General features: G+C 32.0%; 1 non-coding gene and 1 pseudogene across 1 annotated transcript; one reads left to right on the top strand and one right to left on the bottom strand.

The window, feature by feature from the left end:
• The first annotated feature begins 17,527 nt into the window (after positions 1 to 17,527).
• Positions 17,528 to 20,472, top strand: LOC100803266 (putative pentatricopeptide repeat-containing protein At5g40405; annotated as a pseudogene).
• Positions 20,473 to 40,842: 20,370 nt separating this feature from the next.
• MIR10439 (microRNA MIR10439) lies at positions 40,843 to 40,976 on the bottom strand. Its single transcript, NR_161734.1, has one exon. It is a non-coding gene; the product is annotated as a microRNA MIR10439 (primary transcript).
• Between the last annotated feature and the right edge of the window lie 31,113 nt (positions 40,977 to 72,089).

The following is a 72,089-nucleotide window of genomic DNA, read 5'->3' as shown; positions in this document are numbered from 1 at the left end:
ATTGGAACCAGGTGAGACAAGATGTATCATCAGCAGGGATGTAACCTTTGATGAGAGCAGAATGACAATGCTAAATAAGGAGCAGAAGGATAACAGCTCAAGTGGTAAGAGTACCAATTTTGAGGTGCAGCATTCTGAAATTTTAGATCATGGCAGTGGAGATGCTATTGATCTCACTGATCAAGGAGAAGCTGAAGATAATGAATAGCTGGATACTCAACATGACTTGTCCAATTATCAATTGACTAGAGATAGAGAAAAAAGGGTGATAAAGCCTCCAAAGAGGGTCATGCTGATATTATTTGCTATGCCTTGAGTGTTGCTGAGGAGATTCAAAATTCAGAACCTAAGACCTGGAGGGAAGCAATTGAAAGTGAAGGCAGCCAGCTGTGGCTTCAGGCAATGAGTGAAGAAATGGAATCTTTGAGAAAGAACAATACCTGAATACTTGTGGATCAACCCAAGAAGCAGAAGGCTGTTGGATGTAAGTGGATTTTCAAAAAGAAAGAAGGCATTCCAGGAGTAGAAAGGCCTAGATTCAAGGCAAGATTGGTAGCAAAAGGCTTTACACAGGTTGAAGGAATTGATTACAATGAGATTTTTTTCACCAGTTGTGAAGCATTGCTCATTTAGAATCATACTTGGTCTGGTAAATCAGTATGATTTGGAACTTGAACAGCTGGATGTTAAAACAGCTTTTCTCCATGGAAATCTAAAGGAAACCATTTACATGAACCAGCCAGAAGGTTTTGAAGAAGGGGAGAACAAGGTGTGCTTGCTGAAAAAATATTTGTATGGACTGAAGCAAAGTCCTCGAATGTGGTACCTGAAATTTGATGAGTTCTTGATCAGATATGGCTTCATTAGAAACAAATATGACAACTGTGTATATATCCTGAAAAAGGGGAAAATGTGTGTTCTTTATCTTCTCTTGTATGTGGATGACATCCTCATAGCAAGTGCCAACAAGGAGGAGATTAGGCAACTCAAAGAAAGCTTGAACACAGAATTTGAGATGAAAGATCTAGGGTCAGCTAGGAGGATACTCGGGATTGATATTCATAGGGATAGAGCAAAGGGTGAACTATTCTTATCCCAAAGCAATTACCTCAAGAAAGTGGTGGAGAGGTTTAGGATGCATCAAAGCAAACCTGTTAGCACACCACTTGGTCATCATACAAAGCTATCTGTTATTCAAGCACCAGAAACAGCTGAAGAAAGGTCTAAAATGAATCAAACACCATATGCCAGTGGTGTTGGAAGCATAATGTATGGAATGGTTTGCATCAGACCTGACTTAGCTCATGCTGTAAGTATTATAAGCAGATTCATGGGAGATCCTGGCAGCGCACACTGGGAAGTTGTGAAGTGGACACTAAGGTATCTAAATGGATCTTTGAAAGCTGGTTTAAGGTACAAGAAGACAGCACACGAGGCAGCAGTCACAGGCTATGTAGATGCAGATTTTGCAGGAAATGTAGACACAAGGAAGTCTATAACATGATATGTATTTACTTTGTTTGGTACAACAATCAATTGGAAAGCAAATCAACAATCAGTTGTTGCTCTTTCAACAACTGAAGCAGAATACATAGCCTTAGCTGAAGGAGTGAAGGAAGCAATCTGGCTTAAAGGTATGATTAATGAACTTGGAATAGCACAAACTTGTGTCACAATTCATTGTGACAGTCAAAGTGCCATTCACTTAGCAAATCACCAAATGTACCATGAGAGGACAAAGCACATAGATGTGAAACTACACTTCATCAGAGATGTGATTGAATCTGAGAAGGTGAAGGTGGAGAAGGTTTCAACAGAAGAAAACTCGGCTGATATGTTCACAAAGTCCCTCTCTAGTGTCAAGTTCAAGCACTGCTTGGATTTGATAAATTTTGAAGATGCCTAAAGCATATTGGTAGAAGTGCAGCCTTGAATCACAAGGTAGACACTTGCTGATTTAGAGTCAAGGTGGAGATTTATAGTGTGTGACTCAAAATCACAAATGACACAAGTGAGAAGACTTTAAAATAGTGTTGTCATAACTGTTTTCAATTATTATAACTGAATTGGTTTTGGCACCAAAGCATAGCTAGAGTGTACATATATATTCTTGATCATGTAATGCAGTGTGTGGTTTTTTAGAGAGTGGTTGAAAAATAGGGAAGCTGAAAAACTGCAAAAATCAGAGAGTTCAAAAGGGAGGTCATGAGCTAGGTGATTGAGAGAGGTTTTGTTCAAAGAGAAACCAAGAGAGATCAAAGCTAGCTGCTGCTTGTATTGAACTTGTAATTTCATGATCAATGTGATGATGATGAGCTGCGTTTTCCTGTGGATGTAGGCACATTGCCAAACCACGTAAATCTTTGGGTTCTTGCTCTGCTGTGTATTGCTTTGCTGTGTTTTCTGTGTTTTTTCTTGTTTTTTTTATCTTGTGCAGATTAAGAGTAGCAGAATTTATAACTAGAACCAACACTTACATATGAGTCCAAAGAGAGTATATAAATAAGGAATAATTCTCATCTTATAAGTAAGTTTTATATGGTTGAATTATGTCTAAACTTACATTGTGAGATGGTATAATAACTTATTTCTAGATCTATTAGCGGGTCACCTACCATATTAACCATGCAACTCTCAACAAATAAGTAAATTTTGTAGGATTAAATTAGGTGTAGATTCAAATTTTAATATGATATTCAAGTCTATCCTAATTATTATTCTTAGGCATATCGTGTCACTCAGTATCACGCTGTTATGGGATCATTCCTTAGATGTCCAATTCTACAAACTTCACACTCAATATGTTTAGTCCGCGACCTAAGAATAAGATATACTTTTGTTAAGAAAAAAAGTGAAGGAAGAAGAAGACACCTCGATATTATTGGGTATATATATAGCACTAATAACAAACTGAAATTGCAACAGAGGTTAATCAAGAGGATTACTGTACACTATACAGACCTATTATAAGTAGTTCTACCCGATCACAACTATATATTCAACAAGTCCATGCACGATAGGATATAGGAATATTATTACTCATTAATGCACATATCCGTCGCTATCAATGTTGACTATCGAGGCTTATCATTTTTTCCAGGCAGCATATCAGCCATTAATTCCAACATGTGAAACTCTTGTATATATTCATCTTTGGTTCAGTTTTATTCATCCTTTCCTTTACATCATGAATCATCATCCTTTTTCCCCTTTACAGCGAAAATTAGCGGTGAAAGAGAAATATCAAGAATAAATGTACCACGAAAAGCTGAACAATCTCTTCAATTATTTCTCTTTCTGGGCGAATACTCACAGTTGGGAGTGTTTGTCTTTATGCATGGTAGTACACGACCTCTCATGAGTTTGTGTGGTTAGGACAGATTCCTAAGATTTACATGCATGGTGTTGGAGTTGGCGTACTTGTGAGTAGCAGAGATTTGCAAATATTATGTACCATTGGTTTCTATATATGAAGAAAAACGCAGATATATTTCATGCTTAATTCTGCATCGGTGGAATTATGGAAACATTATTTTCCAAGTTGGAGGCAAAGGTAGTGAAAATGTTATAAACACATACATGGACCTGTCATTGTTGAATGAATGAATGAATGGACAAGACACACATGAAATCAAGGATCGTTTCATGTATCTTGTTCACATGGTTCTGTCTGCTAGTTCTTGTTTAAAGCGGAATAAAGTATACCGCACATATGAACAAACGAAAAGCATTTATCAATCTGCGGATTTCAGGACTGGTAAGTGTTCTTGGTGATTTTAAGAGTTTGGTACTTTTAAAAAAAAAAATGAAAATGACGTGCTGAATTGGACTCTCTTTATCATGCTTTGCCTTTACTTGAAGATCAGAGGGAATAGTATTCAGAGTTAAATATAGTTCAGAAACTTAAACTCTACTCGTAAATGATAAATTTTTATCTTTAATATCAGTTTTTTTTTTTTTTTTAATTCAAAGGGAGAGTCAAACTCAGGTATTATATAACTTATAACAACTCACACTTTAACCAACTAAGAGTTGTTTTTTTATGGGTTATACTACTAAGTACCTTATTTGTTATTGGAAATTATAATAAAATACAATAATAGCATTAAATGCTATATTTTTGGTTAAATTGAATCGCAAGTGCTCCTACTTTTATACCATTTTTAATTAGGTCTTTCAATTTTTTAATTAATTGGGTCTTTATTTTAATTTTTTTAATTGAATTTTACCTTAATTGTCATTATAAAAAATTAATTACAAACATCTAAATATAATGGCATGATACTTCTAGAGTTGTAAGAACAACTAAATCAATTGACTCAATTTGAGTTAGTTGTGCTTACAATACCTTTTAGAAGCATCAATTTCTTTTTAATTATGTGATTGTTGTTAATTTTCCTATAAAGGTAATTAAACAAAAGGATCCGATTCAAAAAATATAAGTTCAAGGATTTAATTAAAAAAAAATAAGGAACTAATTGAAAATTGTGTGAAAGAATGGCTACGTGCAGAATAATTGAACAATCTTGAAAGTATTTTATTATACAAATTTTCCACTCTGGATTTATTAATTTAATTAATTAATAGGACCCTTGTCTGTGTATTTTTTTTTTCTTTTTTGGATACGCAAAGAAATATTATTAATTGCATTCGAACTCTAGCATAAGTGTACTAAGATTAGAAACAGGAAACAAAAGCTATATGTGTTTAAGTTAATTTAGCCTATGATTGTATATTATAATCTCTAGCTAACTAATTATTTATTAGTTTCTTTTAATTTAATATACGTTGATAGTTCAAGTACAAGGTGAAAGTGAAACTCTCATGAGCAATTATTTTTATCTGACACAATTAAAAGTGAGGCTGAATTGATCCCAAATATGCATATACGTTTACCATTATCTGACTCAATTAAAAGTGAGGCTGAATTGATCCAAAATATGCATATACGTTTACCATTTTACCATCATATATATACCCATGGTGTTGGCTTGGAATGTGCAACTTCTTAATGTCTAATTGTCTATTGTGTGCATTTTATTATCTTAAAAAAATATAGGACTCGGTACCTAATTACCCAAAAGCAGACATAGCTATAACTTGAAATTTTTCAAAACCGATTTGTGGCATGACTTTGTGGCTTGCCTGCTATGACTTGCTACTTTCATGCTAGCTAGTTGTAATTCCTCTCTTAACCACTTTTGCAATGCCATTCTAAATTATTGGGTAGCATATTCCATTGTTCACGTTTTGGGACTTCATTGCAAGGGTCCGATCTACATCAAATAGGGTATGCCGGTGCATCTCACTGTCAATAGCATGCTAGTGAATTAAGGGAGTTACTATTGGTATTGCTATTGGCACTACCTACTTGGTAGATTTTTTGGTTATTCCAAAAATACTCTTCCCACATAAACATGTTTTTGCTGTATAAATATACAACAAATCATATTTCCTTTGCATTGTGTGGGGTGCGAAAAAATTTACTACAGAATCATATTTCCATTGTTGTAATAAAGGGAGTGTAAAATAAGATGTAATGAAAACACAATTATGATATTCAATATAAAGGGAGTGTAAAATAAGGTGTTCCCATTATAATAAAGGGGGTGAAGAAAAAATGTACCGAAAACATGATTCTGTTTTATTGAATATTCACATAATTGTGTTTCCGTTACATTTTTTTACACCCCAATATGATATAAAATAAAACGAAACTGCATTTCTATTGATAAGGATACACGATAGACACCCTAAATCTTGTAAGTTAATTCTAGAAACTCAATCACGAATAATTAAGATAGTTTGGAGGAGGATCACATAAAAATTTGTCATAAAATTTGATCATCAAAGCAAAAAATCTAGCCACAAATAACTAAGATAGAGGCTTGGAGAAGCAACACAAAAAATTGGACCAACACATAAAAATTCAGAAGTAATACAACCACAAATAAGCATGGAACAACAATGTTTTGTGTCTCTGCCAAACACATTAACCATAATGCAATGAAGAATCGATTTAAGAAAGATGCATTTGGGGGGTAGCCAGCGTCACACAAATCTTTGCCATTTAGAGTGCAACATGACGCGATCTTTGCCTTGGGTGGGGTTGGCCGACGTGATGCGATTTGACTCAAAGGCAAAGGCATAGCCATAGCCGCCTGCGCAACTCGAGTGGAGTTCATGGTGGAGGCATCAATCTCTCTCTGCCTTTCTCATATCAGATCTGAAAAATGAAAGGACAACGACAGTGGCAACAACAACTGCAAAGGACAATAGTGACATCAATGAAGGTTGAGCTATTTGGGGTAAGAAAATGGAAATGGAAAGTTAAGGTAGGGATTGTGGTTGAACGTAGAAAATGGAAGGGGAGGGATGTGGGGAAATGGAACTAAGGATAATCAAGTAATTTCAAATGTTTTGGTAGTGTCAATAACATTTTTGGTAGTGGCAATAGCTCTGGTGAATTGATGACCCCAGTGCAAGCAATTGGCCCATGTACTCTGAGATCCATCTGCTAGAGGGGCTTGGTAACATTCTATGGAATGAAACAATGTATTCTAAATTATGTAAGGAGGTTATTATTGGCCCTAATAAAATTGTTCTTGACCCCTATCAGCCAAGAGCCATTACCATCCCACCTCCCCTATCTTCATTCTCTTCTCCCTATTTCCCTTTCTTTATTCATTCTTCCTCTTTTATCTTTCCCTTTGTTCCTACTCTCCCTTCTTTGCACTTACACTGCCATTTTTTTTTTCATTTTCGTGGTCAAATGGAATCATGATTCTGTTATGAAATTTCACACAATGGAATCATGATTGGTGCAACATAGCATGTCCCGTGCCAGCACAACCTCGTCTCATTTCCTTTAGACTTGTCGATGGAAATCACTTTGTGCAGGTACATAATATCTACTAAAATACCATTTACCTTTATTAGCTAATATTTATTTTTTTCCACTAATTTCGTCTTTTGTATTTATATATGACAATGAAGCTTTTTTTAAAAGGATCATTGTCCTTTTCCTCCTATTGTACCACAATGGAGAACCTACTTCACACCCAAAGTCTGCTCATGGCAAAGGCCTTACAATCAATGCATACAAGCTTTTAACTCAATACAATTTCAATCAGTTAGATGATCTCAACGTGTAGTAGACATTTCTAAGTATTGAAATATGTAGTAGACCTTTCTTAAAATATGTAGTAGACATTTTGTTCATGGAAAATGTTATTCCATTATTTTTATGGATGTGAGCCTCAATACATAGTTGACATTTTTATGAAATTGTATGCAATACATGTGTACCACGAAAGTGTGATTCCGTTGTACATTTCTTTTTTCCAGGAAAAAATCAAAATGGAAGTATGATTTCGTTACACATCTTACAACGAAATCACACTTTCATAGTATTGTCATGTTTTAACCCCCTTGCACAACGAAATCACGATTCTGTTGTGTATTTTTTTCCACACAAAAAAAACATTATGGTATCATGATTTCACTGCACAAAAGGGGGTGCAAAAAATTTACACAACAACTGTTGTGCAAAAATTTTGCACCGCTTTTTGTGTAAGGAAATCACGATGCCTAATGCTTTTCAGGGTGGGGTAATCTTGGAATTTTGAGGGATTGTAGGGACCAATAGTAAAACCTATTTGGGAGAATGGCAACTCCCATTATGTAAAAACAAGAAAAACAACAAAGACATGCTTCTGTTTGGAGTATGATAATCTTTTGGTGGTGAATACGTGGGGGCTAAGGCTGTCCTAAAGGCCTAGAAAAATTAAATGAATTTGATTTGTTTAAAACTTAGTCATCATTTGTTCTACTAATGAATTCACTTGTTCTTATATAAAAAAGTTTAATGATATCTTTTTTTTGGTAGAAAGACCATGGGTGTCCCTCAATCGACCATATCAGAGACTAGTCCTGCATGTGATGCATGGTTGTCACTAGTCCAAGAAAATTTTGCACACGATGAGAATCGAACACAAATTCTTCCGCTAAATAGATTGTTCTTCCACATGTGAACACAATGGAGCCTTACATCACTATACCAATTCTATAGATTTTTTTCTTCCTTTTACGTGCTTTATTGTAATTAATTTATTAATGTATAAGAATAAAGCCCCTTTAAGTCTTTTTTCTATTAAGGTTTATTTCATGGATCATACAACATGAAAGTCTATCATATATCAAGTGTTAAAATAGATCGCATTAATCTTCAATTTTTGTTTAATGATTAGATCCATATATAGTTTTTCCTCAACCTTCCTGCCTTTGGCTATTGAACTGACTAATTCTTGGTATTGGAAATTCAATAGGTCTTAATTTATAGGCTTAACTATGTTTTTACTCCCACAAATTTATATATATTTTTTTTAATTTAGATCTCTATAAATTTTTTATTCATTTTTAATTCCTGGTAGTTACGCTTTTCTAATTTTGATTTCTATAAGTTTTTATTTTTATTTTTAATCCTTGTATGTTTTGACATTTTTCAATTTTAGTCCAATCCTTTTAAGATTTCTTTTTTTTTTTCATTTTTAGTCCCTTTGCATTTGCAAGACCAAAATTAGAAAAATGTAAACTTATAAAGACTAAAAATAAACAAGATATCTTATAAGGACCAAAATTAAAAAGGCACACATTTATAGAAACTAAAAATGAATAAAAAAAAATACAATGGTCGAAATTAAAAAACACACAAACTTACATGTATAAAAAATATATTTAAACCTAATTTATAATATTGTCAAGAAGGATCCATGATATGTAGATTCAATAATTCTTTTCTTTAATAAAAGAAATTTACTTTAGGTATCCACTGCTTAACATTTAATAGGTTATATACAATTTTATAATTATTGTGATGCGGCTCTATATAATTAAGAATTGGGTCAACTTTACCTACATTTCAAACAGTTTGTAAGATGGACCTGCCCATTTCCACAGTTCAGATTCCAAGAAGCCAACCCATGGCACGCCCTAAATCAATTATTTTCATCCCAGCCATAACTGCAGGCAACTTTGCACATAATAATCTGGCTTAAATATATATTTTAGAATATGAAAGTTCATGTTTTTTAATTTTAATACCGGTAGGTTTTTTTTTTAACTTTTGTAAGTGTTTTTTTTTTATTTTTTTATTTTGGTCTTGTAAGATTTTTTGTTTATTTTTAGCGTTGTAAGTCTATGTATTTCCCATTTTGATTCCTATAAGCATACACTTATGGGTCCAAAAACGAAAAAAATATTGAATCCTAAACAGACTAAAATTAAAAATACATCAGTTTACAGGAACCAAAACTAAAAAAAGTAATTTTACAAAGACTAAAAAAAAACAAAAAAAACTTATAGGGACTAAAATTAAAAAAACGTAAACTTAGAATAACTTAAAATATATTTAAACCTAAAAATTTTAAGACTTAAATTTAGTCTTTTGGTTACTATAAAATAGGGTATTTTTAATTTTAGTCATGTAAAGTTTTTTTGACTGTTTGTTTTAGTCCTTTACATATTTAAATTTTTATTTTAATCTTTGTTATCAAACAACAACAATAATTGATGACATAGAAATGACATGAATAATCCATTAACTTGGCACATCATCAAGTTACCTTAACAGTCACATGCAAATTTTTTTGTAAATTATATTTTTAAATTCATTATCAACTAGTCTTGTGCCATCAATTATTTTAAATATATGAGAATTTTAATATAAAAAATAAATCACATATAACTGTCATGTTAAACTCATTGATAACTCGACAAGTCAATAAATTACCAAAATCATTATTACATAATCAAATAACATTGTTATTTTTTTTTATAGAAACATTGCTACTTAAAAACAAGAACCAAAACAAAAAAAATTAAATGACTAAATTCAAAACAAAAAATTTTAAAGGATTCAAAACCCCTTTAGTTCATAGGGACAAAAGATTATTTAAGTATAATTTTAATGTCTAGAGAATAAAACAAAAACACTATTCTTTTTAAATATAATAACTAGTGAATAAAAAGAGAAAAAAGAACTTTTTTTCACGGGTGTCTATGATACAATGTCGATGTGTGATACTTCTAAAAATCTTTTTGAAGACCTCTAAAATGAATGTTAGGAACCAAAATTTTTGGAAAGATGAAACTCAAAGAAAAATATTTTGTAAGATGATTTGCTCATTTTACAAGAACTACTAATAACAATTTCAAAATATTAGAATGATAAAAAATAGAATAAATTTATAGGTAAAATCTCTCTTATTTTATAGAAACTAAACATATTTTAAAAAATATGATTAATTGATTCTTGTAACCGATTATTTGACCATTTTGAGCTAAATTTTCTCTAAGTTCCACTATGATGAGAAATAGTTAGGTGGTAAACTATCTTTTTAGTCCTTAAACTTTTAAACTTTTTATTTTTAGTCCTTAAACTTTTCAAGTCTATTTTTAGCTCTTTAACTTTTTTTTTTTCATTCTTACTTTTAGTCATTCAACCTTTTTTTTTCATCCTTACTTATAATCTTTTTAAGGGACTAAAAGTAAGAATGAAAAAAAAATTGGACTAAAAATCAATTAGACAAGTTCAGGAACTAAAAATAAAAAATTTAAAAAGTTCAAGGACTAAAAAATAATAAATCCTAATTAGGTGGTATGATGTTATTACAGCCTTTGTTAATTTTCACGAGACACATAGTGATGAAGTATTATTAAAATTATTAATATTTTTTTACAAAAATTAAAAATATGAATATATATTACATAAAGAATGGTTATTGGATAAATGACTATTTTGGTACATGAATACGTAAATTATGACAATTTAGTATTTGATAGAACAAAAATTCTTATTTAATATTAGGATATGCAAAAAGTGTGATAATTACATTGTGTATAACTTAATGAAACATTGGCTCTTACAAATGCAAAAAACATTACAAGTAAATGACAAAATCATCTTACAAATTTAATAGGATGGAATTTTGCACATGAATTAAATCAATTTTTTAAGAATTAAATTCTCATTTCTTTGTACATTGAGATGAAAACTCAAAATGATCATTTATGCGATGATAATATATATTCAATTTAGGCTTCAATATATTTTTGATCTTTAATAAATATCCAATTTTATATTTTCCCTCTAATAATTTTTTTTTGCTATGAATCTCTAATAAAACAACAATTTTGTTTTTGTTCCTTGATACTTATTTTTTTAGCCCCTAATAAATTAGTAATTTTTGTGTTTGCTCCATGATAAATATTTCTCATTTGTTATTAATATAGACTAAAACAAAATTTGATAGTTTATTAGGAAACAAATACTAAATTTTTTAATTTGTCAGGAACTAAAACAAGATATCAATGATAAAAAATAAAAGTGTTATTTTATTAGGGACTCGATGTAAAACAATTTTTTTTTAAGAAACAAACACAAAAATCAGATATTTATTAAAGATCAAAAACATTATTAAACCTTTAGTTTATTATCTTCTCTTACTATAAAGTATAAAGTTCTACAAGACATTTCTTAAAAAAAAGTTCTATAAAGACAACAATCAAAAACCAAAAAATAAAATAAAATATAAAGACATGATTGTAGCATTGAGAAGTTCCTATCTCAACAAATCACATGTAAAAACATGATCCATAACACACAAAATTAATAATATTTCATAAATAATTCATTTTTTTTTATTTTAATCCTTCGGTTCATTAGGAAAAAAGGATCCTAACTAATCTAAGTTCGGTTAAAAGATAAAAAAAAATCTGACTAAAAATAATTTTGATCAAGAATAGGACTCAAGTATTATCCAAAAATTCAACCTTAAAAGATATATGTATGTATTCTAAGAATAGTATAAGAACAATTCTCGAAATAGCAATTAATAAAAATAACACCAATATTAAGATTAGACAGAACAAAGTTATTTCATTGCAATAACTTCATGTAGCAAAATAACATGAAGTCCTTACAAGGATTGCAAAGCACCCCACCATTTTTCTACTAAATCCATGCACAACATTGAAAGAGGTGAAGCAAATACATGCCCAATTGGTTGTTAAGGGCATTCTTAACAACCCCCACTTCCATGGCCAATTTGTTGCCTCCATTGCCCTTAACACAACCAATATTCACTATGCCACCAAGATCCTCCACCACAATAACAACCCCACCCTCTTCACCTTCAACTCCATGATCAAGGCCTATTCCAAAAGGCTTCATTTTTATACCAATATTCTCCACTCCAACAACAACAACCTCTCCCCTGACAACTACACCTTCGTCTGTTAGGTTGAAGATTATCAACCTATGATTCCTTACTACTCTCATAACATAGAACCAAGACCACACACAAGAACTCAGAATACAGAGGAAGAAGGAAAACTCACTCGTGGAACTCACACGAGGAAGAATAGTCCCAAGGGACTAAGTGTTATTAATTTTTTTGAATTAATCTTATTACAATAGGATACTGCTATTTATACAAATGAAAGCAATGGGACCTGCTTAAATTCTAACCACCCTTTTTATTATTAACCCCTTACGGTTATTTTTATAAACTAAGTATTACAATTTCCCCTCCATCTAAAGGCCTTGCCCCCAAGGCCCTTTCATCCACTGGCCTCGTTAATAAAGAGTCCTAGTCCACTTGAGGAAATTGTTGCTTCAACTTGTGCACCTCATGCCATGTAGCTTCTTCTGGTATCGTATGTTGCCAATGTATTAGCACTTCTATAACTGGCCTGTTGCCTCTTTTCTTTATTCTTCTAGCTAAAATGTCAATTGGCTTCAGCTCCAATTGATCATTGCTATCAAAACTTGGCAGTGCTGTAGAAACTGGATAATCTCCATGATGTCTTTTCAGCAAGGAAATGTGGAATACATTATGTATGCGAGCTTGAGCTGGTAAGTCTAGCTTGTATGCCACCTTCCCCACTCTCTCTACAATTCTGTAAGGACCATAAAATCGTGCAACTAATTTGTGAAACGCTGAGTTAGGTATTGACTGTTGTTTAAATGGATGTAACTTCAAATATACCCAATCTCCCACTGCAAATTCTTTGTTTGTCCTATTCTTGTTAGCATACAACTGCATCCTCTCCTGTGCTTTCCTGAGATTCTTGTGTAAAATTGTTGCAATTTCCTCTCGAGTCCTGATGGTGTAGTCTACTGCTTCAACTGTTGTATCACCTGCCATCAAGGGATTGTTGTTGATTGGTTTGTAACCATATAAAGCTTCAAACGGGGTCATTTCTGTTGCTGAATGAAACTTAGTGTTGTACCAAAATTCAGCATAACTTAAGAATTCACTCCACTTAGAGGGCATCTCTCTTGTTGCACACCTAAGATATCCTTCTAATACTTTGTTTAAAGCCTCTGACTGCCCATCAGTTTATGGATGGAATGCAGTGGACTTTAGCAATTTGACTCCATGCAACTTGAAGAGTTCTGACCAAAATTTACTCATAAAAATTGGGTCCCTATCTGACACTATCTCACTGGGCCATTCATGCAACTTCACTATTGTATCAATGAATACCTGAGCGATCTTAGCAGCATTGATTGGATGCCGTAATGCTACAAAATGAGCATATTTGGTGTACCTATCAACTATCACCAGAATGATTTTCTTTCCATTAGATTTTGGCAAGCCCACAATAAAATCCATGGCTAAGCATTGCCAAGCATGGGTAGGGACAAGAAGTGGTTGTAACAAACCAGCTGGCTTAGTCAAAACAGGTTTATTCCTTTGGCAAACTGTACACTTGTGCACCCAATCCTTAACCTCTTGTTGCATCCTTTTCCAATAGAAAATTTGCTTCAACCTCTTATATGTATGTGATGCTCCCGAGTGACAACCAAGGACAAATTCATGGAAATAAGTAAGCAACTTGTTTCTCACCTCCTGATGTTGCCCTACTACTATCCTTCATTTCCTCTTCAACACCTCTCCTTGCCACTCATACTGCTTATAGGGTTGTTGTAATAGTTGGATCTTATCAATTATTTTTTGTATTTTAGTATCTTCATTGTAAGTGTCTTTCAATGTTTGTAGTAAATCTGATCCTATCTGGTAAATTGCAGCAACGCTTCCATTTGTACACTTCCTTGACAACACATCTGCAACTATGTTTTGTCTGCCTTTCTTATATTCAATTGTGAATTGCAGCCCCATCAGTTTTTCTAAGCCCCAATTCTGCATCAAGGATGTTGGTGGCTGTTCCAATAGATGCTTTAAAGCATTCTAATCTGTCTTGATGATAAAATGATTGCCGAGAAAATAATGTTGCCACTTCCGCACTACAAATAAAATAGCATAAAACTCCTTTTCATAAGCGGATAACATCTGATATTTCTTCCCCATTGCCTTGCTTATATACACGATAGGATGACGTCTTTGCATCAAAATTGCCCTTATAGCTGAACCTGAAGCATCAATTTCAATTACAAACTGTTCAGCAAAATTAGGTAGAGCTAGCACTAGAGCCCTTGTTAATGCCATTTTTAATGCAGTAAATGCTTCCACAACTGCTTCATTCCACTGAAATGATGCTTCCTTCTTAAGAAGTGATGCTAGAGGTTGTGCTAGCTTACCATAATTCATGATAAACCTTCTATAATATCCCGATAGACCCAAAAACCCTTTCAGTTGTTTGATTGTTGTCGGTCTTGGCCACTACTAGACTGCTTCTATCTTGTCTGCATCAGGAGCTACTCCGAACTTGGAAATTACATGGCCCAAGTATTCAACTTGACATTTAGCGAAGCTACATTTTTTTTCTGTTCAGAACCAATGTGTTACTCTTAAGAGTTTCAAGGCCAAGGAAAGATGCTCCATGTGCTCCCTCCAAGTTTTCAAATAAATCAAAATATCATCAAAGAAGACTAAGATGAAATTCCTTAAATGAGGCCGAAAAACATCATTCATCAAATTCTGGAAGGTAGCTGGTGCATTGGTTAATCCAAATGGAAGAACCACCCACTCATAGTGTCCATTATGAGTCCTAAATGCAGTTTTAAGAATGCCAGGCTCCCACATTCGAATTTGATTATAACCACTCCTCAAATCCAACTTAGAAAAATAAGAGGCACCTTCCAACTTATCCAGTAAGTCTTCAATCAATGGACTAGGAAATTTATTTTTAATTGTGACTGAATTTAACTTCCTATAGTCGATGCAAAGCCTCCACCCTCCATCCTTCTTCTTGATGAGCACCACTGGTCATGCAAATGCACTCCCACTCTCTCTGATAAATCTTGTTTGTAGCAGCTCTTGCACCATCTTTTCAATTTCTGTCTTTTGGGCATGTGGATATCTGTATGGTTTAGAAGATAAGGGGGTATTGTTTGTCAAATGAATCTAATGATCATATTTCCCCTAAGGAGGAAACTGAGTAGCAATTCTGAATAGATCTTCAATTTGCAATAATATTTCAGTTAAGTCTTGCTGCTGTTGTTCTATCAGCGTTGTTTTCGGATGTGAAGTCTCCTGTTGGGTCTCAAGAATCGAAATAAATAACAACATAGCTTCTGGTAAAATGCAATTCATAGTTATAGACGATCCTTGGTGCTGTCGACATTGTTGTTCTCCCATGAGCTTCACTGTTTTCCCAGCATGTTCAAATTCCATAGTAAGAGATTTGCAGTTCTACCTTATTTCTCCAAGTGTTTTCAGCCACTGCATTCCAAGAATTACCCCAAAATGAGATCCAGGTAACACCAAAAAATCCCCAACAAATTCATGGTCTTTAAATTTGTAACTCAATTGCTCACACTTCTTGTCTATAATTACTGGTTTATCACTAGCTACCACCACAAGAAATTCTTTGATACACTGAGTTGTTAATCCTAATTTCTTCATCCATCTATCACTCACAAAATTATGTGTACTTCTAGTGTCCATTAAGAATGGTAACTCTGTATTGTTAATAATTCCTTTCGACTGTAAGGTCTAGCCACCAGCTATCCCTTTAAGGGCATTTAGTGAAATTTGAACTGCATCAGTGGCTAACAGTTCTTTTCCTAAGGCTATAATGTTCTCTTGTTCTTCCTCTTCTTCAGAATCTTCTGATGCCTCACCCTGAGCAACAAATATGGCACTTAATTTCCCCCAAACGACACATTTTTCTTTGTGATTCTTATCCCATGGCTTACCACAAAATCTGTAGAGACCTTTTGCTATCCTGGCATTCATTTCTCTTCTGTTGTTTGAAAAAGGTTTTGTTGTAGACATTTCCTTTGTAGATGGATTTGTAGAAGACTGAGCTGATAGACTTTGTGTATTGGTGATTGGTGATGGTCTTGAGTTGACTATTGTAGAATTCCAGCTTCTGTAATAGCTTTTGGCACCCTCAAATTGCTTCTGCTTTGTACCTGCCAATTTCCTTTCTAATTCTTGTAGGACCTCATCTTGCAATCTAGCTAATCGCATTGCATCTTGTAGAAACCTAGGGTTATGAATACGGACTGATTTTTCTAATGAAGCATGTAAGCCTCCCAAGAAAAAGCTAATAGCCATTTCTTCAGTAACATCTACCCTAGCTAATAATTGATCAAACTTTTCAAAATAATCAAGCAAGGTACCTTCTTGGTGTAGTTTAGATAATTCTGATATGGGATCATCATAATTCCCCATGTCAAATCTTGAAGCCACATCCTGAAGAATCTGCTGCCAACATTTCATCTTATTGCTGTTATGAGTCTTGTAATGCCTTTGCAAAACAAATGTTTTCCCTTCCATTGACAATAACAAAAGCTTTCCCCATTGAGCTTGTGGTGTATTCTCCAATTCAAAGAACTGTTCAGCTTTGGCTCTCCATTTGCGATAATTCATGCCATCAAAAGTAGGGAACATAATCTGTGCTCTGTCCAAAATCTTGCCGGAACCTGCCTCACTGCCCACCTATTCTTCTTCTTTTGAATTTGATTTGGCACCCAACAACTGAACTTGTTTGAAGAGTTTCTCCATCATGGAATTCATAGAATCCATCGTCAACTGATGTTTTTTTTTTTTTTCTGATTCTGCAATGGCCGCTTGAGTTTCTTGATGAATCTTGTAGTTGTCTCGCTATGATTTCTCCAAGATCTTTTCTAGACCTTCAATCCGATGCTCCAAATCCTTATTGGTTGTATTGCCTCCCATCCTTACCTGTCAACTAATACCACTTGTTAGGTTGAAGATTATCAACCTATATGATTCCTTACTACTCTGAGAACATAGAACCAAGACCTCACACAAGAACTCAGAATACAGAGGAAGAAGGAAAACTCACTCGTGGAACTCACACGAGGAAGAACAGTCCCAAGGGACTAAGTGTTATTAATTTTTTATGAATTAATCTGATTACAATAGGATACTGCTATTTATACAAATGAAAGCAATGGGACCCGCTTAAATTCTAACCACCCTTTTTATTTTTAACCCCTTACGGTTATTTTTATAAACTGAGTATTACATTGCCTTCCTGGTCCGCACGTGCGCCTAGCTCTAGGCTCACATGACAGGCTTGTGGGTTCATGGGGCAGTGGGTTTTCATGTATGCTGAATTGGGTTGTTCAGTTCAAATGCCCATACTACATGCTTGTGCTAACTGTGGCAACATTGACTTTGCTAGGAAGATGTTTGATGAAATGCCAAAGAGAGATCAGTTGCATGGAACGCGATGATCACAGGGTATGCACAATATGGGAGGTCAAGGGAGGTGTTGGATATGTTCCATTTGATGTAGATGGAGGGTGTGAAGTTGAATGAGGTGTCCATGGTTTTGGTTTTGTCTACGTGTACTCAGTTGGGGGCGTTGGATCATGAAAGATGGGTTCATGCTTATGTGGAGAGGTACAAGATTAGGATGATGGTGACACTGGGAGTTGCACTTGGTGACATGTATGTAGAAGCAAAGCTTCATGATGAATCAAAATTGATTCAAAGATGTTTTGATGATAGCAAAGATGATGACAAAGGTGATGACAAAAAGCTCAAAGGTCAATCAAAGAATGAGTTCAAGATGTTCAAGATAGAATCAATAACACTTCAAGATTCAAGAGGAAAGTTGATTTCAAGAATCAAGATTCAAGGATCAAGCTTTCAAGAATCAAGATCAAAATTCAAGACTCAAGATTCAAGAATCAAGAGAAGGCTTAATCAAGATAAGTATGAAAAGGTTTTTTCAAAAACTGAGTAGTACATGGATTTTTCTCAAAACATGTTTACCAAAGAGTTTTTACTCTCTGGTAATAGATTACCAGATTATTGTAATCGATTACCAGTAGCAAAATGGATTTGAAAAAGTTTTCAAATGAATTTACAACGTTCCAATTGATTTCAAAAAGTTGTAATCGATTACAATGTTTTGGTAATCGATTACCAGCGCCTTTGAACGTTGAAATTCAAATTCAAATGTGAAGAGTCACATCCTTTCACATAAAAGCTTTGTGTAATCGATTACACTGATTTGGTAATCGATTACGAGTGATTGTTTCTGAATAAATCAAAAGATGTAACTCTTCAAATGGTTTTTTTTTTTACTTTTTCAAATTGGTTTTAAGTTTTTCTAAAAGTCATAACTCTTCTAAATGGTTCTCTTGACCAGACATGAAGAGTCTATAAAAGCAAGACTTTGTTTTGCATTTTAAAAACAATCCAATCAATCTTTCTATCAATCCAATCAATCTTATACAATCCTTTACAAGCCTTGAATCTCTTTGAACTTCTTATTCTTCTTCTTTGTGCCAAAAGCTTTCCAAAAGTTTTCTGGTTTTCTAAATCTTGAAAACTTGTGTTATTCATTCTTTTTCATCTCTTCTCCCTTTGCCAAAAAGAATTCGTCAAGGACTAACCGCCTGAATTCTTTTTGGGTCTCTCTTCTCCCTTTTCCAAAAGAACAAAGGACTAACCACCTGAATTCTTTTGTGTCTCCCTTCTCCCTTGTCAAAGAATTCAAAACGACACAGTCTGAGAATTCTTTTGATTCTTCCCTTTCCCTTATACAAAAGTTTTCAAAGGACTAACCGCCTGAGAATTCTTTTGTATCCCCATTCACAAAGTATCAAAGGTTTAACCGCCTGAGATCTTTGTCCTAACACATTGGAGGGTACATCCTTTGTGGTACAAGTAGAGGGTACATCTACTTGGGTTTGACTGAGAACAAGATAGGGTACATCTCTTGTGGATCAGTTCTAGTGGAGGGTACATCCACTAGGTTCAAAGAGAACAAGGGAGGATACATCCCTCGTGGATCTTTGCTTGTAAAAGGATTTTTACAAGGTTGAAAGAAATCTCAAGGACCGTAGGTCGCTTGGGGATTGGATGTAGGCACGGGTTGTTGCCGAACCAGTATAAAAACTCTTGTGTGTTTGTCTCCTTCTTTCCTACTCTTTTACTTTTCGCTGTGCATTTTAATTTCCGCTTTTACTTTTGGTTAAGTTTCTCTTCTACTCCTTATTCACTTAACAACATAGTAAAAGCCTTAGAAGAGTAAATTTTTAAATTAGTAAAGGTTTAGGAATAATTAATTCAACCCCCCTTCTTAATTATTCTGAAGCCACTCGATCCAACAATGTATGCTAAATGTGGGAACGTTGATAAGGCAATGGAGGTTTTTTGGGGAATGAAGGAAAGAAATGTTTATACTTGGAGAGTGCCATTGGTGGTTTGGCCATGAATGGTTTTGGTCAAGAGAGTTTGGATCTTTTTTATGATATAAAACGAGAGGGTGTTCAGCCAAATGGGGTCACCTTCATTTCTGTCTTGAAAGGGTGCAATGTGGTGGGGTTGATGGAGAAAGGTCGAAAGCATTTTGACTCGATGATGAACGTTTATGGGATTGACCCTCGACTTAAGCATTATGGCTTAATGGTTGATATGTATAGTAGAGCAGGGCATCTTGAGGAAGCTTTGAACTTCATCAATAGCATGCCTATGAAGCCTATGTTGGTGCATGGAGTGCTTTGCTTCATGCTTGTAGAATGTATTAAAACAAAGAACTCGGGTGAGCTTTCAAAGAGAAACATAGTGGAACTAGAAGACAAGAACGATTGTGCTTATGTCCTTAAATCGATGCTCCCTGGTTGTAGTGTCATAGAAGTTGATGGTGAAGTTCATGAGTTCATTGTTGGGGACAAGTCTCACCCAAGATATGGTGAAATTGAATTGAAGCTGGAAGAGATATCCAAGTGTCTTAGACTAGACGGGAATGTGGTTAACACTAACACTGCTTTTTGATATTGAAGAGGAGAAGGAGGATGCTTTGAGTAAACATAGTGAGAAGGTAGCCATTGCCTTTTGGCTAATTAGTTTGAAGGGTGTTCCCTTTAGGGTTGTTATGAACCTGAGGATTTGCTGGGATTGCCATAATGTAGCAAAACTGATATCCAAAATTTTTAATAAGGAAATTATTGTCAGAGACAGAAACAGGTTTCATCATTTTAAGGACGGTGAATACGCTTGTAAAGATTATTGGTAAACTAATCAGCATTAACTATGATTTTGTTTCTCAAACATGTTACTTTTTTCAGGATTTGTAAAGAATGCACAAGTCGTTTTTTTTTTCTTTCTTCAGGATTTGTGATCCTATCTGATAGGTGAGAGATAAGGTCTGGCACTAAAATGAAGCCCTTTCCAACAAGACATGAATATTAGGATCTAACTCAAAATTACCTTATGCTTAAGTAATCTGATCGAGTACCTCTTACTCAAACCAACACATTTTGGCTGCTATCTTTATTTTGACATGGTAATTGATCAATTAATTATGTACCCATAGATCATAGATATTGATCAATTAATTATTTACACACTTGGAACCGAATTGGAAACCACCGTCTTATATACCACTCCATGATTTCTACATTGAGTATATTAGAAACGCTGACACTGCCAAAGAAACCTTTTAAAAAGGCCTTGGTTGGTCTCTTATCAAGCCACCAAACCTAACTTGTCGAAGATTTGTAATTGTACGGTCGTTTAAAAGAATTAAATCAAGTTCACCAAATTTATTTACATACAGTACATAACCATTAAAATCAAATTTTATTACGAATGTAAAACATTATTTTTTTAGTACAGTAGGAAATGCTAAAAGCGGAAAAAATTAAAACAAGAAATGAATCCTTGGGTAATGCAAGGAGGAGAATTCCACGTTTGCATCTGTGGAGAATTATATTTTGTATGATTATTTCCGTTTTTTTTAGCAATTAAGTATTTCATGCTTTTTGTACACAAAAAGTATAAGTCATTTTAGTTGTGCAAGTATTATTTTCCTTAGTGTGGCCTTGAAACAATATACACGTTTTTATATTGTTAAAAAAACAAAAAACCATGATTTGACGAGTTTCACTTAAACCTGATCTGCTCATACGAGATATAAAAACGTTTTTTTAATTGAATAAGTGAAAGAATTGATAAATAATTGGGTATAAGTGGTTAATATGTGATGAAATTAAGGTCAGATAATATTCAAATTTTATTCTTGAGAGAAATAATTTTTTACCAAACTTTACTAATCCTCGAATTCTGAATTAGTTAGTGTCCCTTTCCTTAGATGACCGAAAAGTAAAAAAAAAAGTCAAAGAATCAAGAATAAAACTGCAAAAATGCAATGGCACTCGACAGAGAAAACTGGTTTGGAAAATATGATAGAGAATTAGATGCTAGTTAATCTGTGGCAGAATAACGCTTTCCTTGCACTGAGAGTGCAAAGATTATTCTGCAATGTCTGTACTTATTATAATTTTTCCAAGTGAACATCCCAGCCATTATTTCAGTAACAACACATGCCCTGAATTCCTCATATTACATACCCTCAACTGATCAATTCCAATGTGTTGAAATGTGTTGTGTGTTTCATTATCTATATTTTTAAAAGTTTTTTTTAGTCTATCCTCCAATGGGAAACAGTCTTCTTCTCGGCAATAGAGGTCGTCAACTTCCTTTCCTGTTACTGCTGGGAAGATATGCAGCCATCGACTTGTCCAGACGCGTGGATAAAGCCCACTGTAGTATATATTCATTTATGATAGTTTTAATTTCACAATCCTACCAAGATTATTGATGTCACTATGAAACGAACAAGCATAAGATCAAGATTTTAGTCCATATATGACGGACATTCATTTGGTTCTGTTTTAGTTTTAGAGGTAAGTTTTTTACTCTTGTTGTTAATTTCTTACTTTTTGTATCGTATAGAGTTTATTTTTTATTTAATTGAATGGGCAGTTGTGTTTTGTTCCTTTCCTCTTCACTCCAAATATTATTTGAATATTATACTATACAATGTTGTCAAGCTAATGTTTTTGCATTTTAGGTTACCAATAATTTTGGTATTCACATATTTGTATTGTATGCTCATATGTTATTAATATTTGACATAGGTGTTTTCGAAGGAGAATTGACCTCTTGTCAAAAAGTTTGTATTTCGTGCGTGCAATATGTCATGAAGTGTATTTCAACAATGATTTTATCGTTTATGATTATTTTTTTATGGCACTGATTATGTATGTTTTAGGAATTTTATGTATAATCTTCTTTTATTTTATGGATTATCGTTTTAAGTTTAATCACATTGTCTTTTTAATAATATTAGTAATTTCAGCTTATATTAAGTTTTACTATTTAATATGATACATTAATTAATAATTAGCTAATTATATTATAAAATGAGATTACTAAGAATTTGGAAAAATAAATATTGAGAGGGATGATACATGAGTAAAATTGTCTAGTTTCATTTATGGATTAATTTTTTTTTAAAATACTATTGTAGATTAATTCATATTTAAGTACTCATAGTTTTACATCAATCATCAATGTAAACTATTAAAATTAAACATGTTTTATTTATTTAATTTGTGTAAGTGAAATAATTAGATCACTTAAATATATTTATTTTTCTTAAATGTTATTATAGATAAATTATATTTTTATAAATTAATATATATAAATTCGTAAACTAAAAAAATTAAAACAAAAAGAACAGTTTTGAAAAAACTATAACAAAAAAATAGAAAACTATTTTAAAAAAATAAAAAAACTCAAATAAATAACAAAAAATAAAAAGTTGCATTCTGAATTGTTTTTATTTTTTATTTTTATAAAAGAAGACCTTACGTAATTGGTTCCCGGGGAACGAATGTAGCATGATGGATATAGAAAAAAATAGCACGTTATGAAATTGGTTCCTGAGAAACCGATTTCATAACGTTAAAAAAACGAAGGTGAGAAATCAATTTTGGGAGACTGTTTTTTCACCATACACAATAATTTGTATCATTTGTGTAAATATTTTTTGGATTGTATTATTAAGATAAATTTTTAATTTTTTTGTATTATTGGGGTGAGAAGGGAATCCAATGTAGCAAAAGAGAAAGACAAAGAAAAGGAGTGAGAAGAAGGAGAAGAGAATGGATAACATGGGGGTGGTAAGAAATGAAGGGAAACTGAAAAGGAAGGGAAAGGGGTGGGGTGGGAAGAGGGAAGGGCAATTCTGTCCTTTCACTTATATTCAAAAGGGAGTGTAGATAGGAAAATAAGTGGTGGAAATAGTAAACTCCTTTTATGCATTTCACAGCAAAAGGCCATGTTATTGGTATGTCTCACTTGCTAATTAAACCTACCCCAATGAAAATACCTTTCTAACCACACTTTCCCCTAATCCTCCGTGGAATATATGTATAATAGAATCAAGTTTTCATTATATATTTTTCTTCGAAACTCAAGCTTGATACTATTTTTTTTGAAAATTTACTGCTCTTTTTATTCCTATAAATATTGAATAACAATGATTTATTTGAATTCAATGTACTTTATTCCAAAAAAAAAAAAAACACCTTCGGCCAAAAACAAAATCCAAATCCAAAAATATAATTCAATTCGGATACACAACAGAAACTATTTTTCATTGTATAATTTTTAATTGTGGATGAAAACACATTCTAACACTTAGTCAACAATAATTTGGGACTTGGCATTGGAATGATATTGCTACGGTGATCCCTATGGATGTTAGACAGAAATTTAACAACATTTCTCTCAACAATAGTATGCTAGATTGGGATGCTTGGCAGGATCGCTCCTACTCTACTAAATCTGCTTATGGCTAGCTCACCAGAACTCATCTCCCCCATGGTACCACTGCAAGTTACGGATCCTGGTTGTGGAAACTCCAGTTACCCGAAAATATTAAATTTTTCTTGTGGCTCATTAGCCATAAGTCCCTGCCAACTAATCTTGTTTTACTTTACCGCGCCATTTGTCTTTAGATTCTTCTTGTCACAGGTGTGGATCGGAGCTCAAGAGGAGTCCATCCTTCAACTGGACATCATCAAACAGATCGACGCAAATGATGATAGTTCTACCTGGATCCGTCACTATGCTGGGAGCACTCATGGAGGTCTCTTCGTGGTAACCTGCTTGATTTTGTGGAAACATCGTAATGCTCGGATATTCAATAATGTTGTATGGGAAAATTGGTTCATCATCAGTCAAATATGGAATCTCCAATCCATCATTAGAAAGTTTTTCGTCCCAAAACCAAGTCATGTTCATGACATCAGTGCTCGCTGGATTCCGCCTACATCAAACTTCATCAAGTTGAACACCGATGGAAGCTCCCTTGGGAACCCCGACAATGTTGTCTTTGGTTGTCTTCTATGTGACTCCTTAGGCCAATGGATTTCAAGTTATTTGGGTTCTTGTGAAATTGCTACCTGTCTCTTTGCCGAGCTCATCGCTATCTACCATGGTATTAACATTGCATGGAACAAAGGTATTAGAAACCTCTACTGTGAATCTGATTCTAAAAACTTTATTCAAGGATTAAAAGTGAAAACTCAAAAAATAACCCATTTTATTCAATTTGCACGACCCCAATTCGTGACACACACACATGTACAAAAGAAAAGTCTTTCGCAAGGGATTTTTGTGGAACGATTGCCACTGTGCATAGCAAAATAACTTTGCCTTCTAAAATTCATACCTAGTATACACAAGTCTTCAAATTCGATCCATCTAAAATACTTAAAATGCCACCTATCCCAAATTCTTTGTATAAAAAAATATAATCTTCAAAGAATAGTGGACTACGCGTCGGCTCGAGTTCAATTTGGATCTGACTCCTCCTCTTGAGTGTACACCCCCTTTCCCGAAGGCTTAATTGTGAACTAAGGATATTTTTAAACAAAAACTAAAAATAGAGGTATACTAATAAAATAAGGAGGTATATACATAGCCCAACTTTTGAGCCGGCATTGCTTTATTATGCACCCAAAAGAATTGTTGGTTCATCCATAAAATTTTAATTTTTATCTTTCTCCACAGATTGAGTCAATCGATATGAAGCTTACGGATTGTCAATTCGTACGAGGCTCAAACAATTTTTTTTTAATTTTTTTTTTCAAAAATATATTTTACAAATTAATTTAAAATTATTGACCCATGTAGAAATCTAACCTGTGACTTTTGCATTATTAGCATAATATTTTACCTAAATGAACTAATAGGTCAATTATATTATAAAATAATTAATATCGTTATGTATAACAATAAAATTTTTAATGTATATTTAATGCACATGTAAATTTAGATAATAAATTTTATGACAATTAATTTTGATCTAATAATTAATTTGCTTACATATATAAATTGTAAATAAAAATCATAGGTTTCATATAAATTTATATATGTAAACACATTAATTATTAGATCAAAATTAATTGTCGCAAAATTTATTATCTAAATTTACATGTGCATTAAATATAAATTAAAATTTTTTTTATATATAGCGACATTAATTATTTTATAATATAATTGATCTATTAGCTTAATTGGTTAAAACGTTGTGCTAATAATACAAAAGTCACAAGTTTGATTCCTACAGGTGCACAAAGCAATGTCCCTTTTGAGCTAGGAGTTTGGGCTAAGGTTGCCCATTTTGGCAAATTGGGCTTTAGAAGCCTAGTTTGTAATAAATGGTGATCCAAGTTAACCATCATTTGATTTATTCGATTACATCAAAATGATATAATCTTTAAAGATGAGCAAGCTGATTTAGCAACTTGTTAAATTTTGTTAAGGTTATGTTCTTGTGTGGAATAGGTTGGTCCTCCCCTTTTTCACAATGATGTATAGCTCTTGTTAAGTGATTGAGGAATTATTGTTTTATATGATTCTCTTATTCTTTATATGACAATATACCTTGTACATTTTTTATAATTTTTTTCTTGATTATATAAAATAAGAACTTTCGAAATGTATATTACTTTAAGCATAAATATATTTTGGATTCTTAATAAATTAATAAATTTTATTTTAGGTCCCTAATAATTTTATTTTTGTTGTGTTGAATCTCTAATAAAACAAAAATATTATTTTTGGTCATTTTTATTTTATTTTAGTCCTTCTAAAATATTTGTTTGAGTCCCTAAAATATGTAGATCGTTTCTTATTAGTCCTTATCAAATAATTTTCAAAGGATCTAATACAAAATATTAAAAGGACTCAAATGAAAAAAAAAATAGATAAATTAAAAGAACAAAGAAAAAATAATAAGGATCCACTACTAAAAAAATTACTTTTTTCGACACATGCACATGTGCACACACTTACTTTCTTATTTATTTTTTTCTTATGCTATGCATTTATTTCTTTTTCGTTCCCAAGTTTTTCTGTCTCTATCTCTTGAGTGGGAAGTTAAATGTAATGTAATGAGCAGGACTTCATCTTGAAAGCTTATATTTTCTAATAGCAATTCATTCCTCAGTGCTCTCCATAATATTCCTCGTTTGATATATGAACATAAAAGCCCGTAATGTAAGACATATGATGATGCTATGATAGTATTTCTCAAGTAGTTAGAAACTACTTCCGCACAAAAGAGAGAAGAGGGAGCAGGCAGAAGCTGCTCGGAGAAAACTGTTGGAGAAATGCAGGGTTCTTTTCAACCAGCTTCAATTCAAGAGTACAATGCCAGTCTTCCTTACGAATACGAAGATAGGACAATTGTGAATTCAACATCATCAATTGATGCTTTCAATCAATTAACCACATCTGATGACCAAATGGACATCCTACTAGTAGAGGTACATATTATATCTTTTTTATGTCTTTCTATGTTCTCATCAATTGTAGAGTTGAGTTGTAACTACTTTTTTTAATGCAGTGCATTTAGAGAATCCAACAAACCTCCCTATTCATTTTAAGATTTAGAATTTATTTAAATTTGGTCAGGTAGAAAACTTAGAGAAGGACTACGGAAGTGCAGCTTCCAATATAGATAAACGAATGACATAAACCGAAGGACTAATCTGTGATGATGAAGTAAGCTTCATTAAGCTTTGTAAACCAACGACTCATAAAAAACAATGTAAGTAAAAGGCAATGTTTGTCATGCTCTTGCACCTAATTAATAAAAGAGTGTGATCTAGATATATAGGCTGAAGGAAGAGAGATGTAAGAAAAGAAAGAGTGTGTTTGATTGTTTATATTGTGTAGCTTAATGGCAGGGATTGAAGACTTAAGGTGATTGGGGATGATAATATAGAAAGACTTTTGGTTTCTCCTAAGCAATTGTCTTACAAATACTTGGAGGTAAGTGGCATTGGACTTCTCTAATTGATATGCAATTTTAGATCTTGTTGGGTTTTCTATGATACAAAATTATCAAATTTCTACGGTACAATTTGCCTGCAAAATTTGTAAGGGTATTTATTTTTTAGGTTTTTGTTTTGTTTTGATGATTGATAAATAATACATAATATATTGCATTCTCTTAATCCATACATGCAATTTGTCAATCTTGTAAGTTAATCATAAATTCTCAAAAATTCTTTTGAACTGATAGAAACTGAAAAACATTGGGTATTATTTATGGAACAAAAACTGAGCTTAGCTCCTTAAAATTGAGAAAAATCCTCAACAGAACACAAAACCAATAACAAAATAAATGAAAAAATATTTAATTACTCATTTGGTTCATATACGTGCATAATCTCTACATTTTAGTCTCTACACATACATTTTTTAATTTGTTTTAGTCCTTCCAAAATTGTAGGGACTAAAAAAAAATTAAAAAGTGTATGTATAGGGACTAATTGACAAAACGAGTTAAAAAGTGTATGTGTAGGGGTTAAAATGAGTAATTTCTAGGTGTAGGGACTAAAAGGTAAAGATTGTGTATGTATAGGGATCAAATGAGTAAATATAGTCAGAGATTGCAATAAAAAGTAATATACTTCTGATGAATGTTCACGATTCATCTTTCTCCCTCTAATCATAGATTTCTCCATTCACATACTGACAGTTGTCTGTTCTTTATGGACACAACCCATCTATGATTTAGTATCAAATAACTATTATATCATTACTTTCTTTCACTACTTCCATCACAGATCCCTTACTCTCTCCCTTATTTCTCCTAGTGTAGACTTGTTTTAATACCTAACACTTTTATTTTTTGCATGGAAATTATGTTGGACTTCTTGGACAAGGGAAACATGGTCAACACTAAGATCAATAATGCTAAGTCACAATACATTATACATTTTAAATAACCGCTATACTCAAATGTCTTATTCAGATGATTCATACCTCTTTGCTTCACATTTAAACTTATTTGATTTTCTCTAATTTAAAAACTGCTCATTGTCATTGTTTTATTCTCTTTGACAGAAGCTGCAAGCTTTTTTGAACCCAGTGAGCAACCAATCGCTGAAGTTTTGTTGCAACCTTCTTCTTTTGGGAACAAACAAGATATAAGTATTTCATGCAACATTTCAGCCTTACTTCCCTGTCTCACACATTTATAAATTGGATTTTTACTTGACAACTACTTATGGATTTGGAAAATTGAAAAATTAAGATTTTGTAAAATGAGAGTATAACTTCCTTACTTCTTCTTTATGGTCAATTTGGTCTGTCTTCAGGTTATTTTATTTTATAAACCTTGAGGGTTTTTATGATAATTTTTTTTATTGCTATGTCTTGGGAACACAATTGCTGTGAAACTTGCTTTTATGGCTAAGATCATGGCTGCCATCATTGCCAACTTATTAACATCCTGAAAATTTATTTATTTATTCAATTTCATTTTTCACTTTAAAAGGAAAAGAAGGATTTAGAAAACATATCATGTTACTGTAAGTTGATAGAAATTAAGTGTCTGGAAATACTGAAGTTTGGGAAGATTTTTTTTATAAAAGAAAAAATTAAGTTGAAGAGAACACATTTACAAAAGTCTTATGCTTTGTTGTAATAGGTGTTTTGTGTTTGTGATGAGATTAACTTCTATTCAATTAGTTTTTGCCTGATGAGCTTTGTTGGTGACAAGTTATTCATCTTTTGTAGTTATAATAGTAGTTAATTTGATTGCTCTAGTACATGTTCTTATTTTAATCTGGTTGACAAAAGCTCCCTCTTATTTTTGTTGGTTGTTCTTCAAAATGCTTAGTTCTATTTTGTAAAACATAATAATGTCTAGGAAACAATTCTTCCTTCGGCTCCCTCCAAATTGATACTTGATATTGCCAAGATAATTTTTCTTTGGGAAAGTTCTAGTGATTATGTCGATGAATGTGATTTAGGATGTATTTCTATGAAGTTTTAGATATGCATTGATGAAGGTACTTACTAATTTCAAATTGTTACTAATGTGCTTCCCCTCAATTATTGGTTCTTGCCATGATGTGATTTGTACCTTAACCAAAATGTGGTATTATTTCCAATCTTGACACTAATGTGATTTATTGCTATTTTAATATGAACTAGACACTGACTAGAGTTTAGACAATGCTAATTTCACTACTTGGTTTCTACTACTTGTGTTGTAGACTGTGAGATGAAGAGGGTCATATTATTGAGTACACTCAGGTGGCCTTCTAACTCCAAATTTTAAAAGAAATTATTCAAAGGGAAGAATAAGAAAAAAAACATTAGTGTTTGATCCCACCTCCCTCTAATATTCTTTGGCATTTTTACCTTTCACTTTTGATTCACGTTTAACATATCTTTCTTTCCATCTTTAATGTAGCCACTATGTTGTCCATGTGGGCCCCCCCAATGGCGGATGCCTTCATCATAAGGAAAATTTTGTAAGTGCTTTGATGTTACAACATCCAGTAAGTTTTTAGTAAACACAAAACTAACAATTATGGGTAAAATTGTTTAACTAGTTGACAAATTGACAAAAGGAAAGGCCAACACTGCACATTGCGTGTGTTTCCTTGGTGATTGGTAAGCTTCCACCCTCCCTATCCTTTTTTAATCCAATTGTGGTTGATTTGAGCCATCCTGGTTGATATATGGTCTTAATTGGATTTTGTATTAGACTTGGGTGAACATATGGAAATCATTTTTACATTGAACCATTCACATATACAGATCAAAACCCCATTCTATGTTATCTTGTCAAGATATTTGTTTAAAATCTTTCTATTTTCATTGTGCTTGAAAAATTTTGGATTATCTTTTTTTTCCTATTAGTTCCAAATTTTTAAAAAGTGTCAGTTGCAATAATCAAATAGGTTTAAGTTTGTTGTAATTTTAGGGATTTGATAGAAAGGGGAGAAAAGTGCATGGAGTATATTGATGTATTATACCCCTAGCTATATTATATTAATCATCTAGGTTATGAAATATAACTAGTAAAAGTTCAACTCTTAACACTCCTAATGTAGGAATGTTATAATTTAACTCAAAATTACTGCTTAATATTAAATATCCTTATATTCTTTGAAATTTTTGTTACTTAAAAGTTACAACTTTCCTTTAGATACTTTTTTGGATATTGTTCTTTTTCAAAGAAATTGTCTAACATGTTTTTATGAATTGGTATATAATAAAATGCATTGATTGAATGACTTATTATCATGTTTTTTAATCGTACAATTCTAAATTTTGAGAGGCCACTGCATTATGGATATACTTGAAAACATGGTCATGACTGTTGTTTTTATAGTTATACAAAATTATACTTCCTCGTGCACAATTAATGTGGCACAAAATACCATTTATTGCATATTCCAATCAATGTATGCATTATTGAAGTGTTGGTATTTTTTAATTTTTTTTTAAAAAAAGACATTCTAAGAAGGTTTTATGAAAAATCGTTTTTGAAGGTAAACTCTCCAAGATGATTTTTCAGAAAATCCTTTTAGAATCCTCAATTTTTTTTATTTTTTTTAAAAACATATTTTAAGATGGTTTTTTAAAAAACTGTCATAGAAATTTTTTTGGAAAAATCGTTTTAGAATTCCCAATTTTTTTAAAAAAATAAATTCGAAGATGATTTTCTCGTATAAACCGTCTTAGAAAGATATGCTTCTAAGACGGTTTTCACTTGAAAGAAAACCATTTTAGAATGATGATTTTTTAAAGATAGATTTCATGAAAGCGATGTCGAATCTCTCATTCTAAGATGGTTAAGGAATCGTTGTGAAAAGTGTTGACTTTTCACAATATTGGTTTCAAACACAATTCAAAACCTTTGTTGAGTGCCTCAAAGAACCGTCGTCGAATATGCTTTTTCTGGTAGTGATCAAAAACAAATTTTTTGTTTTATTATCAACTCAACGTCAAAAAAAAAATATTCGGAACTCAAAATAAAATTTACTGATTTATCATGGACTCAAAATATATCTAATCTTACTTTAAAAAATGTATATATTTCTCTCGTTACAACTTTATGTATACATCTCAAAAGTTTATTCGCATTCTTAAGGGAAAAGTTCCTATCCAAGATATATAAAATTTTGTGACAACAAACCAATATGGAAAAGCTATTAGATAATATAATAAAACCTAATAAAATTTGTTAAAAAATAACAATTAAAGCAACAAACAAAAATAATACTCATCAAAATAATAAATTTCATAACACGTGTACGTTTGATTAATAACAACAATGATTTTTCTGTTAAAGTCAAACAATGTTGTTGTCGCAACCTAACATCACGATAGGACGACGAAAGAAAATAAAAGAGGTTTGTTTTATAGGAAAGAAAACGAGTAGGAATCGCCAACAACGTTTATTTAAGGAAAAATGATAGAAAAATCAAAAAGAGGTCTGTGAATTTTGAAAAGAAGGGTTCGGGAGTTGTTTACGCATGGGGAATGTATTAGCACCCCACGCACTCATCACAAGGGACGACAACCTTTAATCGAGTGTGCAAATTATGTATTTTCCCCCTTTTTATTATTATTTTTTTTTATTTTTTCTGAGTCGACAAGGGTGTTATCCTTGCTCCTACGTATCCCCAGGTGCGATGAGGAAATCAGACTTACGTAGTTCTTTAAGTCTGAATGTTTGTGTGTTAAATTGATTTTATATTTTTTGAAAGATTTATTTTATTTACGAACAAAGAGTCGTTAAGGCGTTGGACCTTGAAACGATCTCAAGTGATATTTGATAAAAAAAAAAAATGGTTGTGAATTGATTTCCTTTATTTGTTTTTTTGTTTATTAGTCTCTAGTCTTACAAAAGAAAAGAAGACGATTCAATGACATTGGTGGTTGGCTAGAATTAAACCTCACAAATAAAATGAAATTACCAACGATAAAGGGGAGAAGATGAATACATACATAATATTAGAGAGGACCCATAAGGGTACATGGATTACATTCAACTCTTAAGAAAAGAAAAGAAAAGGAAGAAGAACTAATCGGTTGTTGCACAGGGTACATGACTAATAAGAAAATCAATGTAGAGAATGATCCTTGGTTGCAATTCAGCAGCATCTCGACTTCACTTTTCTTCTTTTTCCTTCCTATGCCTTCGTTTTTCTTCCTCCCTAAACTTTCTAAACCCTTTGCCCCTTCCCCTTCATGGCTATTTATAGGAAAAAGCCATTTGGGGCAGGGACAGCTCGCCTAGGCGAGCCTGTTACTTATGGCTGAAGGAATTAGCTCGCCCAGGCGAGCTGGTGGCTTAGGCCTGAAGGCATTTCATGGTCTAGGTGAGCCAAATGCTAGCCTGGGCGAGCTTGGGTCCAAAAAAATCCACAAAATGACCCTTTTGCCCCCTTTCCCTTGTATCTTTTTGTTTCCTTGATCAAAACTCAGAGTGATCCCTGGCTTCGCGCTGTAATCGGTGCCAAACACCGTAATTCGACTAGCAATGATCAAAACATCATAGGTGAATGATAAAACATCATACTCAGATGAAATTAGGGTCTGACAGTTGTCACTCAAATATGAAGGCCAAAATATGCCGCATATGTTTATCTGCATTTTTTGGATTATGCTTTGAAGAGAATGAAGTCGAAGACTTGTTAATTATTGATTGTCTTTAGTTAATCAGATTAGAGTTTTTGATGCAGTTCCTCAATTTCTTGATAGCCTTGTAATGGCGGATGCACTACCACAAAAATGGTATTTTAAGACACAGGTTTTACAACAGTTGTATAAAAACTGATGTCGTAAGTAAAGCGGTGGCATTTTTGTTAATAATTGGAAAATTTTAAAGACGGTTTTAAAAAACCCCTCTTTGAAAACACAATACGACATCGGTTCTTGTAGAACCAACGTAGAATGCGAGAGGTAATGTGAACCGCCTCTCTCAGTCCTAGCCTTATTTTAATCATTCTTCCTTAGTTTTGCAAATTAAAACCCTAAATTCCTCACCGCTCTCTTTGTTTGCGTTGTTTCTTCCAATTCTTCCTCATTACCTCTTCTTCACTCCTGTCTTCTTCCAAGGCATCTCTCTGTATATTCAAATACACAGTATACTATCACTTTTGCTTTGGTACTTCTCTCTTCATTGTTGCATAGACACAAAGTAGCACTAAAGGAAGCCCTTCACTACGTCAATCAAGCATGGTAAGTTTCAGCGAACCCCAATCGCATCTTCAATGTCAAAAAACTATTTCATCTTTCTGTCTTCTTTTAGGGTTTTGCCCCCTTTTTCATTTATGTTTTTGTTTTGAATACTCTTTTTGATCTACTATTTTTATTTTGTGCATTTTATAATTGACACAGTCAGCCAGAAAAGAAATAGTTTTGGACCTTGCAAAGTTTGGGGACAAAAGCGTTCAAGTTAAGCTTACTGGTGGAAGACAATGTTAGGTTACCCAATTCCCTTCGTTTGTGATTTTTTTATTTTTTTAAAAGTGGTTAATGATTTATTTATTGATTGTTTATAATGATGGAGGAAGTATGAAATTTGTTTCGTTTTGAATTGCAAGTACTCGATTGGGAGTTAGCTTGCATAATTAAAATGCAAATAAACTCTTCTACATGTATATTTTTTTATTATATTTTGTTTTGTTGGATTGCAGTGACAAGGACTCTGAAAGGGTATGATCAGTTGCTTAACCTTGTCCTAGATGAAGCTGTAGAGTTTTTTAAGAGGTAACTAAATAACACAGAGATCTTGTTTTTCTGTTTATTGTTTGAATGGTATATGTATTGCAGTAGCTGTATCTGTTGCTTTGTTAATATGTTTGTGACTTCATAATGGTGCTTTTCTAGCCTTTTCAGTGAATTTTGGGTATTTAGAAAATTGTTGAAAAAAAAACTACATAAAGGGACTTGTACTGACTGAGAGTGAAAGATTGAATGAGTAACGACTAAGGAGCTAAATAATGCCATTTTTATCATCATTTCTGCTTCTTCTATGATTAAGGGAGTGTTCTGAAGGGCTTGTTTAAGCTTATGAAAGTAGCTTATTATCTATCTATATGCCTTTTGTATTTGTAGTTTATTCAATAAGCATAATTATGAACCTTATCAAAATAAGCTTTTTTTAGCTTATTTCATTAAGCTCTGTAACCAAGCCTATGAGAATTCTCATTTGATAATAGTTTAGTGAATAAATGCTTAACAAGCTATTTACCCTAATACGCCCCAAGTGCAGATTTAGCACTGAACTTTTAGTACCAAATAGCATAAGCATTGGAGCGGAAGATCCTATGATATTTAAATTTTTTCTTACTATCAACATTATGCTTGTTTATAAACTCCACCACAAAAATTAACCTATTAACTTATTCTTAAAAATTATCTACCATTTCATTTATGTTGTTTGAAATAAGATTTTATTTGTCCCCTGTGCTGCAGATCCTGATGATCCTCTCAAAACTACCGACCAGACCAGAAATCTTGGCTTAATTGTAAGTTCTCCTCTTCAACATCACATGAGTGCCAAAATTGCACCTTATGGCTCATAAAAAGCTTGTTTTGCTTATGTTGTGCTTCATTGGCATTTTGCATCTTTGCTTCTGTGAGGTCCTAGGACAGTTTAATAAATCAAACTCATGTAATATTTATTTTGTATTTGTAAGAAAAATATCAAGTTAATTAGAGGAGCTACAAGAAAAGGAATTTAAAGTATGTCTATGCAATTTTATATTAAGAATTCTTATATAATAAAGCAATTGACTGATTCTGGCCATGTTAAATTCTATATTTAATTACTATCTTTAAAACATAAAAAATTAACACTAAATTTAAAATTATTCCATGTTCTCTTGTAGGCCATATATGTAGCCTTTATATATGGATATAGTTTAACTTATATAATTAATTAATGAGTAAAAGGCGCATGTTGCGTAGCTAGGCTAGATATCTATTGAAGGGCATTTTGAGATCTTCACCTAAAGAATAAATAGGAATAATATATATAAGTAGGTACATGGAAACTTGAGTGCATGCTTGAAAAGGTATTTGGTGTTATATAATATATATTGAAAGAATATCAAAATATTAAATAAAAAGGAGACCAATAAGCTAGATTCCATTTGGCTAGCTAACACCTCAGCCTTAAAAATAAGTCAGTCGGTATGTGGCTCTGATACTATTCGGTTGAATTGCCTCTAGATGGGATATAGATATCTATTATCTCAGTATAACTTTGAATCAAGATTTCTATAGACCATAGAGATAACCCTCAATTGATATCAATATTCGGCGTTCTGATACACAAGATCCTCAGAAGAAGCGAATGTAGAGCATACTAGCTGGTAAAAGTTTCAGATAATAACCATTATATAACTCAGATTTTTAGAGAAAATGGAGTTTAGAGAAGAGTCATTTTAGTAAAAAGAGAGTATTATTGAATTCTGTGTGCCTAAACATACAGACTAGTCCCCCTTTATATAGGAGGAGGACAAACACAAACATACAAAGTCTTATCCAAGGAAGGATAAGATTATTACAAAAAAAGATAACATAGAATCTAAAAGCAAGATAAGGTTGCGTAGACTTAAGATAAGGTTGATACGTAAAGCAGACACATGGCACACGATGAGAAGGATAGGATTACGGCCATCCTTATCCTGAAAGTTACTCTCTTTACTGCACACCTTTATACATGATTCCTTTTGCAGTCAATTAATCTGATCTGGTGGATAATGACAAGTTGTCTCTTCTCATGCTTAGCGCGCCCAAGCTTGCTTAACAGATTTTCACTTACTCTCGCTCAACGAGACATGCTCGCTGAGCGAGCCTTCGTGTGCTGAGAAGTCCAAGAGCCTTTAAAATACTGAGATTGGTGGAAAACCAAAGGGCACCACGACAACCACAGCCTAGCCAACCATCTACCACGTGAAAAACAGAGAGAAGAAGGGCAGAGAGGCTGGAGAAGACATTCTCCTTCATCTTTTTCCATTTTCTTTCACCAAAAACATTTATTTCCTTGTTTGTATGAAGCTTTGCTTGATCACCCATTTGTATGTTTAGTTAGGCTTTTTAGTGTTGGAAAATGCTTTAAAACCTTAGAACTTGATAGAGCAAGCTAGAAATCTATGTGTCTAGGATTAGAATGCAGTAATCTAGTATATTTTAAATTGTATGCTTAGTGTAACTCTTTTAGAATGAGTTTGTTGAGGAATCAAGAACAAAAGCTAAGAGAGTTAGGCTCATTCATGTGAGGAGTCATGATCTGAGTATTTTCTCGGTGTAAGAGCACTAGAGTAATGTTAAATAGAGAAAAACCTTTCTATACAACAAGAGAAATTTCAGTAGGAAACTCCCCAACGCTTTTATCTTGATATTTGTCACATTTTACAGCTTTGAGTATTTTAGTATTGTTTAAGTAGTTTAATATTGTAGAAAACTTATTTCACCATTTAATCTTTACTTTATTTCAAAGTTAAAAAAGTGTTCACATACTGAATATACATAGTCTAGGCGAAACAAATTCTCTGTGGATATGATACTCGGTCTTACCACTTTATATACTACTTGTACGAATCGGTACACTTGCCGATGAAGCGAACAATATGTCATCAGAGGCTTTAGGGCAATAGGGATAGAGTATTGAACTGTATTACACCAAATAGCCCATATGGTTGGTTCACACAAATCTCATCCAATCTCACAGAAAAGTTCAAATATAACTCCAAAGGGTATCTCAAGGTCAAATATTTGTGCAGGAGTGTATTTGAATCTCATGGTTTCATGAAGGAAATGGAAGTAATGGGACTTAGCATATTCAAGAATTTTTGCTGGAGTATGGGTAACCAACCCTAGAGGGAAAACCCTAATGGTTTTGGCTGTTTCAGATATGGATTTTACCATGAATATCAGCGGGAAGGAGTGAGTAGAAGTTATCACCTTAACAGTCATGCTTGGTCTGGATAAAAAATTAGGGATCAAATTATTCTTCCCTTTTATGTGTTTCACAGAAAAATCATATCTGGAGAACCAATCCTTGAGCCTTAAGATTTAGGATTTGGTGGTATCTTGTTTTTTATTTCCAAAATATTTGGAAATGAAGAATTATCCATGTGTACCTGAAACTGATGTCTTCTCAGATGAAGATCAAATTTCTTGATTCCATTTTTTACCACTAATGCCTCTTTGAATGTAGTATGATAATGTTTCTCATCTTCCTTGAATTGTCCACTGGCATGACCATAATAATAATTCTTCTCCCCTTCTTGTTCCATCAAAATAGCTCCCCAGTAATGGTCACTTGCATCAGTCTGTAATATCCTCTGACCTGTCCCAGGAATCTTCAAGGCCGGAGGATTTTAGGCAATCTTTTTTAGCTCCTTAACTGCTATTGTCTGCTATTCTGACCATGGAGAAGAATTTTTCTTCAAGAGTTTGGACAATGAGTTGGTATATTGAGCTACTCTAAGGATAAAATCTCTTATATAATTTACAATTCCCAAGAATTGCTGGATTTATTTGACTGTGAAGAATTCATCAGGAAAATTTAAAAGCTCTTGAGCTATGTGAGGCAGAGGTTGATAGGTACCTTTGGAAAAATGCATCCCTAAGAAATCAATTTGGGATTGAGTTAGCTGGATCTTTTTCTCTGAAAGCATGATCCCATGCTGATTGGCTATCTCAAAAAATTGATTCAACAAGTTTTTATGAGAGACAATATCTTTTGAGAAGAGAAAGATGTCATCTATGTAAACAAGGGTGTTTTCCAGAATAGGCTCAAAAATCATGGTCATGGTTTTCTCGAAGAGAGAGAGGGTGCTACTTTTAGACAAAACAGAAGGATTGTCCATTGGTACTGAGCATTTGGAATACAAAAGGTCGTCTTATATCAATCGTCTGGTTTTAGGCCAGGTTGCCAAAATCATGATTTTAAATCAAACTTTGAAAATAAGTTTGATTTTCTGATCAAGGTTGGGAGAGAAGAAGCCTTTAGGATTGGAAACTTATCATTTTTGAGAAAATGATTGAAGGGCTTATAGTCAATGACTAACCTTTTCTTTCCTCTTAATTTTTCAGCTCTTTTTTCCACACAAAAGGATTGGCTTGCCCAATTTGACTGGGTTGACTCAATCAGTCCTTGCCTTAGCAAATCTTGGCATTCTTGTCTGGCTGCCGGTAGATCTGAAGGTGACATCCCTGGATGGGTTGCCTTTGTTGGATTGATATCTTCATTTAATCTAAATAGTAGATCAACAAAGTATTCTTTATTTTTCCATAAAGGATATGGATGCTTGAAATTTTCATGATTGTCTGCACATAGGGAAGAAATCTTTTGTTTAAACTCTCCAACTTCTGGTGGTGCTCTATCAGACAATTTACTTCCAATGACTTTGGTCCAGATGATACAATCAGGGAAAAACTTGATGCCTATTGGAGCATGAGTTACTAGGTCAGTTCTGAAGATTTTCCCATCAGTTGCTACAAAATAAGCTACTTCTTTTTTCCAATATTCTTCAGGAAGAATATCTAGATCCGTCATCATCCTTTGAGCTCCAGTATCTATGAAAGCAATAACTTTGATAGGGTTTTCAAACTTTTTTTCCAGCACTTGAATTTCAACACATGGTTGAGGAATTGCAGGTCTTATAGACTGCTTTTCTTGGATAGAGAAGACGGGGATTGGAGAAGTTGAAGACTCTTCATTAGAAGAATCTGTTTGATTTAAGGCAAATTTAGTTTCTTCATCTAGTTCACTCTGTTATGAATACAGAGATTCTATATCATCATATTGACCAATCTGAAGATGAGAAATTAGTCTGATGGCCTTTTCTGATTTCTTGGGACAATTTTTTGCAAAATTCCCTATCTGGTTGCAGATGAAGCATCTCTGTCCCCTAGATTTTCCTTTCCTCCGACTTTTTCTGAAAAAATTTAATGGCCTCCTTTTCCCCTTGGTGTCACCTAGCAGGATTTTCTTTTTATTTGGTGAGTAGTGGCAAGCCTTCTCTTTGCATTTAATCTCTAAGTAAGGCTTTTTGCATGCTTTGCTATACTTGACTTTTTTGTTCATGATATCATAGAAATATTGGTGTTGTCTACATAATTTTTCAACGACCTCTAGAGGGAATTGATGGATTTGTCCCATGGACATTGTAGAAAAGACCATTTGGGCAGTTGCTACCATTTTGTTTAACTCTGGTTGTATTTCTTCTGGTAATGAAGCCACATAAGTATTCTTCAGACTAGGATCATTGAGACCATTGAGAAGATAAAATCTCTGATTCATTCTTTTAAAGTGTCTGTCCAAATCTTTTATTTTTAACGAACAACACCTCATCTCAAAGAATTCTTGCTTGATCTTTCTTTCAATGATTTTCCCTTCTCCAATAAATTCCTGATGGAGAGTTCCTAAAACAACTGCAGTAGATCCCAATTCATGGAACTAGTTTTGACAAATGGCTCTTAGATTGTGATACCATTCCTTCAAGGTTCCCATCATCCGACAACAAAATTCTTCAATTACTTTGTAAGGATCCGTATCTTTCATGAATTTTGTATCAAGCCATGCTCTCATCTCAATGAGTTTTTTTTATCCATTCCCTTAGGGGAGTATCGTCAAGAGTAAACCAAGGTCCTGCATTTGGTTTAGAGGGTGAACTTCTTGAGATCAATGGTTCTTCTTCTACGGGAGAGTCATAGAATGGTTCTTCCGTGGATCGAGCCATCAAAATGTTTGAGATGTCTATATACCCAACTTCTTCTTCTTCATCAGAATAAGACTTTTCTGCTTCTGTTGAAGATTCTTCATATTGTTCTTTAAATTCATCAGACTTTGTCCCAGTTTCATTAGATTTTTCTTAAGTTTTTGGCTTTTCTCTAATTGATAATTGGGAATAAGGATCCTGAGAATCTTGAAAGTCATTGGGAACTTTCTTTAGAGTGTCTCCTAATTTTATGGGAGATTCAGTTGACTCTTGGGAAGAGATATTTAATTTTGTAGGATTCTGGAATGGAGAATAGAAAGTAGGAGAAGGAGGGGCTAAACAGGAGTAAGGATCTAACTCATATTTTTGTTTTTCTATCATCTTTGACTCTATGTATCGATTCAAATCCTAGACTTGGGCTTTGAGCCTCTTTATTTCTCTTTCTCTGGCATCTGAAACCACTCCAAAAGTGGTCTTTCTTCATTTTTCTTCAAGATGAGAAATTTCTTTGGAAAGTTGATGATATTGCTTCTTCATCCTTTCAGACAGATATTGTAACCTTTCATCATTTGTGCTTACTTGGGTATAGATCTTGTCAATCTTTTCATCTATCTTCTTCAAGAAATGATTATGGGCTCTAGCATTATCTGTCTGCCAGTTTAAGACTTCTTCAACTTGGCTAGGAGATTTAAGCTTCCCTTATGGTTCTACTTCTGTAGGAATTATGTGGGGCTTAGTTGAAACTTTTGTCACTGGGTCTGTCTTTCTGTCAAAAGATGGAAACTCTTGATCATAGGATGTGGAAGAAAACATCATGCAAGGTATAGGTGCTTTAGGGATCTTCAAAGATGGATGGTTCCATCCAAGAATTTCTGCCATCCTTTTCTCCTTCCGAAAAGGGTCTTCTAGATATCTCTTCTTTATTCCCGTCCATGGTCCATTTTCTGGGTCACTTCTTCTTGTGGTGGTGGAGGTGGTTTACAAGGTCTGGGTTCCGGCTTCCATCTGCCTTCACATTCATCTTCATCATCTGTTTCATCCTCTGTCTCCATCACGGTCATCCAGGAACAGTTCGAATCACACATTTCAGGAGCAACATCCCAAATAAAGTGTTCATTTACGTTATATGAATATATCACTCTTCCATCTGCCTTGACTGCAAATATAGGCATCTTGTTGTCTTCTTTGACTTTAGGTTTTATCATTAAAGAATGAAAAACCTCTGACGAGTTGCTGCTACTGGCTTCATCTGGTCTCTTGAAGGTTGTGGTCACAAGCTCATCTACAGATCTTTTGAAAGTGGCCTAAGAGGTACTAAGAGGTTTAGTATTCTCTCTGAGCTTCTCATAATTGGTCACCATTGAAGAGGGATCAGCTCCTAGAGCTCCTTTCTAGAGATGTTTCTAGGGATTTGGACAATAGATGAGGTTTCTTCTTGGTTATTAGCCAGGATAAAGAGAGAAGTTCATTCATCAGTTTAATATATTCAGATAGGATTGTCTCACAATAACACATCGAGACCCATCGGTATCTTAGGATATTAATTAAAAAATTAAAAAATATAAATTTTTATTATAAAAATCATAAAAAAAATTATAAACAACATTATTTTATATTTCAATAATTTTTTATTAGAATTTGCCTTAGCTATACGAACTTTGCAACCTCAAGTAAAGGCTATTCAGCAGCAATATGCAGGCGATCAGGTATTTTATTTAGCTTTCCCTGGGCTATATCGAGCCCTTTCAAACGTGGCAAATGAGGTATGCCGCTTGTGATGTTGATTTGTTACTTAACAATTAACTATGCCATTTTTGGGGTATACATGACTCTTATCTTCCATGGCTAATGTTATGCATTTATTTGATATACAAAGGGGCTTCTTATCTTTCATATTAAAATTATATTAACGATTGAATTGAATCCTTAGGATTCCCTATTAACATAGAGAAATACAAATCTCTTAAATTAATTTAAGAGATTTGTGTTTGAAGACAAGAGCTTAAAGTTATAAATGTTGGTATATGCCTTGAAAAAATTGATATTTTACCATATGGCTGCAACCTAATTAATAATATTTTATAAAATAAAAACTAAATAGGAGTTGTCAGTAACCGAGGTCAACTAATCACATTAATAGTAAAGATTATCACGGAGAGATGTAGGCAATAAGGATTTGATGTCTAGGTGGGTAAAATTCAGTAGGATTTGCTGTCTATTTCCGTTTTAGACAAACTATGGTTCAAAATATGTTAAAAGTATGTACTACACTAACCTATTAAAACATATTGTATTGCAATTATGCTTGGGGTTTTGCACATTCTTCATGTATTAAAATCAAGGTCTGATAAGTGTATCTCTGCATCTTTACACTAACCCATTAATATGAATGTGGTTCATAGGTATTCATTGTCTGCTTTAATTTGTTTGTATAAAATGAGGCATATTATATAGTTGTTCCATTCAATGTGTTGAGTTGTTATAGTCTGAGTGGATTTAATTGGTCGGCAATAATTTACTGTGATGTTCCAAGAGAATGGTTTATGGAACATGGTGTACTCTAGAACTCATTGGCACATGACATGTTTGTTACTATGACATGCAATGCCAGTGGTGCAATATTTTGGGAGGTTTAGGCCTAGGGAAAGCATTTTTTTATGAGGAGGAGTATATTAAGAGGAGAAGCCAATGGTGTAATAAAATTTTTTATGGAAGTTTAGGTAGAGTTCACTTTTGCAACATGTGGTTTAGATGCTTTTATAGAAAATTAGAGGGGTGGTTTACCTGTCAAGGAGGACATGTCATTTTTGTGTTAATAGAGCTGTGGCTAAAATATATTGAATGTAAGCAAAGTTTGGTTGTTAGCATTAATAATTTTGAATGTTTTTTTGTGTAAGACTGAGCTAATTGTAAGCAAATGAAGTATGAACTTTTAACTTCCTAATTAACTTTGAAGTATCTAATCAAGTAAATAACATTATTCCATGGGTTATCAGTGTGATTTTACTCATAAATATCATTTGGTAGTATTAATGTTAGTCGTCTTTTAGGACTAACTTTTGTATAGAAAAGTTTTCAAAAATGTATATATTTCTCCCAATTTATGGTTCTTTTTGGTAGGATTGTAAATATTTCTTATTTAGTTTTTATATTTGCTCAGTAGAAGCTTTCCATATGAATTTAATGTAAATTTCACTTCAATTTCAGGTAAAAGGCTCGATTCAGTTGGATAGCCAGTCTACCTAGCTTATTGTTAATCAATAATCCCAGTGTAGGGAGAAAATTTTGAAGGTGCAAAAGCTCTTGTCTCGCTAAGCCAGGACCGTGCGCTTAGCAAGACTCAACCGCTAAGCAAGACATCAGCTGCTTAGCGAGTGAGAGGAATATTGAATAGAATCTGCCATGTCATCACGCGCTCAGCGCATCATCAGCGCGTTCAGCGAGAAGATTGTCTCTTCAGCGCTTAGCACGAAGTTGGCGCTAAGCCAAATTTAACTTACTCGCGCTAAGCGCGAAGTTGACACTAAGCACTCCTTCACGGACAAAAAGCCCTTTTTAAGCCTGAATTGCAGAGAATGAAGAAAGGGGGGTCTGAATAGACTACGTGAGCCTAGTGTTGAACGAAGAACAAAGGAAAAGCTGAGCAAGGAAGAAAAATGCCCTAACTTTTAGGTAGATTTTAGGTTTAGGAGTGATTCCTAGGTTCCTAGAGGTGGAGGAGGCATCCCCACTGCTTTGCAATCTGGTATTTTCTCTTAAACCTTTCTCCTATTTGTGAAAGGTACTCCCTTGTAATGGAGGGCTAGAATCCTTTGTTGGAAAATTCTGCTGAGTACTTGATGTAAATATTATTACTATCTATTTGAAGTTGTTTTTATGTGTTCAATGTTTCTATCTGTGCTTATGTTATGCATGCTTTTAGCTTGATCACCCATTTTTGTGTAAGGTTAGGAGCTTTAGCATTGGAAAATGTACTGCATCCTTAGAACTGGATAGGACAAGGCTAGGTTATCGAACTTCTGGACACGGAGTGCGGTAATTTAGTTTTTTATCATGCTGTAATTGTAATGTTGTTCGGTCAGGCTAAGTTCAACAAGAGACATTTGAGAATGAAGTTTAATTTGAATTAGGCCAAACTCGCGAGACATTGGTGTTTGGTATTTGTGCCTTCAGCATAGAACACAGAAATAATTTCAAGTAGAGAAAAACCCTAATTGCATCAAGTATCTCAGTAGAAGGACCCAACGCTTTTACATATTTGTTTTCACACTCACTTGCTCACAATTACTGCTTTTACTTAGAATAGAATTACTTTTGTTTTTACTTCATGATAATCAATTCTTTACACAAATGCCTATTTACTGAATGACGAAAACAAGTTCCCTGATTTTGATACTCGGTTCATACCGTTTTAATTATTTACTTGACGACCCAGCGCACTTACTGGTTAAATTTCACATCCACAAAACCAAGTAGTACCAGGATGTGAACAATTAGCAGGTAATTATTATTATACCTTCAATCTTGGAATTTGCACAAACAATTACATGTTGACAAATTACAGTGCATGCATTTATCTCCAAAACATGTGTAATTATTATTATACCTATCTTTTTACTACATTTTTCTCTTTTCTATCTCTATCTATTTCTCCTTCCAAGTACCAAATAGATTTGTGGTATTGACAAATCATTTTTCTTTGGAGCCTTAATTATGTTTCATTGATAATATTTAATTTGGTACAGGAGCAACACCCAAGTTGGTTCTCCGTTGATGAATGTGAGGGGACTCGGCATTGCACATGTAAAGAGCCATTTGTAGGTATAGTCATTATATATATACAAGTTCAAATATACAAATTAATGGGTTTAATTATTATTTCTATGTTAGTTGTTTTTTGCTTCTCTATAATAATAATATATTGTTGTTTTAGTTAATTATTTATATACCTCTCATGTGCTTGTGCTGATTATTAAATGCACAAATTCATTCTTGCTTCCCTTACTCTGCAATTTTGTATAAATTTTTTATTTAAAGATAATATGAAATTTTTATACCTTTGTTGTGCATGAAATATGAAATTTCTTGGTTTAAAAAATATATAAAAAAAATATTTATATATATATATATATATAATTTTTTAATAATAATATTTTTATTTTTTAAAAAAAGACTATCTAAGACAATTTTTTTACGAACCGTCTCAAAAGGACACCCTTCTAAGACGGTTCTTAGCTAAGAACCGTCTTAGAATATTACCTTTGTAAGACGGTTATCTAAATAACCGTCTTAGAAAGATACTCTTCTAAAACGGTTTTTAACTACGAACCGTCTTAGAAATATATCATTTTCTAAGATGATTTTTTCTGAAACTGTCGTTAAAAGTTGTAACATTCAACAACATTGACTTCAAAGACGATTTAAAATCATCTTTAAATATCTTTTACAACCGTCGTTGTATGTACCTTTTGCAGTAGGGATGTTATACTTTGTGTGAAGAGAATCAAGTGGTAGAAAGTCTTGCTAATAATTGGTTGTCTTAAGTTAATTAGATTAATTAGAGTTTTTGATGCAGTTCCTCAATTTCTTGTTAGTCTTGTAATGCAGATGTTACCTCAATTGTATTTCTGTGTGGTTTTTAATTGTCTCGAGTTTTTTTTCCCCTTTCACTAAAATACTAATATTTCCTTATATTTTTACAAATCAGAGGGCATAAGTTGTCATACGTACATAATCAATATCAATACATATGCAACTAGCGGTATTACAAATATACTTGAACAAGTTGATCAGATTCCTTGATAAAAACAACTTGAAGATTTTAGAGTGCGTACAACTATTTGGTACATGCCCTCCTTTATATTAGTGATAGTAGTAGTTGTGCTGGTTGTTATCATTATTATTATTTATCAATTTGTATTTTATTAAAGTAAAAATGAGTAAATAACATAGATTTCCTTTTTCTTATGCTTATATTATATTTTTCTTATTTTTAATATATATATATATATATATATATATATATATATATATATATATATATATATATATATATATATATATATATATATATATATCACTTTAGGAATATGTATTTAAGTGAATAAGTTTGTTTTAATATAAATGATTTTTGTTTGTATAAAAGAGTGTATTGCTAGAATTCATCTTTGCCTAAATTTGATATTTAACTTTATCATCCCGCAACCCAGGCTTGATATGTTAGCCTTTAGGTATAATTTTAGGTTTGTTCTGACCTTTATATAAGTTTAACCTTGCAAGTAAATATATTTAAATGTCATTTCATATTAAAGATTTAAATATGTTTATATAAGTGTATCCTTAAACAGAATGATAAATTATAAGATTGTTATTCTTCCTTAATAAGTAAATGATAAACTATATCCAATAAGATTATTTCTTGTGAAATATATACATACTTTTTAAAAAGTCAAACATATATTATATTAATAATAATTCTATTTGTATAGAAACTTTATATATATATATATATATATATATATATATATATATATATATATATATATATATATATATATATATATATATATATTATCAATACTTCAAATAAATATTTTGTATAATACATTATATTATAAGTGTAGACCAATAATATGTATTTTTAAAATATGTACTATATTTCCATTTTTTTCATAAATCTGAGAGGGCATAAGTTCTCGTGCACACACAATTAATATCGATACATATGCAACTAGTTGTCTTACAAATATATACTTGAACAAGTTGATCAGATTCTTTGATTAAACAACATGAAGATTTTATGGTACGTGCTATCTGTTTGTTGTTTGTCATCCTTTATTTGGTATATATCCTTCTCAATACCGGTACCAGTAGTTATAGCAGTGGTGTTGATGGTTGTGATTAGTCGTTATTAATTATTTATCAGTTTGTTTTTTGTTAAGAGAAATTGAGTAAGTCCATTCGTTTCTATTTTTAATTTTTGAAGATGCTTCTATTACACTTTTCTTCCTCTTATTTTTGAAACTTATACTTTCTACTCTTAATATATATATTACAAATTAATCCATTTAATATAAATGAGTTTTTTTTAAAAAAAAAAAATTATTTCATGGTGATTATTGTTATGAGTAGGAGCTAGTTTTGGATTAAGAATGACAACGAATAAGATTTAAGCATAATACTATAATACATCTCCATATTTACATTGGAAAAAAAAATAGTCAAACTCATCGGTTCCTTTTTACACCGGCCGGTAACAACTTTGATTCTGATTCTTGTATCCGCTAAGTATAACATATACCCAGAGTCTCACTACTTGTTCTTAAGTGTAAAATAAATAAACCAATAAAAATATATAATTCAAAAAATCAATATAACTTAATTAAAAAATCATTCAAACACAATTATAATTATGCAAGTAATATTAAGAACATATTCATTCAACATAATCATTTTAATTCTATTAAGGTTTTAATTATTTTTTTATAGAATGAATGTTTTAATTCTTAAAGTTGATTAATTCTAACCATGAACTTCAAGAACAAATATATAATATAAAATATAGAATCATGTGTAAATCATGCATGTATAATTGATTGCATCAAAAGCATATTTTGTTTTATATAAATTGTTACATGTTAGAGTTCAAGAAGTGTGAAGGTGAAGTAACGTTGTTGAATGTGAATGAGAAAGTTAATCCATATATAAGTATAGAATACTCATAAGTCTAATATTTTAAGGTTTTAAATTAAAGTATGGTATTAAATTTGTTTATATGATGTATTCGTGATCCATCGGTGAAAATCTTTCATGTCGCAAATGAATAAATTTGTAAGAGATTTAGAATCTTACTCATTGTGATAAAATTTTACCTTCCAAATTTGTGCAAAATTGTAAAATGTCTACTATGTGAGGTTTTTTATGCATTTCTCTAAATATGTATAAAGTTTATAGTCAAATAAGAATCTAAAATCTCTACATTAGTATAATAAAATTCACTACTACTATAATAAAAGAACTATACTAGTATAATAATAAAATCCAATACTATTTATTTGACCCAAATTAAAAATACAACAATTACTATGAATGAATTCATCTATCTCCCAAACAAGAATACGGAAAAGAAAGAAAAACCAACTAGTATCGTTACAATAATCTCTGGACTATACAATTTTACTGGCCTCATTTACACCCATTAGAGGTGTCAAAATTCCTAATCAAAATCTCCATTAATATCCTTCAACATTTAAAGTTCATTTAAAAGAAGGCCTTGGATCTTCATTTCCTGCATGCATAAAAGGTTGATTAGAACATGCATGGGAACTATTGGAAATATATCAAGAGCAAAGCTACAAATGACTTAAGGGTAGGGAGCATCTTGGTAGTCATGGTTAAGCTCTAAGCATTACTATTGAATACTTGTGAATTGAGAAAGACTTTTGATTGAAGGGAAATAATTACCATGTAAAAAAGATTTATACTTAATGAAAAAATTATTGAAGTTTAAGTGTGAAGGTGAAATTTCACATTATATAAGAATTAAATGAAAAAATCGAATAATATAAAAATGAAAAATATCCTCAAATCTGATAACTTAAAATTTTAAGTTAAAGTGTAGTGTATCTCTAATCTATTGGTGAACGTCTTTCCAACATTTTACCTCCCTAGATTTCCCAACACTATCCCTTGCTTGCATAACTAAATAACTAAATTTATGAACTAATATTAGACGACTACTATACCCAAGGAAATTCACTTTAATGATAGTTTACGTCCAAAGTGCAACACTGGCAAGTTATATATATAAATTGGAAAAATATATTCACATTGGAAGGCATATAGAATTGAGTTTTTCTACATAAAAATTCAGATAGTAGCATAAAGTAACTTAAATATCTAACTCAAAGTCAAATGAGAAGGAATACAAATCTAATCAAAGTTAATACTTGTATATCACAATAAGCACAATTTGATGCATCAATAATGATTCCTTAATTAGATTAACAAAGGTCTTGGAATTTCAAGTATACGGCTTACTTATGCAAAAAAGTTTTGTATAATTTGAAAGCAATTAACTTACAATTTGTTCCTAACATGCGTAGGAATAAGTTATGAAACTAAAATAATATACTTGAAGACAGACAAGATAAGTATTTTTTTCGTAATCATATCCAATAATTAGTTAGAATTTAAATCTTAAATAAGAAACATAAATTATTATTAGTTGTGTCAATGTTAATTTTGAAATGATTATATTTATCAGTTGTCATTGTAATATGATGTAACTATACCACGGATGACCGTGTTCTTTGCCTCGCCACGCACTTCACCTATTTCATGCTTACTTTGCTGGCTGGAATCGACCAGATTGTTCCATACACAAAGAAGCTGTAGAACTAAGATATCACTACCGTGAGTTGCAAATGACATTACCCGTTATGAACTCTCTCGTTCGATTTATAAAATTGTGTATTTCGAGGAGAGATTCTGAGAACATGCAAATTGCAACCTAATTTAAAAATAAGCAGAAAACTCTTCATTTTGGAGGTGAGATTCATATTTTCTTCTTTCCTTTTAATATCTCACTTTTTATAAATTTTTTTATTTCTTTCTGACCGTAATTTTCGTACGCATATAATGAAGATAAAACAGTTTTTTTTAAAGATTATACAATTATTCAAATTTAAATTATTGTTAGTATGAGTATGTTATTATTTTTAAATTTAAAATCAAGCAATAACAATTAATATTATTTTTAAATTAAATTATTTTTATTTTTATTATTATATGATATTATATTCAAATTTAAATTAAAAAAAAATCCTATTGTATTATTTTAAGATCTAGAAAATACTATTATATTAAAATATTATTATTATAATTATATTATTATTTCAGATTTAAATTAAACTTCATGTTATTTTATATTTTTATATAAATTCAATTAATTGAAAAAAATAATAAAGTGATTTGAATTTTTATAATTAAATTATTATATTTTTATGTAAAAAGATATTTATCCTGTATATTAATTTGCATGGATTATAATGCTAGTTAATATTTAAGATTAAATATGTTTTTTGATTTTGTTTTGTACGTCCATATATCTAAAAGAAATTCTTTATTTTTCATCAATCTAAAATTTAAATCAATACTTATAAGGCATTAACTGGTTATTTATGCATTTAATGGAAATCATGCATGTGGCCGTCGTTGACGATACATAATAATGCAAATGTAGTATGCAAACACGTACCTCCCCAAATTTTTTAAGCCCTAAAATAAATGTCATTTGACAAAAAACAATAATTTCAAAAAAAATTACAAACAAATAATTTCAAATTTTAGGAAGAAAAAAATTAAAGAAAAAATATTCTAGGAACATAACTAATGGCTTCAGAAATTTGAAGGAGATTAAGACAGAAAATCGAGAAACATTAATTAACGATAAAAAGTAAAAAAGAATATCTTCATCAGAATGGCCAGAACAGCAAGAGTAGTCTTATCCTTTCTTTTTTATTTCTTTTGCAGAAGGTACTTTGATGTTTGTGATGATTACACGAATCACCATATGGCCAAGATCTTCATGACAAGCATTAATTAAATGGAAAAACAACTGATGAATCTGACTGAATTTTTAGGATTATATGTTCCTATTCAGTGGAGAATAACGACCAGAGAAGAAAGGGGGCACGGGATAATGTGTACGGATCGATAAGCAAGGCTGCTAAAGATATGTCACCAATTCCAGTCTTCGAAGATGCCTTGCATTTTCTTTTTTTGCCACTGAATAAGAATTTGTGTGTGGCAGTTGCAGTTTTTCAGGCTTTTGAGTACTTCCTCACCTTAATGTGTTTTCACTGATCACTAGTCACAAATGTGGTGTCAATTTTTTTGGTTCATGAACCAAAGATATCTCCCAACTTATAGTTTAGAAATTAATATTTTCGAACCATAAAAAATATTGTAAATTGTCAAGTAGTATTTGATGAGTAGACAGATATGGTTCTTATGAGGACTCGCATGATACTTGATTAATTTCATAAGTTTTTATCATCTAAATTAACAAAAATGAACAATGAAGATTTGAACATAACATTCAATCACAAGGGTAAATTAAAACAAAGCTACAAGTTATAATATTTTTGGGATTTTAGATAAACAAAGAATAAAACGATAGGAATCAATTAATAAAGGTTGTCAGGATTAGATTTTACTAAACCAAACTCTCTTTAAACTAAAATATGATATCTAACCTGCAATTCAATGTTAATATAGGTCATAATTAAAAACAATATTCTAATTTTTAATTCCTTAGGTGAAAAAATCTAAATTCTTTCATTAAATATCAATTCCTTACTCATTTAATAAAGAAAATTATTTTAAACTTAATGACTCAAAAATAACCATTAACCCCATCTTATTCCTAACTCTTGGTTTAATGGGCATTTTACCATAGTTTAAGATAAAGAAAACGTTTTCCAATCACACTCTCATCTAAAAATCAAGTTACAAGTGACCAATCCATAACAAACATAAAACACAGAAGTAAAAAGTTAACATTGAAGAACAAGATGAATATATAACAATATTTCAAAAGACATACTTGAGAGTATAGGGATTTGGAGAGCACAAACTTGGACAAAGGAACCGTTTTTACAAGCTAAAAGTGTGCTATCCAAAAATGGACATACAATTTATTTATATAATCCCTAAAAATTTGAACATTAGTAAAGATTTGCTTAAGCAAAAAATTTTGGGCTTTGCAATTTTGTACTTCTGTCTTGTTTCAGCTTAGGCCAAAAGCTACTTGGCTTAAGCTAATTTCTCCTCTGGAACTTCTTTGTATCTTCTCAAAAATGATAGTCTAGTTTAAGCTCACATTTCCTAGCTTGAGCACACTTTGCTATAATTTCTCACTTCAAGCTTTCACAACTTTTGCTCCATGTTACCTTTCAATCCACTTCAAATTTCCTACAAAATAATCCATTTATAAGCATATGTAACCTATCAAAATGATAACTAAAGGAAAAACTACATATTCACAAATATAACATCCAAAAGGCATAAACAAAGTCCTAAATAAGAGAAAAGATGAGATAATGGCCTAAATTCACATATCTCAATCAAATATTTTTGACAATTATCAATCATCAAAGTAAGTTTTACTTAATTCTTCCAACATAGTTTTTTCTATTCACTTGATTAGAAATCAAATTTCTGACAACATGTATGTTTAAGAAACTCAATTACCTTTTTTTTATCAGCAAATATAAGTTATTACTAAATATAAGAAACAAAAGATAATTTTTTTTGTCCTAATGATAAGAAACATACAACTAATTTATTGTTACATTTTGTTTTTAACCCTAATGATTACTCTCTTCTCCCTATAAAAAAAAATGAAAGATTATCTTTAAAAAATAATTATCATATTTTAAATCATTTAATGTCATGGATAATGTTGAAATAAAATTAAAATTTATGAAAAACTAACTAATTTAACTACTTTTATTAATCTTGATAAATTATGTAATTGTTTCTTATATAGAAACCCAGAGCTAATAGTGTTTTAATTTTTTTATCGGTGAAAAGATTTAAACCCATAACTTTTTTTTCCTTTAATCATCAAGAGGAAACTCATTTATCTACTAATTATGCTAAATCTTGTTGGTATGTGATGGCATTTTGATTGGTTAAACACTTGAACTTCATGGACGACCACATAGTGAGCATATATGACATATTCCTTAATTGGCGGGTTTTGTTATATCTTTACAGCAGTAGTGTGTCTGTATTCTCTCATTATATATCTATGTTCAATATCACGGGAATGTTTCTTCCGAATTACAAGCTCTCCTTGATCACTTTTGAACCTCTGATTTGGCATCTCTTCGTACCACATTAGCTATAATGGATTATGATTTCTTTTTTGTGGAATCTGTTATTGTGATGTTATTAAGGAAACTCTAAAGTTACTTTCACGAACAACTTCAAGAGGTGGTGAGCCACTCAAAACGAAGCAGTTATGTCTTGTTGGCGCCACTTATAATTGCCGTGCCAAACTACGATGTCATCTGCAGTATTTCTAGGCCAATTATATGTTGGAAGATACACTGTATATGGGGCATTACAGGGTTGATCATAGTTTTCATTTTAATTCTAAAAAATGATAGTGAGGTTTGAACTTATAACTATATACAAATTATTCAAAACTATCGTCTATAACTTATTTATAGTGATCTATTATGATTGGCTTATTATGGGATTGATAATGGCATAATGATTATTGGAAAATACATACTAAAGATAAATTTATATTTATTGTTAATCTTGGTAAAAAAAATGAATTTTGTAAAATAGTTTTTCTTACAAAAAAAATAATTAGACGCCCTTCAATAGGATTTTTTTTTTAAAAAAAAAGGATCTTAATCATGAAAAATATTTTCTTATGTTATGATTTAGAAGAAAAAAAATGGCAAATTTTAATGTGTTTGTGTATTCAAGAGGAACTGGTAATTTTCTTAAGTAGACCAATAACATGTGACTCATTGTTTGTTAATTTTTTTAATTGTTAAATGACTCGATCGGGTTCTTTTTGTTGATCTTTCTATTTACAATTGCATATTTTTAATGTTTAATATTGAATGTTAAAAAAGTAAAATAAACCTTGATGAAATTTTATGCAATTAAGTGGTTTGTCATGAATCATTATTTATAGTCTTTGGATTGATCTAAGATGTAAAATTTTATCCTACATCCTACACGCCAAATTTCTTTTTCAACCTTTCATAGCTTCTCTCTTCATTATGTATCATCACTAGGGACAGCCAAATTTCTTTTTCAACCTTTCATAGCTTCTCTCTTCATTATGTATCATCACTAGGGACGATTTCTGACGACGACGCAATTTCCCCCTCTTTTCTGCTTTTTCTCGAGTAGTCACAACACCCACACCACATTAGATCCCATTGCCATCGAATATGAAAACACAAAATCATCTTCTTCACTAATTAAGCCTACACATCTGCCTTATGAATACTTTACAAAACATGAACTCAGAAATTCTAGTTCCAGATTATAAAATCTTGTTCCGGATCATAAAAATAAAACAAAAAACAAAAATGAAAATGAAACATCAACAATCTTTTAATCTATGCCCAGAAAAAAAATCCATATCCAAATTAAAAAAAGAGGAAAAAATCAAATCAAATCTAGGAATAGAATAGAATAGCTTGGGTAAGAGATTGGGGAAGAACAACGCGAGCCATGACATCAAGGGATCCATGGCAAAGACGAAGCGATGTCGACGGCTGATCCGCGACAAAGGTGGATCTAGGACAAATATGAAGTCACGATGACAGTGGGTCCAGGACAAAGATGAAGTCATGATTGAGGCATGCAAAACCGCAGCGAAGGCAGAGCTGTGACGATTGTGGAGCTATAATGGAGACGGATCTACGACGATGATGAATCTGCAAAGGCGATGGATCTATGAGAGAGATGGATCTACAACGGTGGCGGTTCTGTGATAGAGATAGATCTACAATGGTTGAACGATCAAAGGTGGAAATGGTGGAGGTGAAAGCGCTATTGGTCATTGGAGGCGTCGGAGGAGGTGTTGTCGGTCATCAGAGGCAGCATGTGAGGATATGGGAGAGGGAGGGACGATAAGGAGAAAATATTCTAATGGGGGTGGATTCATGATATGATTGTACATCTTGATAAATCCAAGGATTTCTAAGTGCAATCCATGATAGACCATTTACCTTAATCGTTAATGCTAGACATAGTCGCAATTAAAAATATAGGTTAAATTACTTTGCAAATCCTCAAATTATTTGGTTATTTTTAATTAGGTATTTGAACTATTTTTCAATTAAGTCTCTGAACTTGAAATTTTTTGTTTGGTACCCATGACATTGATTCACTAGTTTTATTGATGACTAATATCTATCAGAGAACTTAGATGATCACCTTTACTCTCTCTTCTCAATCACTTTTTTTCATCTACAAGACTTGAATCCAATATCACTCAACTTGGTCCTTTTGTCTAGATGTTGTTACAAAAAATTAACCACATGGATCAATTAATCCTTGAATCTAGTATTGTCACCTTACAAGTCTACCTAAGCATTCTCACACTAAGAAGCACGGACGCGGCCGTGCACGAGCGTGTCCCGCGCCAAAATTGCGTCAGACACGTAAGTGGACATGACTTGCATGCAACACTGTGTCGGGTTCATCCGCCATCGCCGGACATGGTTGGGCCGCTGGACACGAGCGATTGGACGCAACCCAGTATCCAGATGCAGACACATTGCCTATTTTTATCGTTTATTAAAAAAAATGCTTACCAAATACAAATTCATTCTCCTTCTTATGCACCTTCTTCTTTTTCTTTCACATTTCCCGCAAGCAAACCAAATGCCTCCATCGTCACATGTCGTCACCTCCATCACCCCGCGTATGTAGCTCACTCCCCTGTTTTTATCTTTTCTAATATGCTTGATTGCTCCCCTATTTCTCTTTTTTTTCTTATGTGTAGTACATCATGTATATTTCTTTTTATATTGAATTTTATACTTAAAATTTTCACATTTCACATGATATACATGGTATTTTATATTGAATTTATACTAAATTCACATCAAAATTAGCCAATAATAATAAAAATATTAAACAATAGTATATTGTTGGTATTTTTTTTGTTTGTTTTATCTTTTGATATAAATTTTTAATAGGATTCCAATATTTTTTTTCTGAAATGCAAAATTGAACAATAGGATCCGAATATAGTGTCAGGGTATAAAATTGTTTTCAATCTTTGGGCATTGCCCGGGTATATAAATTGTAGGTATATTAAATATGTAGAATTTATAAAATTATGGGTTTCTTTCTCTTTTTTGTTTTATTTTTTCTTTTTTATTATATAAAATTATAGGTTTCTTTGTCTTTTCTATGTTTCATTTTTCCTATTTCCTAATATAAAATTCAGGGCTTCTTTCTCTTTTCTATGTTTTATTTTTCCTGTTTCATAAGATAAAATTATGGGTTTGTTATAAATAAAAATTCTTTTTGTTTGGATAACAAAAATAGAGAAAGTGACCTTGGACATTATATTTTGTCTCTCTTTATGTAATCAAAGTTTTTCCTTTTTTTTCCTAACTGATCATGTGCTCGTTCATACATATATAGGTTTTGTTCAATGTTTTATTTTGCTTAATTCTTATTGTATCCATTTTTTTTATTGTAGAGATGAATAATGCTAATGAGGCTATAGAGCAAGAGGATCAAATCAAACCCCTATGGTGAAGAGTCACAAAGTTAAGAAAGACTCTTGGCAAGGTAAATGCCATGATCAAATGCAATTTGTGCAAAATTTCATTCATCGGGTCTTACACTAGAGTAAAGGCTACCTGCTGAAAATCTCGGGAGAAGAAGTTGGACCTTGTTCAAAGGTGACTCCTTCAAAACTTAACAAATTAAAAAAACTGGACAATGAAGCAACTTTGAAGATACCAAATTCAAAGAAAAAAATTGTCTCTCTACTTGGTGAAGGCAAACAGACACAAGATGGTGCTCCTCCAAAAGTCTCAGGTCCTTTAGAAAAAGATTTCAATTTGCAAGGCGGAGATGGTCTTGATGCCAAGATTGTAAGGATGTTTTTCTCTTAAGGGTAACCATTTCAATTAACAAGGAATCCTTATTATAGGGCAACCAATACTCCTAATCTCAGTGGATATAAGCCTTCAAGTTACAATAAGTTGAGAACTACTTTGCTTACAACAAAGAGAAACCATGTGGAGAACCTCTTGCAACCAATAAGATATTCATGGAATTAGAAAGGTGTGACCATTATTAGTGATGGGTGGAGTTATCCTTAAAGAAGACCTTTTATCAAATTCATGGCTATCACTAAGAGTGGATCGGACCAATGTTCTTAAAGGCAGTAAATTGCTATGATGATATAAAGGACAAGGATTTCATTGGTCAACACATCAAAGATGCAATTATGGAGGTTGGGCCATCAAATGTGGTACAAATTGTGACTAATAATGCAAATGTATGTAAGACATCAAGTATGATCATAGAGAACAAGTTTCCTGGCATCTATTGGACTCCTTGTGTTGTGCACACCTTAACCTTGCATTGAAAAATATTTGCGCAGCCTAGGATGCTGAGAAATTTTTTTTTATTTATGAACAATGTTCTTGGATCGCGCAAATTGCAGACGATGCTAATTTTATTAAAATTTTTGTCATGGGACACTCTATGAAATTATTGATATACAACAACTTCAACTCGTTAAAGTTGCATTTTGTTGCTCCTACAAGATTTGCTTCAACTATTGTGATGCTTAAGAGGTTTAGAAGTTTGAAAGACAGACTCCAAAAGATGGTTATTAGTCTTGAATGGTCTACTTACGAGGATGATGATGTTAGAAAGGCAAAAAAAGTGAAAGAAACTTTGTTGAATGATATTTGGTGGGACAAGGTGGATTACATACTTTCTTTCACTACTCCTATTTATGATGTTCTTAGAAAGACAGATAATGATATGGCTTGTCTTCACTTGGAATATGAAATGTGAGATTCAATGATTGAAAATGTGAGACAAGTCATATATCGACATGAAAGAAAGACAAAAAAAATGAAGAATCACCCTTTTATGACATAGTGCACAAAATATTAATGGACCGTTGGACTAAGAGTAGCACACCACATTCTTTAAACCCAAGGTAATACTTTATATCCTTAAATTAATTTATGATTATATTTTATTACATGCATTTCTTTGTGGGTTATATTAATTTGTTTATATTTTTTTAACGTTGTAGATATTATAGTCATGAATGGTTAGGTGAAGATCCATCAAGAATTCCCCCACATCAAGATGAGGAACTTACTGATGAAAGGAAGAAATTCTTTAGAAGATACTTTGATGATGTTGATGTAAGAAGACAAATCAATTTGGAGTTTGCAATTTTTTTGGTAAAAGAGAAGGATTTCATGATGTTGACTCTTTAAGAGATAGAATTGAATTGGATGCAAAATTTTGGTGGCTTGTTCATGGTGCTTATGCACCAACACTTCAAAAGATTGTCCTTAAGTTACTTGGGCAACCATCTTCTTCTTGTTGTTGCAAAAGGAATTGGAGCACCTACGATTTCATACATAGTTCGAAAAGAAATAAGATGACACCTAAAAGAGTGGAGGATCTTGTATATGTTCATAGCAATCTTCATCTCATTTCAAGAAATTCCTCAAACTACAATGAAGAGGAAACTTGAATGTGGGATATTGCAGGAGATAGGTTTTTACTTGATGACGATGAAATCCTTGAAATAGCCAATTTATCTGTTGATGAACTAGTTTTAGAAGTTATCTTTTTCAATGAAGATGACCAAGGGCTTTGATAGACTAGTACTTAAACTTTTTGTTAGACTTGATGCCTCTTAGTCTTAGTACTTTTTGCTAAACATATGGCATATCTCTTGACGCCTCTTAGTAGTTAGTACTTTTTCTTAAATTATCATATGAATATATAATTTTTATTGTCATGTTTAATCATATTTAAATTTTGATCATGTTCTTATTTTACATATATATAGGTATCCACCGTGTCCCTATATCCCTTGTTTTTAGTTGTTGTCGTTGTGTCCAATACCATGTCCAAATTTGTGCTTCTTAGTTCTCTTATGATATGTCGAGGACAATATTATCATCTATGTAGGATTTGAGTCCAGAATTAGCCAAATTTTTCAACCATCATTTTTACATTTGTAAGTTCACTTCACCCTTGGATTCTTTCATAAGTCTTTCCAAATTTTATCCTACAACAATCTTACTTCAAATTCACGCAACTAATTTAGACAATTAATTTTTCGTAAAGATAATTAGACAAAACAACCTAATTAAAAATAAATATATATAAATTCAAGGACTCAAATGAAAAAAAAAAAAGAATTAACTAAAATTATCAAACAGATAGGACCGGACCTGTAAAATAATTTAACCTAAAATTTAAAATATCATTAAATCAAATTCTAACTTATGTATGATGTAATTTTAATATACAAATAATTGTTTTTTTATTGGTTTAAGACTAAAAGGTAATGAGATCGTATGAACTTTGAAGGTATAGAAGCAATCACCTATAAAATATATGAAAAGTGAACACAGGTTATAACAGCAGTTAGATTATGCGTTGCAGCCTTTTCAAATAAAAAATGAACTGTAGCGCCACTGGTTCCAGAAAAATTAACGCGAATGAAACATTGGATGGAGGAGTCACTCTGAGGTTGTTGATGTGGCAGGCGAGAGATAACTTATCAAGAAAAATCTTTTAAAAGTGTTAACTAAACCAAACAATCATCGTCAATAGGCATATATATGTGGCCTACTAGCCTTTGGAGTTTGGACCCACAAAACCAATATCAATTATCATCATGCATGCACACAACTGTATATAAGTGACAATGTTGATTAGTCTACTAAAATTATTGATTTAGAAATTTAAAAAAGGTTTTTTATTAAAAAAAAGTATATATAGTAGTTAGTATTATGTAATTTATAAATATATTCACTTTGATTTTTAATAATTTATTTATTATTTTCTTAATTAATGTCTTTAAAATATTCGTTAACAATAGTACTTGATTAAGTAGTAACCATGGTTTTTGAATTAGCAAATTAACAATGATTAGGATACTAAGTAAAAATTAACAAATTGTACGCAGAAGTACTTAATTAGGGTTCATGGAACTCGTGAGTGAGAAGGATGGGTAATGTAAACGGAGTGATCACATGACTTGAGAAAAGTAAGTTAAAAATAGGACAGAGAAAAACACAAGAAAAATCATACGTACATTGGTTGGTTTACGTTTTTCTACGCATTACTAAGTATTTGAATGTTTCCTTAATTATGGTGAGCAAACTATTAGAAGAAACGATGAAAGTTTGAGAAAAAAGAAAAAAAAAAAAAAAGGCTTCAAGTTCCACATCGCTCAAGATAAAAATTTGAATAGTGTTTCACTCTCTATATATAGAGAGCTTATTTTTTTATTTTTCCTTGCCCCAGTTGAGAAACATTTCTTCAACTTTTCTTTCTCCCTCTCATATAGTTGGTTATAAGAGTGACTTTTTAAGTCATATTTTCGGTTGACTATAAGAGTGACTTTTCAAGTCATATTTTTGGTTGGCTATAAGAGCGATTTTTTAAGTCATAATTTCGGTTGACTATAAGAGTGACTTTTTAAGTCATATTTTCGATTGACTATAAGAGTGACTTTTCAAGTCATATTTTTCGGTTGGCTATTAAAGTGACTTTTTAAGTCATATTTTCGGGTGGCTTTAGAGTGACTTTTTAAGTCATACAAGAGGGTGTAATTTTAGAAAAGGTTCTCTCAGTGCAGTGGAAATCTTATACAGTGATCTGGGCTGTTTTATCCTGGGGACTTCGTGGTTGATAGTCTGCTTGCTCAATTTTTGGTAGTGCCACGAAACGTCTTAAAGAAAGCGACGTTGTCTGCGACTTAGCCATTAATTTTTTCGATTTGCCATAAACTATTGTTACAACAACACATTGTGACCTAAATGGCAAGGTACCATGCTGCTTGTGTGGTTGAAATATCACGCTAAGCATCGATTCTTAGCGTTGACAAATACAAACAAAAAAATTGCGCGCGTGCTTAATTAATCAGATTCAGATTATTTAATTGAACCAGGATAGACTCAAAAGGGAGACAGATAAGTGTAGTTTTATCAAAATTGTATACATAAATGGAAAAGGACTTAATTGGATCCCACAAAGTTAAGCTTTGAAAAAGGTGAGGCTCGGTCTATTTGTTAAACACTCTAAGCCACTTTTTATTTGGCAAACCAAGTTTCTTTCTATACATGTATTGGTTGCTTTCTCCCGTATATTAGTACTTTATTTTTAGGAATATGTTATACTTGATATGCTTTTTCTTCTCCCATGTGCAATATTTATTAGGTTAATGTTCCATTTATGTCTTTCTGTGAAGTAGTAGTAACATTATCGCCTTAGCTCAACCACACGTACTACTCAATGCCACCAAAGCGAACTAATGATCTCTCTCTACATACTGAGAGACTCAAGATAAAAAGGGAGAGTAACAAAATTGATTGACCCCGATGGAGACATTTATTTACCTTCATGATTCACAAAAGCATTTACTGTTTTGCTGCACCCCTTTTTTATGCATTATTAATTAGTAAATTTAAATGTATGTATTTATGCTTTTATTAAGTTAGTTAAAATAACATTCACGTTAATAACAAACTTGTTGGTTTTCTAAATGATAATTACGGTTTTTACGTATGGGTGGTCATATTTAAACACTCGTAAATTTCAAATACTTCATCAATATCTATTATTTCTTTCTCTCTCTTTCCACATTAAACTTTCTGGATAGTGAAGAGAAACCGAAAACCATTTTCCTCTGCTACTAGTTTTTTTTTTTCCTTTTATTCTCATTAATTATTCGCATTACATGAAATTATAGCATTAGTGACATAATTTTTTTTTTTGTAAATAATAGCAATTTTTGTCATTAATAAAATTTTAGTGACATTTTTAAAAATTATATGTAAACTATTATGTCGCTATTGAAGATTTCCACGAGTCTGTTTCTTTAACCCTTAACTAAAGATAGAATTCTAAAAAAAAATAAAAAAAAAATACTATAGATAGAATACGCATTGCAATGCAGCCATTTTTACTGTCAGATATCATTAATTGTGAAATAGACACATTTTAGCTTTAGGGGTCTAATATATCTCTTATATCTTTTAAAGTCAATGCTAAAGATATCGAAAGAAAGGCACGGAGGTAAAGAGAATTGACAAATGGATAAAAATATAATCTATGTTTAAATATGATGCAAGGTGTGCCAATTTGTATCTTATTCCTCACAAAAGTGGTCCTAGTCCATTACTCAACTACCTAATTGATTGGGTATATATATAAATACAGCTTATCACATACGTCATTTGTATATATGTTCATTGAACTTGATTTGAAAATGTTACATCTGGATAGTGTTTCCATTAATTTTATTATATTTTCTCTTTATCAAGTGTACGTAGTACATTTGAGTGTGGTGGGAGGTATGTTATGTAATTTATAAAGGTATATATTAGATGAACACTTAAACTAGCTATAAAGTGAGATAATATCTACATATAATTGGTTGTTTTTATGGTCATGTAAACCCAAAGAATTTATTTTAAATATCAAATTAAGTATATATAGACTTAACTGCATTTTTATCTATTTTTCAATTTAGTGAATCTCTTCTTTTCATTTTCTTGTGAATGATCTTTCCTTACTATTGTAGTTATGTAATTTTGTTCTATTTTCGGTTTATTTATTAACTTAATCCTCAATAATGAATAAAAATGATAATGTGACTGTTTAAAAAAGAAATGCTAATGTGACACGTGTCATGTTAATATTTTGTGAAATATTGGATCTTAAGTTAATGAATAGATAAAAATTACATAATTAAAATAGTGAAGATCAAATACATAAAAAAAAAAAAAAGATCAAATTGGTGTAAATGAGAAATACGAGGACTGAAAATATAATTAAATCAAATATTTCACATAAATGGAACATTTAGCTTACACAAATCCCAAAGAGAGTCAAAGATTCAACTTACAAAATATAAAAATTACCATATGTGATATGCTTGATATAAAAGTGATGTGAAGAGAATAAATCGAAAGAAGTCCTTACATTCAAGAGTGAGGACTAACTAAAAATTGATAGTTAAATTAATATATTATAATATTCTTTTTATATTGAAATTAAAGTTTCTTTCTCTTATAACTTTTGCTTTCTACCATATCTAGACTACAGAAGAAACAGTATCAGATTTGATGATCATTGGGATCAAACCTTGCTACAGTCATCAATTTAATTTCTTATAGTGTTCAAATTTATGGTAGCCTCTATTGATGGGGTTGCGAGGGAGAGCCCGGGATTGGCTGGCTGTGGCTACATTTTTATTAATAATGACATGCAGTTTTTAGGTGCTTTTGCTTACAACATTGGTATCAACGTACCCAACCTTTGAAGCTGAGATGTGGGCAGCCATGTTGGCAATCAAGATAGCCGTCAGTAAAACATGGTCTCTATCAATTTTTTTAAAATAAATTATTTTATTTGATTTTGATCTTACCAAAATAAATTTTTAACTTAAATAACAACTTTTTTATAATGATTTAATGATAACGTGATGTGCAATATTACATACTACCACAAAATAGTTATGCATGACACATCACCATCAAATGCTAAAAGAAATCAACAAAACCTTACATAAACCAAAATTAAGAAGAAAAAAAATATCAAATATCCTAACACTTTTACCCCGTCTATGCATTTTTTTTTCGGTAAGAAATTTTGAGGTACTAATGTAACTGTGTAAGGATGATAGTGCATTATAAAGTGCACATTATACCTTTTGTATGAGTTAAAGTATAATTTATTAATTGTACTCTTACCTAACGAATAAAAAAGTACTCATTAATTAGTAAAATTTAATCGACACTTGCAAATCCTAATTAGTGTAGAGTATTTATGTTTTCTGAATGATATATTATCCTAAATTAATTGAAATTTTTTACTTAAATTGTTATATCCAATATTTTTTACATGTTCATCAGGGTTGGAAATAGGTTAAATTTAAATCTCTATTTCATATAAGATTTTAAATAGGCTGATGGACTTTAAAAAGGCTAACATATAGAGGGCTCACAAGTTATGGGACCTATGGCTGAAAAATTCAATAGATTTAATGGCCAATAGATCACCTATCACCAAACAAGTTAATAAGCTTACAGGTTAATAAATGATCGCACTAAAAGTTGTTAAAACCGCAAAAATAAACTAGATTTTATAGCCAGACCGGTGCACTCAAGTAAGAAAGAAAAAAAAATTAATGTTTTACTACTTGTTAAAATAATGATATAATATTGTATTAAATATTAATTCTTTTTATTTCAATAATATTATTTATAAATTGGTTTGTACATCAAGCTTAATAGACTTTTGTGAAAACCTCGATCCAATCTAACCCACTTGACTAAAAAACATTATAAAAATGTTTAACGTGATTTGTTAAATAAATCAAACTTTAAATGTAGCTAAACCACAGCTTAGCTTATTTGGACTGTTAATGTTTATGCTTCATACCTTATTCATAAATGTTCCAATTTGCAAAAATATAGAGAAGAAAAATGTTACCAAAAATTGTTAGTATGAGTGGTGTGAATTTAGGGATGAAAATGAGCCGAACGGCTTGTCAATGGTCTTTGACTCAATTTATTTAAGGTTCGGTTCGACTTGACTTGTTTATTATAAAGGTCAAACTCAAACTTTTTAAAAAAAATTTTTAGATAAAGAAAGGTAAACTCAAACTATAAAAAAAATTGTTAAATTTGACAAGCCGGTCGGTTTAAATAGTAATAATAATAATAATAACTATTATTATTATTAAATAAAAAACTTTTAACAAATAATGACAGATATTCTACCAACCTTTGAATTGTCATGCATTAATTTCAACCTTTGGAACGGTTACATACCTTCCCAAAATGAGATACACGTGCTAGCATGCATATAACAGTTTTCGAATGGTTAAGAAAACCGCGTTGTTTTAATCTACCAAACTTGTCTGTCTCCATTATGGCAAAAGATATCAACGGCTTGTAATTGCATCTGTGTCCGCAATGTGGCGTGCACTGGTTTGGCTAATTGGCGTTCTCAGAAAACATAAGGTAGGTTTCCAATACCATTTTCTAGATTATTATTCGAGTTAAAAGCTTTCCCCGATGTTAGACATTGATTAGAATGACATTGTACTTTGAAAAAATGTTTGATGTATACCTCATACTACTACACATCAAGATAAAAAAGAAAAAGAAAAAAAAGAAAGAGGTATAGATATAATATTAATATGATATAATATAGAAAAATATTAATTACTATTTTTAGGATGATGGTTAAAAAATTAAAAAAATATTAGAATGAGTAAAATTATAGTATTTGTGATTTTTTAAGTTTTTTTTCGATTTGTACAATAAATATTTTTTAATTTTTTTTAACTAATATCCTAACAAAATCCTATCATATAATATGAAGAGAAACAGAAAAAAATATATCAATATATAGAGAGAGTGTATGTATTGTGTGGGTATTAAAAAACAGAACTTTTGTATTTTTTTATGCTATATTTATGAATTTAATTAAATAGAATATATTAAGATTCTTTATGCTATTATCGAATATCAGACAAAAAAAATACTCTTTAATAATTATTTTAAAAATGATATTTAAACAAATTTTAAGTAATTAATAGTGTAGCTAGAAAAATTTAGTTCGATAATATATATAAAAAAAAATGTACGTATTTCATCAATGATGTTCATGTTATTAATTTATACGAATTTCTGATAGCTAGGTTGGTTAACGCACTAAAAAATAAACAAAAGCAAAGTTGCTTGAATAATATGTAATTGGAGGACAAACTTGGCCAATTATATACAAGTTCATTCTAAAGCATGGGTTTGAGTTCCTTGAATTATAAGCATAAATGTCATTTTCAGCTTTCCAAGATGACTAGGGGGAAATTACGAAAGCACCTATGGCGAGATCCCTTTTTAAAGGGACCCAACAGCAGATTGTTTGCAAGAAGCAAGTTACTTTGAAATAGAGTATAGACAGGTACAGGCCATTAGCAAAGCAAGTCATTGTTTCATTGACAATTCATGAAAGGCAAAAATTAAAATTTTGATTAAGTTGGTAATATATATATATATATATATATATATATATATATATATATATATATATATATATATATATATATATATATATATATATATATATATATATATATATATATATATATATATATATATCTATATATATCTATATATATATATCAATATATCTATTTCTTAATATTTATATATATATATATATATATATATATATATATATATATATATATATATATATATATATATATATATATATATATATATATATATATATATATATATATATATATATATATATATATATATATATATATAAAATAAAAAACAAAGACATATCTAAAAAAAAGGCATGTGCCTACATAGGTCTATTTACAACAAAGCATGGAACAAAATCATCTCTGTAGAGTGACTAAGAGATATTTTAATTAGAAAATTTCTATTATTTATACAATATATTTTTATCCAACTCTTTTTATAATTAAGAAATATATGAATGGAAGAGAGGAAAATATGAATTCAGATGGGTAATATACAAAGGAGAAAGATTGAAGAAACAAGAATTACAAAAAAAAAGTGTAAAACTAATTCCTCTTCAATTAATTGATTAACAAGATTATATGTTAAATTACTTATTTTGTGAATTAACATCATTTTTTCCAATGCTATTAATTATGGTCTATGTTTAGAATAGAAATTTTAAATTATTAAATATATTAACAATATTGAACAGGTACTCAGTTATGATGAGAGCTCCAAAATTATCCCACTCAGACATGAGTTATCCCCAACCGGTTTCTGCGAGCAGGTAGTCAATTCCATAAATGATTGAGGAAAATCAGATGTTTAGGCCACCAAACCTCACTTAAGGGAGAATTACCTAGATGGTAATCCAAACACAAAGATCTATGGTCCAAGGCTCATTAAGGTTTGTATAAATAAGGTGAGACCCTCAAGTAAAAATCATTATTCATTCCTATGCATCTATTACCCTAGTCATTGCTCAGAGTTAAAACCTGACTTCAACATTGGAGAATCTTTTGCAAGTACCCTTGCTTTGGAAAAATCACATTCAAAGCTTTGGAGGACAAATAGGAGCAAGGAACCCTTAAGCTGGAAGAAGAAGTGTTTGACCACTATTTGGCAAGAACATTTTGGCGCCTACAATGCGGTCATGTAAGATAGTTTCGACCCCAAGTGTTATAATAGTAACACGAACAGGAATGTATATGACAACAACAGTTCAGCCAGGACAACAATATCATCCTCAAGAAGAAGTACAAGTAGAAGATCTAACCAACTTGTCATTCGTGGTAGGACAACTGCAAGAAGTCTCCGACATGCATCGACACCACGCCCAACACATGAAGAAGTTTAGTTCAATCTCTATTCTAGAGAGCTTCGACTAGAGGCATCTAGGAATGGTGATGAAGCCTATGCATCCGAATTATAGGTGACTATTTTTGCTAAAGGGCAGAAGAAGAAGAAAGGAAAAGGTGGAAAGAAGAGAAAATTTGATCCTAAGGACATATGCAATTACTCTAAAGAACTGGGTCATTGGAAGCAAGACTGTCCAAAGAAAGCAAAGAAATATTTTGTTGTTACTCTTGTTTAGAGTGACTCCTCATCAGAAATAGATTTCACTTTGGTTGTTGGTGAACGACTACAACAACATTCTGAACATTGGGTACTGAACTCATATTGTTCTTATCATATGTGTCCACACAAACATTGGTTTGTGACATATGAGAAGAAGTCTGGTGGTAATGCCCTTATGCATAACGATACTTCTTGTATGTTTGTCGGTATAGGTTTTGTACAAATCAGAATGCATGATGGTATTGTCAGAACCTTGTCTGAAGTTTGTCACATTCCAAAGCTTAAGAAAAATCTTATATTTATGGGTGTCATGGATTCAAAAGGTTTTTCTTACTAGGTTGAAGGTGGAGTTATGCATATCAGAGGTAAATGGAAGTTTGTGATAATGAAGAGAACCAAGTAAGGGAATTTGTACATTCTTTAGGGGTCCAATGTGATAGGCTTTGTCCCTACTATTTTACAATCTGGAAGTCATGTGTCCAGTGGCTCATCTGATAATTCTTTATGACATTTGCGTCTAAGCCACATATGTGAAAAAGGTCTGGATATTCTGAGCAAGTGAGGCTTACTTGGAAATCACAAGGTGAAACCTCTTCAATTTTGTAAGCACTGCTCTATGGGAAACAACGTTGGATGAAGTTTCCAAAGTTTGTGCACACAAGAAAAGCCATGTTTTCTTTACAACCATTCTGACTGTTGAGGGCCTTCAAGAGTTCCATCAATGGTAGGGGCAAGGTATTTCCTCTCCATTATCGATGATTACTCCAAGATGACATAGGTATTCATGATATAGCAGAAATATAAAGCTTTCATATTTTTCAAGCATTGGACAATTCTCATGAAGAATTAGACATGAAAGACAATAAAGTGTTTTAGGACTAACAATGGCTTGGAATTATGTTCTACCGAATTCAATCAATTCTATTGAGATGAAGACACAACAAGGCAGCGTATTGTACGCTATACTCTACAATAAGGTAGGTCCATATTTCTCGATCATCTCACATATCTTTAAAAATGCAGGATTTTTAATAGCATTGAATGGAATGACACTTTTGTAAAAAAATTCAGCAACTTGAGCATCAACTAAAGGTTTATCATTTTTCATCAACTGATTCAAAGTTACTTGAACAACGACACTCCCACTACTTGCACTACCTTCTTTTCCTTTTGAACCAAAACCCTTTTGTCCCTACAAGTTAGTTGCCTCCACCCCATCAACACTTTCTTCATCTTCATCAATACTATTCAATCTCCTTTTCTGCAACAATTTTCATCATCAACAATTTAATCTCATCTGGAAACGTAGCATAAGACTCAGAATCTTTTCTAGTCCCGACAAGATGACGCTTGAATCTGAAAACTCCACCACTCACAGTCTTTGAAAAATACTTGCATTTGACTCTCATACCATTTCCATCAATATTATTCCCATGTTTCCACCCAATATCAGTCATATTCCTAAGGGTATTTTTGCTTTTACTTCTAACAACCGAAGAAGATCCACCCGTAATTGTATCTCCGCCAGTTGAATTGGATCCACTTCAACTCATTATAACAAACTAATAATATAGAGCAAAGATCAAAATCATGATACAAAATAATAAAACATATGAATAATGTTCAATTATCTATATTGGTGTGAAAAAAATATAAAGCACTGGCCTCCATTTATAATCATTCTAGACTCCCAATACTAATAAAATCAAATAAGAAAGTAAACTGAGAAATATAAATAAATATATAAGCCACTCCTAATAGGTCATCTAAGATTCTCTTAATATAATCATCATAATATAAGATATTTCTTAGATATGCTAAGATTTCTCCATGTTGGATCAAGTGGCCTCGGAATAATTAAGAATGAGAGGTTGAATTAATTATTAATGAACCTTTACTAATTAAAAAACTATCCTTCTTAATGTTACTAGATTCAATTAGGCTTTTACTATAATGTTAAGAAAGTAAAGAATAGAAATAGAAATTTAACCAAAAGTAAAAGCGATAATTAAAGTGCACAGCGGAAATTAAAGAGTGTAGGGAAGAAGACAAACACAAGAATTTTATACTGGTTCGGAAACAACCCGTGCCTACATCCAGTACCCAAGCAACCACCGGTTCTTGAGATTTCTTTCAACCTTGTAAAATCCTTTACAAGCAAACATCCACAAGGGATGTACCCTCCCTTGTTCTCTTTGAATAACCAAGTGGATGTACCCTCCACTTGAACTGATCCACAAGATATGTACCCTCTCTTGTTCTCAGTTACAACAACCCAAGTAGATGCACCCTCTACTTGTACCACAAAGGATGTACCCTCCAATGTGTTAAGACAAAGTTCTCAGGCGGTTAGTCCTTTGAAACTTTGTAAAGGGGAAACAAAAGATATCTCAGGCGGTTAGTCCTTTGAAATCTTTTGTTTAAGGGAAAGGGAAGAATCAAAAGAATTCTCAGACTATGTCTTTTTGAATTCTTTGAAAAGGGAGAAGGGAGACACAAAAGAATTCAGGTGGTTAGTCCTTTGTTCTTTTGGAAAAGGGAGAAGAGAGACACAAAAAGAATTCAGGCGATTAGTCCTTGTTGAATTCTTTTTGGCAAAGGGAGAAGAAAATGAAAAGATATAGCACACTTTTGTTTTCTGCAAAATAAGGTTTGGAAAATGGAAAACTTGGAAAGCTTTTTGGGAAAGGAAGAAGAAGAATGATGAGAAGCAAAGGTTTCAAGATTTCTCAAAAGTTGTTCAAGAAATTCTAAAAGTTGTAAGTGTTATTGAAATGCAAGTTAAGATCTTGCCTTTATAAACTCTTCATGTCTAGTGAAGAAAACCATTGGAAGAGTTATAACCTTGAGAAAATCTTTGAGAAAACCATTGGAAGAGTTACATCTCTTGACTTTTTATTCAGAACTTGTCACTGGTAATCGATTACCATAACCATGTAATCAATTACACAAAGCATTTTATGAAAAGATGTGACTCTTCACAATTGAATTTAAATTTCAACGTTCAAATACACTGGTAATCAATTACCAATATATTGTAATCGATTACACCATTTAAAAAACATTTGGAACGTTGCAAATTCAGTTAAAAGCTTTTGAAATCAATCTTTACCACTGGTAATCGATTACAGGTAATTGGTAATCGATTACCAGAGAGTAAATACTCTGGTACCTTAGAAAAATTTGGAAAAACTTTTCTTGTAAAACAAAACTGTGCTATGTTTGGTTTTTGAAAAATATTTTTCAATACTTCCCTTGTGAAGTCTTGACTTGTTGCTTTTTGGTTTCTTCTCTTGAATCTTGATTCTTCTTGATGTCTTTTCTTTAATCTTGATCTTGAACTTGTTGACTCAATCTTGACATCATTCTTTTGGGCTTTTTGTCATCATCAAAACTACTTGAATTATACTTGATTCATCATCATGAAGCTTGCTTCTACACTCCATTGGCAAAAGTTTACTAAGGTTTAAACTTGTGAAAATTACGTGACTCATAGGACTATAGCTAGAGCCAAACTGCATCTAGGACAAAAATAAGGCTAGGTAGGGGATTGAGTGCCAGATTTCATTCAAGACAAACATTGGTCATATTGCATTTTGAACAAAAAGATAGGACAACATTGAAAACCAATGATAATACCAAAAAGGTAGAAAAGCTGAAAATTTAACAATGAACATACACCAACACATTGAACCCAGACCAATGAGGTTGAGTGTCATCAGATTGGCCACATCAAGGTAAGCAAAAGAGTCAGACTACAAATTTAAAAAGAACCTAAAAATTTAACAATGAAAGAGAACTTCACAATATGAAAATTAGATTCACATTTTATTTGTAATTAAAAGCTTCATGTTGTATTCACAGAATCAAAGTATTCTTCATTCACAAGATTCTTGAGAACTACAAATAGAGAAGAGGAAAAGAAGAAAACCTGTCACGGAGGATGAAAAGTGAAAACAGAACAAAGAAGAGAACAATAGTGATTCTGAATCCCTTCAATGTCATCACAACCACACACTTCACCAACCACCACACACTCCCACGGTCGCAGAAGAAACACACACTTGGCGTCTTGGTCACTCGCACTTCCACTTCGCATCGTTGCCACGACCACCCCGCATGCGCACCTTGCCTTGGCTTTCGCAGTCGCATCATCGCACAGTCACAGGTGCTGGGATAGAGTGATGGAACAACTGAGATGGAGTAAGGAAGAAAGAAAAATGCAAACCCGCAAGCATGAAGCATTGCAATGCAGACACAAAGTGAGAGAAAGAAAGAAAAATGAAACGAACAAAACAATGGCGTTTCATTTTTTCCCAAACACACAAACTTAACACAGACTCGTGAGTCTATGTTAACTCGCC

The sequence above is a fragment of the Glycine max genome, chromosome 18 (genome assembly GCF_000004515.6).
Source record: "Glycine max cultivar Williams 82 chromosome 18, Glycine_max_v4.0, whole genome shotgun sequence".
Taxonomy (NCBI): Eukaryota; Viridiplantae; Streptophyta; class Magnoliopsida; order Fabales; family Fabaceae; genus Glycine; species Glycine max.
The sequence above is the reverse complement of the archived record's forward strand: the minus strand, read 5'-3'. Positions and strand labels throughout refer to the sequence as shown.